At 44.6% G+C, this 71,899-nt stretch overlaps 1 protein-coding gene, 1 long non-coding RNA gene and 1 other non-coding gene across 3 annotated transcripts; all 3 read right to left on the bottom strand.

Annotated features, from left to right (window-relative positions):
* Nucleotides 1-40,332: 40,332 nt before the first annotated feature.
* LOC134738615 (uncharacterized) lies at nt 40,333-71,083 on the bottom strand. The gene is made up of 3 exons (XR_010124479.1): nt 70,917-71,083; nt 69,859-69,977; nt 40,333-42,104 (listed from the first exon to the last, which is right to left on the bottom strand). It is a non-coding gene; the product is annotated as an uncharacterized LOC134738615 (long non-coding RNA).
* TRNAK-CUU (transfer RNA lysine (anticodon CUU)) lies at nt 51,335-51,407 on the bottom strand. Its single transcript has one exon. It is a non-coding gene; the product is annotated as a tRNA-Lys (tRNA).
* Nucleotides 59,845-62,252, bottom strand: LOC129035537 (WD repeat-containing protein 48-like). The gene is given in 2 exon segments (XM_054486015.2): nt 59,845-61,173; nt 61,175-62,252. Coding segments are annotated over 2 exon segments (1,509 nt in total). The 5' UTR covers nt 61,724-62,252; the 3' UTR covers nt 59,845-60,213.
* Nucleotides 71,084-71,899: the final 816 nt, after the last annotated feature.

The raw sequence follows: 71,899 nt of genomic DNA, 5'->3' as shown, positions 1-71,899 counted from the left end.
TCCATATATCAGTGTTCAGAGAAGTTAGGGAGCTGGTCCAAGGAGATTAAGTGGTGGAACCAGGTGCTGGACACTGGACTTCTTAGTAAAGATGTCACAAATCAGGCACTGATGGCCAGAATGGGGTCTCAGCTTTGTTCAACTTAAATATAGGATACAAGCATGTAGTCCAACAGACCAAAGAAGAGTGAAAGTATTTTAACAAAAATAGCAGCCTCCTGCTCCTCTTCCATACCCCAGCCCTGCTTTTTTCTCTTACAGCTGGTTCCATTTGGCAGGACAGCTCCTTGAGGACAAGGACTGTCCCCCAATCTCTGTGTGCCCAGTGCCCAACACAGGCCAGTGTCCTGAAGTTAACTGGTCCTTAGTTTGATCCTTTTCTTTTTTTAAGACAGGATATTTCACCATCGCCCAAGATGAAGTGCAGTGGCACGATCATAGCTTATTTGCAGCCTGAAACTCCTGGGCTCAAGTGATCCTCTCATCTCAGCCTCCGGAGTAGCTAGGACTACAGGTGTGCACCACCACACCTGGCTAATTTATTTATTTTTTGTACAGATGGGGTCAGGCTATGTTGCCCCAGTCTACTCTCAAACTCCTTAAGCAACCTTCCCACCTTGGCCTCCCAAAGTGCTGGGATTATATGTGTGAGCCACTGCCCTCAGCACCCAGCTTGATTCTTGAGTAAGAATCATTTCAGTTTCTTCTCACAAAGTGAGAACATTAAAAAAAAATTAGTGAGTAAGCATAATATACAAAAATATTTCCACTTAGTGGTCAGACTAACAGTAGCTTACTGTTGAAAACAACAATGAAACCAGGTGAAAGTTAGCCATACCCATTTCATTCAGACAGTCCCAGCTGGAGTCCCTGCTCGTCTCTCCATTATCCTTGAGCAAGTTATTCAGCCACTCCAGATAAGTTCTGGCATGTGTTAATTCTCCATGAATATCTGTCATTACCATTTCCTAACAGAAAGGAGCAAATGTCTTTGATCATTTACTAAGCCTATGCCCACATTTCTTGGCAGGGATAAACTATCCAAAAGTCACAGACTATTGACTTAAATGAATGTATGGAATGAAAGCACTGATTTAATAAGCTCGGTGGCATGACATTCTCGGGGCATGGGTAAGGAGGAAGCTGATGCAGGAGCAGAGATGCTAATGAGGGTGAGAGCAAACTGCAGAGGCAGCAGGATGGCTGTGCACCCAACAGAAAAGCAGCATGGGGGTTTAATGAGGGACATACAGTCCTCTTTCTTAAGTAGCCTCCTGGAGGGCATGACCATGAGTTTGACAGCTCTTTATAGCAGTAGGTGCAGATAATGATCACTTGAAGTATCAATAAAAGTGTCAATCAAAAAAATATGTTCAGAGAAGCACCCAGCCAGGCCAAGAAAAAAAAAACGTATAATGCTCTTTTAAAAGACACCTGAGAATCCGTTTGACTTTGGGAGAGCTTTAAGAAGCAGTGTTTTCTAGATTTTAGGAGTTCATGGCCCAAAAAAGAATTTAAAAAAATTAAGGCCGACCATAGGGCTGCCAACTTGTTATTGTGGCACATAAAGACACTAAGAAACAACCAACAAAAGAATCACCACCTACTCTTATCATATTTTCATAGAAGATAGGAAATTTTAATGTCAGAAACAGTAGGAAGATCCCAATCTTAGCATAAAGGATAGTCCTTCAAATGGAATACATTTAGCATTATGAAAAGCTTGCTGCATTTCATATTTTTTCTGACTTTCCTGCAATTTCTGGAAGCATTGTCACGAACCAACCAAATGGACCCTGCATTAGAAACTAGTATCCTCTAATGCTGTGGTTTTCAAAGAATGGGCTGTCGGCCAGCAGCGTCAGCATAACATGGGAACCTGCCAGAGATACAAATTCTCAGGCCCCATCCCAGGCTGAAGCAAAAATTCTGGAAGTGGGCCCAGCAACCTGTGTTTTGACAAGTTTTCCAGGTAGTTGTGACATGCCCAAGTTTAAGAATTAACTGTTGTGGGCCAGGTGCAGTGGCTCACACCTGTAATCCCAGCACTTTGGGAGGCTGAGGTTGATGGATGACGAGGTCAGGAGGTCGAGACCATCCTGGCTAACACAGTGAAACCCCATCTCTACTAAAAATACAAAAAAATTAGCCGGGTATGGTGGCGGGCACCTGTAGTCCTAGCTACTTGGGAGGCTGAGGCAGGAGATGGTGTGAACCCAGGAGGCAGAGCTTGCAGTGAGCAGAGATGATGCCACTGCACTCCAGCCTGGGTCACAGAGCAAGACTCTGTCTCAAAAACAAAAAAACAAAAAAACAAAAAAACAAAAAACAAGAATTAACTGTTGTGAAAGGAAAATATCTTGGGGCCCCAAGATCACTAAGCTACAAGGAAAACTCAAGCTGGAAATTGCTCAGGACAAACCTGCCTCCCGTTCTATTCAAAGTTATCTCTCTGTTCCCTGAGATAAATGCATATGTGATTGCCTCCTTTGGAAAGGCTAATCAGAAACTCAAAAGAATGCAAACTATTTGTCTCTCCCCTATGAGTGACCTGGAAGCTCCCTCCTGCTTTCACTTAGAGTCTTCCTGCCTTTGCTTCAAGTTGTCCCGCCTTTCCAGACTGAACCAATGTACTTCTTACATATATTGACTGATGTCTCATGTCTCTCTAAAATGTTTAAAACCAATCTGTGCCCCAACCACCTTGGGCACATGTCATCAGGATTTCCTGAGGCTGTATAATGGGTATGTTTCTTCAACATTGACAAAATAAACTTTCTAAATTAACTGAGACCCAGCCAGGTGTGGTGGCTCATGCCTGTAATTCCAGCACTTTGGGAGGCTGAGGCAGGCAGATCACCTGAGATCAGGAGTTCGAGGCCAGCCTGGTGAACATGGAGAAACCCCGTCTCTACTAAAAATACAAAAATTAGCCGGGCATGGTGGCACATGCCTGTAATCACAGCTACTCCAGCCTGGGCGACAGAGCAACTCTGCCTAAAAAAAAAAAAAACACGTTTCCATGTGAGTTATCTCAGGTAGTTGGAAACTGCAGACTAATCTCCTTAGTCCCAGTTCTGCCCCTTGAGCCACAGTCTCCCCCACTTGACAATGCTGTATACATTTGAAGATGACTATTCCATCTCCCTTCTCTGTGCTCTTAACGCAGGCAGTGCTCTTAATTGGCCCTCGCTTTCACTCGCATCTGTGTGAAGAGACCACCAAACAGGATTTGTGTGAGCAACAAGGCTGTTTATTTCACCTGGGTGCAGGCAGGCTGAGTCCGAAAAGAGAGTCAGCGAAGGGGAGATGGGGTGGGGCCGTTTTATGAGATTTGGGTAGGTAAAGGAAAATTACAGTCAAAGGGAGGTTGTTCTCTGGCGGGCAGGAGTGGGGGTCACAAGACGCTCAGTGGGGGAGCTTTTTGAGCCAGGATGAGCCAGGAGAAGGAATTTCACAAGGTAATGTCATCAGTTAAGGCAAGGACCGACCATTTTCACTTCTTTTGTGGTGGAATGTCATCAGTTAAGGCAGGAACAGGCCATTTTCACTTATTTTCTGATTCTTCAGTTACTTCAGGCCATCTGGGTGTATACGTGCAGGTCACAGGGGATGTGATGGCTTAGCTTGGGCTCAGAGGCCTGACATTCCTGCCTTCTCTTTTTTTTTTCTTTTTTGAGATGGAGTCTCACTCTGTCGCCCAGGCTGGAGTGCAGTGGCACGATCTCGGCTCACTGCAAGCTCCGCCTCCCACATTCATGCCATTCTCCTGCCTCAGCCTCCCGAATAGCTGGGACTACAGGCGCCCGCCACCACGCCTGGCTAATTTTTTGTATTTTTAGTAGAGAAGGGGGTTTCATCGTGTTAGCCAGGATGGTCTCAATCTCCTGACCTCATGATCCGCCTGCCTCAGCCTCCCAAAGTGCTGGGATTACAGACGTGAGCCACTGCACCTTGCCCCTGCCTTCTTATATTAATAAGAAAAATAACATAAAATAGTATTGAAGTGTTGGGGCAGCGAAAAAATTTTTTTTGCGGGGGTGGCATGGAGAGATAATAGGCGATGTTTCTCAGGGCTGCGGATTAGGGGCGGCATGGGAACCTACAGTGGGAGAGGTCAAGTTGAAGGAGGATTTTGTGGTAAGGGGTGATATTGTGGGGTTGTTAGAAGGAGCATTTGTCGTATAGAATGATTGGTGATGCCCTGGATACGGTTTTGGATGAATTGAGAAACTAAACAGAAGATACAAGGTCCGAATAAAAGAAGGAGAAAAATAAGTATTAAAGGACTAAGAATTGGGAGGACCTAGGACATCCAATTAGAGAGTGCCCAAGTGGGTTCAGCATAATTACTTGCTTGGTTGGCAAGTTTTTGGGCTCTATTCTTTTTTTTATGTTGTCATATACCAGGCCAGATTGATTTGGGTAAAAACAACACTCTTCATTTAAAAATATACAGAGTCCTCCTTTTTCAGCAGTGAGTAAGTCAAGGCCTCGGCAGTTTTGGAGGACAACTGCAGCTAAAGAGTCAACTTGGGCCTGGAGGACTGATAAAGTTTGTGATATGTCTCTGATGCTACCAGAGAAGTCATTAGAGAGGCTACGGAAGGTTATGACAGAGGTTGAAATGCCTGCTATTCCAGTACCGAGAGCAATAGTGGAGGCAGACAGTCCTAAACTGACAAGCAAGGGAATTAGTGGAATAACTCTTTTTTGTTGTGTCGGTGTCATGAGGGGAAAAGGGAGCTCTTAGGTCCCATTTGCAAATTGAATTTTGGGAGTAAGGAAAACTAGTGTGCATGTGCCTGTCCAATTAGCAGGTAGACACATGTAGGTAGAGGATCCACAGAGGAAGAAGAGACTTTGTGCGAGGTAAAACTGGAGATGCAAAGTAAAAAGATGAGAGGGAGTGCTGAAAGGGGTGTCTTGTACCCAGACTCCTAGGGATCCAGCTAGGGCAGCAGCTGTCAGAGGTTGTAATGGGGACTGATGAGGTAACTGCGTAGGGGGGGAGGTTGGCAAGCTTAACACTGGGGCTTGGGTTAGGGCCTCCTTTAGGGCCTGGAAAGCTGCTTCTGCTTCAGGTGTCCATCTTACTAAATGGGTATTGGCTTTCTGAGTTTCCTTAATTAGTGTATGTAATGGCCTGGCTATTTTGCCGTACCTGGGAATCCATATTCGGAAGAAACCTGTTATGTCAAGGAACCTCTTAGTTGCTTTAGGGTTTTGGGATGAGGATAAGCCAGTATAGGCTGGATACATTCCTCACTGAGGGCCCTGGTGCCTTTGGATAATTTTAGCCCTAAGTATTTAACCTGCTGTGAGCAGAGCTGAGCCTTTGGTTTGGAAACCTTGTAGCCACAGGTAGCAAGGAAATTTAAAAGTGCTTGGGTGGCTTGACGGCACAAGGTTTCTGAATGGGTGGCTAAAAGTAAATCATCCATGTACCAAAGGACAAGAGTGTCCAGGTATGAGAATTGGCTCAAGTCTTGGGCTAATGCCTGGCCAAATAGATGGGGGCTCTCCCTGAACCCTTGAGGTAAAACAGTCCAGGTGAGTCGAGACATTGGGTTTGAAGGATCCTCAAAGGCAAATAAGAATTGAGAGTCAGGATGTACAGGGATGCAGAAAAAGGCATCCTTAAGGTCTAGGACTGTAAACCACTCTGCTTCCTCTGGTATTTGGGAAAGCAGAGTGTAAGGGTTAGGTACAGCTGGGTATAGAGGGACAACGGCCTCGTTGATAATCCTGAGGTCTTGCACTAACCTCTACTGCCTGTTGGGTTTCTGTACTCCTAAAATTGGAGTATTGCAGGGGCTATTGCATGGTTTTACTAGGCCTTGGGCATTTACATCCTTAACAATCTTTTGGTGTCCTTGTTGGGCCTCGGGTCTAAGCGGGTACTGCCTTTGGTAGGGAAAGGAGGCGGAATCCTTTTGTTTAACTTGAACAGGATGGGCATTCTTTGCTCGTCCATATTGTCCTTCTGTTGTCCAGACTTCAGGATTAATTCCTTCCTCATGCAGGGGACAACAAATGGGTGTTCCTTCTCCTATGTTCAGGTGTATAATGGCCCCTGCTTTTGCTAGAATGTCTCTTCCTAACAAGGGAGTGGGGCTTTTGGGCATAATTAGAAAAGCATGTGAAAAGAGTAAAGTTCCCCAGTCACAACTTAGTGGCTGAGAGAAGCATCTAGTGACTGCCTGTTCTAAGACCCCTCAGATAGTGACAGTTCTGGAGGACATTTGTCTAGGACAGAAGAGTAAGACTGAGAAGGCCGCGCCAGTGTCCAGGAGAGAGTTAACCTCCTGCCCTCAATGGTCAAGCATACCAGGGGCTCTGTGAGGGTGATGGCATGGGCTGGCACTTGCCCCGGGCACCCTCAGTCCTGCTGCTGGATCATCTGGTTAGTGGTTGCTGACTCAGAGGACCTTCATCCCCTGGGGTAGTGGGCCTTCCAGTGATTCCCTTGACATAAGGGGCATGGACGAGGGGGCGGCTTATTTCTACTTGGACGATCTTTTTAAAAGTGTCCTTATAGACCGCACTGGAAGCAAGCCCTGTTAGGCATTTGATTTGCCCAGGTTTTCCCTTTTCCAGAGCCTCCAAAGTCTGCTTGCTTGAAGGCCATGACTAAAGCGGTGGCTTTTGTTTTATCCTGTTTGTCCTATTCCATCTGCTCCTCCTGATCTCTATTATAAAAAACCGAGGTTACCAAGTTCAATAGGGTTTCTAAGTTTTGCTCTGGGCCTAAGGTGACTTTTGAAGTTTTTTTCTAATGTCCACAGCTGAACGAGTGATAAACTTATCCTTTAAGATTAGTTGGCCTTCAGTAGAGTCAGGTGACAGAAAGGTATGCTTCCTCAATGCCTCCCTTAGTCTCTCCAGAAAGGCAGTAGGATTTTCTTCCTTTCCCTTTGTTATAGTGGACATCATTGCATAATTCATAGGCTTCTTCCTAGTTTTCCTTAGTCCTTCTAGCACGCAAGTTAGCAAATATCTGCAGCACCAATCTCCATGTTCTGATTCTATGTCCCAGTGAGGGTCTACACTGGGAACTGCCTGCTGGTCTATGGGGAATCATTCTCTTTCCTCTGTTGTCATCCTATCATTGACCTGACTGAGATACCAGAGATCGCCAAACTCTCAGGCTGCAGTTGTGGTGGCACTTCTCTCATTCGGGGTTAGTATCTGATCTAGCAGTAACATTATCTCTCTCCACGTCAGATCAAAGGATTGTCCTAACCCTTGTAAAACATCAATATAGCCATCAGGGTTATCTGAGAATTTACCTAGGTCTATTTTAATTTGCTCTAAGTCTGAGGAGAAAAAGGTACATGCACTCTGGCTGGGCCGAATTCTCCTCCTCCCACTGCTTGGAGGGGGCATAATCAGGGAATATTGGCACTCTTTGGTTCATTGTTTACCTCTTTGTCTGTCTCTTTTTGGACCATTTAGGGTGAAGGGGGTTCCTTATTAGTTGGGGAAGGAGTCGGGGGGACGTTGGGGTAGGGAGGTAGACTCTGAGGGCTTCCTGTAGGGCATAAATCGCACTTTTTACCAAATTGTGAGTTGTCTCTTAATGAAAAGAAAGTTTGTACATATGGCACTTCACTCCATTTGCCTTCTTTTCTACAAAACAGGTCTAGCTTAAGATGGTGTTATAATTTCTACTTCCCTCAGGAGGCCAGGTTTCTCCCTCTTGAAGAGGATATCGTGGCCAGGTGATACTGCAGAAGAATATAAGTCGTTTCTTTCTTAGCATCTGAGGGTCAAATTGGTCCCAATTCTCCAGAATACATCTTAGGGGCATTTTTGCCTTGGGGGGAGCTTTTCCCATCTGAAAAAAGAACATAGGGATGCCAGCACCCCTAGTCATTTTCTGATGAGTGTTAGTCCTAGAGCGTCCTCTGTGGTCCTAATGCTTATTCCTTTCCAGCGTGCGTAACCACCCATGGACCTCTGCTTATCAGATTAGTTATGCTCACTGATGTAGCAGTCCTGCACCTGTTTTCCCACCTTCCTTGACCACAAAGAAAGGGGTCCAGGCTGCTGGATTCTAGTGATCCTTTACCAGTGTGCCCAACATTGCCTTTGTGCTCAGGGGTGAGTCCTAGAGCTAGGCTGGGTTCCTATTTCATAACAACCCAGCTGCCCCATCAAGATGCATTCCCATAAGCAACAATTCTTATGCAAATTCATTTCAGAGAGGGTGTAGGTAACCTTTTGAGTCAGGATTGAGATAGTCTTTTTTGATTCTGTAAGTACTTTAAGGCTTGGCTGAGAGCAAACAGCTCCCACGTTTGAGGAGACCAATTATTAGGCAATTCTAACTCTGCTTCCACCAGAGTCTCCCTATCAATTACTGAATACCCATTGTGGTTTTTTCCTCAATCACCTGGGAGGAACCATCTATTGTCCTGTCCTGAAAGGAGTTCCTCCTAGGTCTGGTTGGACCTTTGTATGGTAATTAAGACTTAAATCCCATTAGGAAAGCTGCTAGGTTAGGGGAATTATCAGTGGTTAGTGTTAAATCACCTTTTTCTAACAGAATATCCCCATACTTTAAGATTTTTGAGTTAGTAAGCTACCTTTTTGCTTTTTTTGACTTAGAATAATTCTGAACTGGTGAGGTGTGCTCACAATGAGGTTTCCTCTAAAAGTTACTTCTCTACTTCCTTCTGTTAGCAAAGCAGTTGCCGTTACAGATTGAATGCATTTGGGCCATCTGTGGGTTACCAGGTTAAGGATTTTTGATAAGAAGGCTACTGGTTGTCAGTGGTCTCAGTGTTTTCAGGCTACACCCTTGTTTACACAGACAGGTAGTATTGGAGTGTTACAGGGTCACGGAGAAGACCTTCAATTATCAATTATAGGTTTTACATTTACCCTGGCTTTTAAAGGAATAGGGCATACTTTTTTTTTTAAAACTATTTCTTTGTCTCTCTCCCTCCTCCGTCTCTCTCTCTCGTTCCCTCCTCCATCTCTCTCTCCCTCCCTCCTCCGTCTCTCTCCCTCCCTCCTCTGTCTCTCTCTCCCTCCCTCCTTCGTCTCTCTCTCCCTCCTCCATCTCTCTCTCCCTCCTCCGTCTCTCTCTCCTCCATCTCTCTCTCTCCCTCCTCCATCTCTCTCTCTCCCTCCTCCGTCTCTCTCTCCCTCTGCCTCCTCCATCTCTCTCTCTCCCTCCTCCGTCTCTCCCTCCCTCTCCCTCCTCTGTCTCTCTCCCTCCCTCTCCCTCCTCCGTCTCTCTCCCTCTCCCTCCTCCGTCTCTCTCTCTCACCCTCCTCTGTCTCTCTCTCTCTCCCTCCTCCATCTTTCTCTCCTTCTCTTAGCCATTACAAACTTGGGGCACTGGCAAGGGTGGTGGGGAACGAATGGGTCCCACATAACTGCCCATGTCGAGAGCTGTATACCTAAATCAGGAGGGACACCAGGGATAAGACTCCCTGGGTTTATAGCCTAGGGGCCTAAGGACTCAGAGTAGAGCTTCCTTAGATCCCTTTGGAGATACAACTTGCCAGAGGAAATGTAAGCCTGAACCACTAGTACCTAGGAGGCAGGGATCAGAGGAAGTAGATTCAGAGGTATGAAGAATTTTGGGGCTATACTCTCAAGAAAGTCATGGTCAGGACCCAGAAGGTATGGGTCAGAAGGAAAGGTAGGGGCGCATGCATGGGCGACTGTTGAGTAGAGACTTCTGGCTGCGCCATGATCTCAACCGGCTAATGCCGGGAGTTTGGGACAACAGCTTTCTGCCTCTAGTCAGCCCTGGGCTTCCCCCAAGAATATTGAAAGTGGAAGGTGGTTCCAGGCAGATGAATGCTCCCAACCCAGAAGGGTTGGGGGTTGTTAGAGAGCCCTTAATACTCACACCTGAATCTTAAGTCCAGTGGCCATGCTAATCGTTTTTAACTGGCCGATAGGTGCCCGGTTATTTTCCTCCAATTCTAAGGAAGGATAAGACAGAATAGCAAACGAAAGTGGTCCAATATTACTCACTGCTTTGGAGGTCCCTTCGTGGTTGCCAAAATGTTATCAGGGGGTCATTGCTCCCAGAGCTTCCAAGATGGTGGCAGGCCGCTTCCAAGATGGTGGCAAGCCTCATGTTCTCTGACCTGGGGTTCTTGGCCTCATGGATTCCAAGGGATGGAATCTTGGGCCATGCGGTTAGTGTTATAGCTCTATTAGAAGCCGTGGGTCACGGAAGAGAACCGTGGAACCCAGTGACTAGTGTTCAGCTTGATTAGGATGAACCCGGGCACTTAGCCATGCAGGAACAATGGCAAGCCTTCAGCCCAATCAGGAGTGGCAATGGGCACCTCACTGGATCAGGAGCACAGCAGACACCCTGCCGGATTCGGAGGGATGGAAGTCAGTGGCGGGTCTGCGACAGCAGCAAACAGCAGTGATGGACGGCGAGTGAAAGCTCAGCTCCAGCCGTAACAAACATGGACCAGAAGAGAGTGCAGTTGCAAGATTTAATAGAGTGAAAACAGAGCTCCCATACAAAGGGAGGGGACCCAAAGAGGGTAGCCGTTGCTGGCTCGAATGCCTGGGTTTGTATCTCGATCATTGTCACTCCTGCTGTGCTCTCAGGTGATAGATGATTGGCTATTTCTTTACCTCCTGTTTTTGCCTAATTAACATTTTAGTGAGCTCTCTTTACTACCTGATTGGTCGGGTGTGAGCTAAGTTGCAAGCCCCATGTTTAAAGGTGGATGCTGTGACCTTCCCAGCTAGGCTTAGGGATTCTTAATCTGCCTAGGAAATCCAGCTAGTCCTGTCTCTCACTGGGAAGCAGGTCTGCTCTCTCCATTTTACAGAAAGAAAATCAGCTCAGGGAGGCCAAGTAACAAACATACCCAATATCACTTGGCTTGTGAGTAACTAAGCCAGGATCCCACACTCAGGTCTGTGGCACTCTGGAGCTCATGCTATTTCCATTATCTCAGAATGCTCTGAAATTTCCATATAAATATTGTTAATTTGGAGGAGGCTGAGCCAGGAAGAGGTGGCCACGAAGGCTGAGTAGGTAGTGTGGTGAGTATGATGGACTTTGGAGTCAAACAAATCTGGGTTGAGCTCTGTCTATGCAATTACTAATTATATGACCTTGTGTGTATTTCTACTCTCTCTAAGCCTCAATTTCCTCATCTGTACAATAGGTATAATAATAGCATCCACTTAATAAGGCTGCTATTAGTAGAAAATAAATTAGTGCTTATAAAGTACTTAGCAAAGTGCCCGATACAAGCAAGTACTCAATAAATATCTCTGTTTTTACTACTAAACATATGTGTTCAGCAATTTTAAAATTGTAATATAGATGGGTTGCATCTAGATACATGTACATTATAGCAATGTACATCATTGTTACCTTTCCAATCCCACTGCACACCAACTATTTCTGGCCCTGGACTACATCAGCAACCTCTTAATAGATTCCTAGCCTCCAATTCTTCTCCCTTCGGTAAGCCAGCCTACATATGCTGACAGGCAGATCCCCCTAAAACCTAGTTCTGATTATGCATTACGATGCATCATCCCCTGCTGAAATACTGTCTTCAAAGTAAGTCCAAGTTTCTCTTCTTGACTTTCAAGGGCTTGCATATGATATAGCCCCAAATTCCTGCTCCCACCTTGTCCTCACTATTGTCCTACCTTGCTTGTCCCACCTGCTCCCACCTGCTCCCACTTTGTCCCACCTAGTCCCCACTATGTGGACTCTGGTTCCAGCTGAACTGAGTTGTGGGCTTTTATTTATAGACACAGTTCCTCCTACATTTTCTCCATCCAAAAATGGCCACCCATCTCCACACACCTGCCCTCAAATTGGCTTGCTGTCAAATATTTTCAGTGACCCAGTATTACTTCTCTCATGAAACTTTTCCTGCCATCCCCAAAGAGATGTGAGCAACTTATTCCTTTGAATTCATTTTGCCCTTAATTTTTAAATTATAGTGGTGTTATGAAAAGAGATTAGGTTTTGCCACCAGTTAGACCTGGGTTCGAGTTCTGAATCTTCCTTTTATTAGTGTATCATGTCCCTGAGATGAAATTCCTTGTCTGTAAGTTGGGGATAATAAAATCCTTTTCCTATGGTGCCTGTGAAGACTAAATGAGACCAAGGCACAGAAGGCCCCCTGCTCAGAGCCTTCAGGGTCTGTCTTGCTCCTCTCCGCTGCGTGGGTAACATGTTTTATGTCCTCTATTTGTTGAGAGTAGGGACTTCGCCTTAATCATCTTTGTATTTCTTTCTTTCTTTTTATTTGAGACAGGGTGTCACTCTGTCACCAAGGCTGGAATGCAGTGGCGCAATCTTGGCTTACTGCAACCTCTGCCCTCTGGGTTCAAGTGATTCTCCTGCCTCAGCCTCCTGAGTAGCTGGGATTACAGGCATCCACCACCACGCCTGGCTAATTTTTGTGTTTTTAGTAGAGATGGGGTTTCACCATGTTAGCCAGGATGGTCTCGATCTCCCGACCTCGTGATCCACCCGCCTTGGCCTCCCAAAGTGCTGGGATTACAGGCGTGAGCCACCACACCCGGCCAGATAGTACTTTCTACACAGATGCTCAGTAAATACATTTTGGACTGAACTAACTACCACTTACTGGCTAAGTGTGCTCCATTTTGTTAACCTCTTTCAGCATTCCTTTTCTTGTCCTTAGGGTTAGTGACATTAAATATAAATCTTTATGTTTTTTCCAGCTGTGTCATTTTTTCATTCATGTGTTAGGTGGTCTCCTAGGTGCTAGGGATGCAATGGTGAGTAAGTCAGGTATCCTATAACTAGAACTCTGTTCCATAGTAATGAAAACTCAGCCTAGCACTGGTCCCAGAGTGTGGACTAGCAGGGTTAGTAGAGGCAGATGTTGGCATTAGTGAGAATGTGTGTAGCAGCTTGAAAGAGTTGGAGCCTCTAGGAATAAAACATTCTTTCATTGTAGGTGGAAAACTAATTGTTTCCCTTGGCTTAGTGTGTCACGTTGTACAGGCTGTTTTTAGAACATGTATTGAGATAGAATTTGTATATCATAAAATTCACCTGTTCAAAGTGTACAGTTCAATACTTCTTTAGTATATTTACAGAGTTGTGCAACCATCACCATTTCTAATTTTAGGACAGTTTCATCCCCCAAAGAAACCAGCATGTTTATTTTTTTTTAACTTTTAAGTTCAAGGTTACAGGTGCAAGTTTGTTACATAGGTAAACTTGTGTCATAGGGTTTGTTGTACAGATTATTTCGTCACCCAGATATCAAGCTTAGTACCCATTAGTTGTTTTTTCTGATCCTCTTCCTCCTCTCACCCTCCAACAGGCCCCAGTGTGTGTTATTCCTCTCTAAGTGTCCATATGTTCTCATTATTTAGATTATTTAGCTCCCACTTGAAAGTGAAAACATGTGGTATTTGGTTTTCTGTTTCTGTTTTACTTTGGTAAAATAGTGGTCTCCAGCTCCATCCATCTCCCTGCAAAGGACATGATCGTGTTCTTTTATATGGCTGCATAGTATTCCATGGTGTATACGGATGACATTTTCCTTATCTAGTCTATCATTGATGGACATTTAGGTTGATTCCATGTCTTTGCTATTGTGAATAGCAACACATTTATATTTGTGAAACAGGCTGAGTTAATACCTTTGCCCAAATCAAGTCCTAGCTTTCTTCAGCAGCACAGTAATGTTGCTCAGCTAGTTAAGAAGATGACAGGGTTGAACAATCATAGTATGATTCTCAAGTAAGTGGGCTTGAAACTAAACATCAACCCAAGATCCTCTGGGCAGACTCCCCAGCCAAATTAAAGGCAGACGCCCCAGCTAACTTAACCTTCATTACCTGCAGCAACAATCCTATCAGCCTTTTGCCCAACCAGCTTCAGTGCTCTCTGCCAAGGACAAATTCCTTCTGCTGGCAGTCACAGGCTAACCCAACTGGGGCCAGGCCTCTCCTCTCATTATTCCTCACATGTGCTCTTACATTCCCTTCCCCGCAAACTCCACTCACTCCAATTATCTCTCTGTCCTGTCTTCAAATGTGCTCTTGCAACAACAAAACCCTCTCTTGATCCTGCCTCCCTCCTTCCCCACCCCAACCGTTGCCCTCATGTCTCATTTTCTCTTTACACAACAAGCACCTTTGCAAAATAATACCTTTGCCTAAGTCAGGTCCTACCTTTCCTCACCAGCACAGTAATGTTGCTCAGCTAGTTTGTGAAGACAAAAGGGTTGAGAAATCATAACGTGGAAATACAACTTAATTTGATCTTTGGTATTCATTTGGTAAATTGGCCTGAACATGTCATAACCCTAGATGTCCCCTGGGAAGACTCTGTTAAAGGCAAACACTTCAGCTAAGTCAATCTTCTCCAGGTGCCTCAGGGATCCTATCAGCCCCTTGCCCAGCCAGCATCTCTCACCTTCTCTTAACAACAAGTTCTTGGCCGGGCACGATGGCTCATGCCTGTAATCCCGGCACTCTGGGAAGCCAAGGCAGGAGGATCACTTGAGGTCAGGAGTTTGAGACCAGCCTGGCCAACATGGTGAAACCCTGTCTCTACTAAAAATACAAAAATTAGCCGGGCTTGGTGGCACATGTCTGTAGTCCTAGTTACTAGGGAGGCTGAGGCAGAAGAATTGCTTGAACCTGGGAGGCAGAAGTTGCAGTGAGCCAAGACCGCACCACACTGTGACCAGCCTGGGCAACAGAGCGAGACTCCATCTAAAACAAATAAATAAATAAAAAAGACAAGTTCCTTGGCTGAGGAGTGGCCATACTGGCTGCTCCCACTTCCTTGCTCCTATACCCACAGTAGCCTTGCTTCAGCTCCTGTGACTCTCTGCTAATCACTGGCTTCTAGGCCACCAATAGCTTTAGAATTGCTAGATTCAGTGCGCTCTTGTCAGTCCTCCCACCTGCCCTCTCAGTCCCTCTCTCCTCCTGAAACCTATCAGGGAACCTGCCCCCAATAGTCACGTAGGTTCTTTTCTATTTTCCCTAAGCATCGGCTGGGTTGAGAAACAAAGGGACAGAGTACAAAAGAGAGAAATTTTAAAGCTGGGCATCCAGGGGAGACATCACATGTCGGTAGGTTCCGTGATGCCCCCTGAGCCGTAAAACCAGCAAGTTTTTATTAGTGATTTTCAAAAGGGGAGGGAGTGTATGAATAGGTGTGGGTCACAGACATCACGTGCTTCACAAGGTAATAGAATATCACAAGGCAAATGGAGGCAGGGTGAGATCACAGGACCACAGGACCGGGGCGAAATTAAAATTGCTAATGAAGTTTCGGGCACACATTGTCATTGATAACATCTTTTCAGGAGACAGGGTTTGAGAGCAGACAACTGGTCTGACCAAAAATTTATTAGGCAGGAATTTCCTTGTCCTAATAAGCCTGGGAGCGCTACGGGAGACTGGGGCTTATTTCATCCCTACAGTTTCTACCATAGAAGATGGCCACACCCAAGGGGACCATTTTAGAGGCCCACCCTCAGGGGCGCATCCTCTTTCTCAGGGATGTTCCTTGCTGAGAAAAAGAATTCAGTGATATTTCTCCCATTTGCTTCTGAAAGAAGAGAAATATGGCTCTGTTCCACCTGGCTCACTGGCGGTCAGAGTTTAAGGTTATCTCTCATGTTCCCTGAACATTGCTGTTATCCTGTTCTTTTTTCAAGGTGCTCAGATTTCATATTGTTCAAACACGTATGCTCTACAATTTGTGCAGTTAACGCAATCATCACAGGATCCTGAGGTGACATACAACCTCCTCAGCTTACGAGATGACAGTATTAAGAGATTAAAGTAAAGACAGGCATAGAAAATCCCAAGGGTATTGATTGGGGAAGTGATAAGTGTCTATGAAATCTTCACAATTTATGTTCTTCCACCATGGCTTCAGCCGGTCCCTCCGTTTGGGATCCCTGACTTCCTGCAACAGAAACCCTATCCTCCCATGGCTCTGTGAACAGCAGCCTCCTTCCATCAGTCTGACCGCTTGGCCCCATGCCTGGCTCTGCCCCTACCCCAGCCCCAGCCTTGGTGTGGCTCAGGGTCCCCTTCTTGCCCATTGCTCTCTGAAAACTTGACATTCCCCACTCCTGGTGTGACCTCACTCATCACCTACATGCAGAAGCTCCCAAACCTGTCTAGGCAGCAAGTCTAGCAGGCAGAAATGTAGTTTTCAAGCAAGACGCCTTGGCACTGACCTTCTGAGTTCTGTGAAGGCTCTCAAGAGTCATCTCTGTTTGTGTTACAGCTCTCTCAGTCTCACGTTTTACAAACGTCCCTTCAGATTCCAGTCTCTTTGGTTTGTCTGTTCACGTCCTGTGAATTCTTTGAGACCCAGCTTCAATTTTGCTCTCAGGAGGCCTGCCCTGATGTCCTGACCCACACTGATTCTACAAAATGAATGTAGACTGAGTCTACAAAATGATCCTGAGTCCCTGCTGGTGCTGGGAGTGTCTGCCCTTCATTTCATCCTTATCACAATCCTGTGAGCTTCGTGTAATTCCCCTCCTCTCCCTTCTTTTTCAGGTGAGGAAATTAAAGTTGAGAGACACTAAGCAACTTGCCCAGGCTTCCATGGCAGAATGAGGATTCAGGTCGAGCCTGTCTAACTGTTAACCACATCCCTTTCCATCACATTTTTATGCCTTCCTAGCATGGGCCTGGCTAGCGGGGCTCTTGAAGTAGAGCTTCTCAAATGCAACTGCACCTGTGCATCTTGCTAAGATGTGGATTCTGATGCAGGACTTCTGGGTGGGGGTTGAGACTCTGCATTTCTAACAAGTCCCCAAGTCATTCCAGTGCTGCTGGCCTGCAAAGCACAATGTGAGAAGCAGGAGTTCAGCCCCCGCCCCCCTCATTTTGCAGCAGAAGAAATTGACGTTGTTGAAGTCAAGTGACTTACTTCAAGCCACATGGCATGTTAGTGGAAGAGGCAGGATACAGACATGGGAACGCTAATTTCCAGTCCAGAGCCTTGCCTTTACCATGTGTGCCAGTTACTAGGCTATTGCCTCTTTGCTCCAACCCCATCCTTCTGCATTTAGCTTTGGATGCTGGGGTTGTGCTATGGACTGAATGTTTGTGTCCCTCCCCACATCCATGTGTTGAAGCCTAATCCTCAGTGGGATGGAATTAGGAGGTGGGGAGGTAATCAGGTTAGGAAGGTGGAGCCCTCATGAGTGGGATTAGTGCCTTTATAAGAGACAAGAGAGAGCTTGCATCTTCATGCTCTGCAATCCACTGCATGAGCATACAATGAGAAGACAGCTGTCAGCAAAGAAGAGTGTCCTCATCAGACACTAGATCAGCTGGCACCTTGAACTTGGACTTCTCAGCCTCCATAACTGTGAAAAATAAATGTTATTTGAGACACTCATTCTGTGGTATTTTGTTATAGTAGCCCAAAGAGACCAAGATAGGCTGGGACTATGCAGACCATATTTTCCTGCTTTGCCCACTGGCCCCATGTTAGGATCTGTGCATGTGCTCAAGAAGAAAGAGAGAGGGAGAGGTAGAGAGAGAGACAGAGAGAGATTGGCACTACTCAGCTACCTGCTAGACAGGGGAGGAGGGATGTCTAGTTTCCTCTTCCTGGGTGCATCACCCAGCAACACTGCCATTGCAGTAGCATTGCCTTTCTGTAACAGCAGCTGAATCCAGTTTGCATTTTCCCAGTCCTTGCAGAACCATCCTCATCACCATCAGCCTCAAAGGCACCAGGGCCAGCCAATCAGGACCCCTTCCCCAGGAGTTGGGCTCCAGACCCACAAGAACCTCCTTTAGCACTTACTTTTAATAATTCCAACCTCTTCTCTTCGTTCCCCAAACCTAGGAATGGAGGCAGTTTCTTGCACTTGCCACCTCCATGATATTTAAGTGTTTAATTCTTGACGTTTCTGCTACCGAGTCAGCAATTTAAACCTAGCTTACATTTCTCTATACTCTCTGTTAAAACAACTGGACCTTGACCAACATACTCTATGATCTGTTAATTTAAAAATAAACAAAATATCCCCACTAGACTCTGAATTACTGGAAGGCAGCCACTGGGTCATTGTGATGAGTCCAGACTCTGTCAGAGTGAGAGCCTGATGTATAGTAGCAAATACACACATACACACACACACACACACACACACACACACACCCCAGAATGGGTGAAGCTACTACATGCTTTACCCTTATTGCTAGGTCCATAGAAAGGCCTTATTATTAACTATTTGCTAGTTGAATTGAAAATAATTTTTTAGCTTTCTAGAGGTGGTGAGGAATGAAAAAGCGTCCAGGTTTTAGAATAAACAGGACTTCTTCTAACTGTAGTTCTCCCACTTGTTAGGCAAATTGCTTGCTCTTCCTTTCCATTTCCTCCTCTGGAAGGTGGAATTAATAATACTTTCCTTCTGGTTATTATTAGAACTAGAACTAATGTCAGTGAAAGGCTGACTCCTGTGATTGGACCCTCCTTTGGAGAGCTGCCAGGGCACAACATGTTAAAAGGAGATTAAATCGATCTTTGAAACAGAACAAGAACAAGAAGCACATGGTGAGTTAGGAAGGTTGAGTTGTTCGTGACGATGAGATTAGTGGGAGATAATTTTCTGATGAAGTAACAATAGGAAGGAAGTTGAGGCCTAAAGGCTTCTCAGAGAAGATTTGGGGTTTATCAGGAATTTTTGGATTTATGAGGAGTCTGGGGTCCACAGAGGGGCTATTCAGTTCATAAACATGAGGACCCTCTAGGTGCCAGGCCCCGTGCTGGGCACTAGGGGGCAGAGAGGAATGAGATAGGGTTGTTGTTCTTGGAGGCACCCAGGACATTCAATTAATTCATTCAACCCATATTCACCGAGGGACTAAAGCAGGCCAGGGGCTGGGGCTACAAAGATGAATTAAAGTAGGCTCAGACCTCAGGAATTCAGAATGTAATAAGAGGCAAGTGAGAACAAAACAATGGCAGGCACCTAAAGCTTGGAGGATGCCCTGCTATTTTTTTTTTTTTTTTTTGAGACGGGGTCTTCTTCTGTCACCCAGGCTAGAATGCAGTGACACCATCTTGGCTCACTGTAGCTTCAACATCCCGGGCTCAAGTGATCCTCTCACCTCAGCCTCCCCAAAATGCTAGGATTACAGAGGTGAGCGACCGTGCCTGGCTGATGCCTTGCTGTATAAACTGCGGCCTGCTGACTGTCCCTCTCCAACCCAGCCTGCTAACTCACCACGGTTCCATTCACATCCCTAAGCTCAGCTGTACCCTGAAAAAGAGCTTAGCAGTTGAGAACTCTGGTTCAGGGGACAGAAATATCTGGGTTCAAATCCTAGTTCCTCACTTGTTACTCATGTGGCCTTGAGCAAGTCTGAGCCAGATTCCACCTCTAAACTTAGATATTATGTAACCTCATAAGGTTGCAGTGAGGATTAAACAAGATAATGTGTGCAAAGTGCCCAGCACAGTGACTGGCACAGGATTAAGTGCTCAATCAATGCTAGTTATTGCTACTACCTTTCATTAAAGGCTGCTTATAGGGTGGGTGCTTTGCATACTTTATCTCATTTAATATTCAGATAATCCTGCAAGGTAAGAATTATGAGTCTTTTTGAGTGTTAATTAATGTCCTATATCTCGTTTCTGTGGAGGAGTAAGTTTCTATCTCACTCCCCAGGGGAGTGACTTATCACATGGAGAGGTTTTAAAGAAGGTGAGCGTGGGGCCCTCTCTTTTTGTAGAAAAGCCTGTCCTTGGCATGTACAGCTTTTCAACTTTAGTACCTAGATCCTCCCATCACCCAGCACTGTTTCTCTCTATTCTGTTCCAACTCGTACATGACACAGCTGCTGGGAAAACTTCAATGGCCCCATTGCCTACAGAATAAAGCTCCAACTCCTTATCCTGGCATTGAAGACCCTCCAGGTGTGGCCTACCCTACCTTTCCAGTCTTTATTCTAATTCACTCCACCACATGCCCCATGAACTCAGGACCAGCTATGGGGGACAGTAGTACTACCTGGGCTAAATAATTTAAGGATTTTTGTTGAGCTACAAAACCTTTTGCAGTATCTTAAGCTATCTCACCAATAGTGGTGAATAGGTTTTGAATAATATCTCTGTTGACATAAACTCTAGCATTTGGAATTGGTATTCTCAGGATGTTTTCACCTATATTAGCATCATATCTTATTAACATCGACCTTTTAGCTCTATAATGAAGAGAAAAAGGGGGTCCTTCTGTATGTTCGTATAGGGATAAGGGGGTTAGAAAATGTTTCAGCAAGCATAAACCTTTTATTTGTAATCTGTTGAGGCGTTGGTGTGTCCATCTTCGTGTAGGTGATTCAGACCACATGTCACACACAAACACACATCCTGGGGGAGCACAGGTGGTACCCCTGAGGGTCTGCTCACTAATAGATTCATTCATGGGGAATGCTGACAACACCAAATTGAACCATGGCTTCCTTTCTTTGCAAGCTTTTCAGAATTTGTTTATATCATAGCCTATATATAGGTATTGTTGGCATAGTAAGGACTTATCTTTAACTTTGTTCATATCATCTAGAGTGTATTTGTTTACCCAGTAGCACATGGATTGAGGAGGTCTCATGATATAGGATGGATTTCTACCATTAAAAACAAGGGACAAATTAAAACAAGGGGTAGCAGTATTTGGGTTATACAGTAGTAAGACCTGGAAAGTTAATCCAGCAAGACGTCAGTCTAAATAAGTGGTGACTTTAACTTTAGGGACATCTGAGAAGTCAGTGACAGGTGTTACTAATGGCCTATATTGGTCATGAATGAAGCTAGGAATCATATAACAAATCCAACAATCTGATAGGTTTTCTCCAGTGTGATACTTAGAGATAACTTAACCAAAGTGTTATCATGCCATCCTTTGCATTGGGACAGAGAGACAACTATAAGGAAAAATTAGTTAATTTAAGGAAGTTAGTTAAAACAAGGCAAATGTCCTACTTTACATAGGATGGTAACAATTATCTATCTTCCTAAGACAACAATAATAACAGCTACTATAACGTAAGTATAAGCATTCATTTAGGTATAGAACTGGTCTTATGTCTTGGGAAACCTGACAATCTCTGATGCTGTCGTCTTTTTGTCCAGGCATTGGCTTAAACTGAAGATCACCTTCTGGTGTAACAGTCCATTCAGGAGGTTTTGCCCTCTTTAGATAAGAGATAAAGAGATTCCAGGAGTCTATGCCTTTTAATTTAGCTGCACAAGGATTCGAAAGCAGTACTTGGTAGGATCCATTCCACCATGGTTGGAGGTCCTTTAAAAGATGTTTCCAGTGAGAAAATCTCCAGGTTGAAATCTGTGGTTCTTGAGATTTTCATCTCTTGGGAGCTCAATGTGAAATACTTTACCAAATATTTTTAGTTAATTGTTTCATAAGATCATTAATAAGTGAATATATCTTCTTTTATTATTAAGGAGGTACAATTTCCAGGAGAGAATTTCATAAGTCTGTCTGTTATAATTTCAAATGGAGATAACTGGTGTTTACTTAAAGGAGTCAATTTTAGGTTTGGTAAAACCAATGGAAGAGCTTTTGGCCAATGTGTTAGTCTGTTTTGTATTGCTATAAAGGAGTACCTGAGACTGGGCAATTTATAAAGAAAAGAGGTTTATTTGGCTCACAGTTCTACAGGCTGTACAAGAAGCACAGTACTAGCATCCACTTCTGGTAAAGCCTCAGGAAGCTTACAATCATGGCAGAAGATGAAGGGGGAGCAGGTATATACCACATGGCAAGAGAGGAAGCAAGAGAGAGGGAGGAGGTGTCAGGCTCATTTAAACAACCAGCTCCAGCTGGGTGTGGTGGCTCACACCTGTAATCCCAGCACTTTGGGAGGCCGAGGTGGGTGGATTGCTTGAGGCCAGGAGTTCGAGGCCAGCCTGGCCAACATGGAGAAACCCTGTCTCTACTAAAAATGCAAAAATAAGCTAGGCATGGTGGTATGCACCTGTAGTCCCAGCTACTCAGGAGGCTGAGGCACGAGAATCACTTGAACCCAGGAGGTGGACGTTGGGTTCCAGCCTGGGTGACAGAGACTCTGTCTCAAAAAACAAACAACCGCACAAACAAAAAACCAGCTCTCATGTGAACTCATTACCATGAGTAAAGCACCAAGGGATCTGCCCCCTATGACCCAAACACCTACCACCAGGCCCCACCTCCAACACTGGGGATCACATTTCAACATGAGATTTGGAGGGAACAAACATCAAAACCGTATCAGCCAAAGAATTTTAAAAGCCTAGATTAATTTTGTTAACTGGGTTTTTATTATTTCATTTGTGTGCTCCACTAATGCAGATAGCTGGGGTGATAAGCACAATGGAAATGTTGAAGAATAGGCCAGATTCTACATACTGATTGAATTGTCTGTCCAGTGAAGTGAGTATCTCTGTTGCTATGAAGTCCCAGAGGAAACTCCTAGCTTGGAATAATCGTTTTAAAGAGAATTTTACTTACTGCTAAAGCTGTTGCTCTTTTGCATGGAAATAACTCTCTCAATGAGAAAACATGCAGATCATTACCAGGACATATCTGTAGCCCTGTGAAGGTGGCTGCCAGATAAAATCCAGTTGCCATATTTCAAAGAGAGCCTTAGGTAAAGGAAAGTGTCTTTGGGAGCCATGTAATGGTTTTCCCTGACTATACCTTGTGCAAATATGACAAGAGTTATATGTCTTATGAGCTATAGTCAGAGAAGGCTTTCAATAATATTGTTTTCCCCAAGCAACCATTCTGTCAGGACTCTAGCGAGTTAGATCATATACACATGTTAAAAATAATCGTAATTTGGCCAGGTGTGGTGGCTCACGCCTGTAATCCCAGCACTTTGGGAGGCTGAGGCATGCGGATCACCTGAGGTCAGGAGTTTGAGACCAGCCTGGCCAACATGGTGAAACCCCATCTCTACTAAAAATACAAAAATTAGCCAGGGGTAGTAGCAGGCACCTGTAATCCCAGTTACTCAGGAGGCTGAGACAGGAGAATCGCTTGAACCCAGGAGGCTGAGGTTGCAGTAAGCCGAGATTGTGCCACCGCACTCTAGCCTGGGCAACAAAGAGCGAAATTCCGTCTCAGAAAAAAAAAAAAAAAAAAAAATATATATATATATATATATATATGTATATATATGTGTGTGTGTGTGTGTGTATATATATATATATATATATATATAATATTCAGCTGGAAGTATGGGCAAGTCATTTGGCCCATACCATACCTCATGTTTTGGGGAGTATATTTCCCCTTTTCTTTCACAGCCTTTTTGTTTTGATTTTGGGGTTCTGACTTGAGCTAATTTTTTGTCAAATTCAAGTGTGTCCTTAAAAGTTAATATAGGTTGTTTTTTGTTTGTTTCTTTGTTTGGACATGTTTGGAGCAGTTCTCTTTGTTACTTCATCAGCTAGTTGATGAAGTATCCTCTGCTTTCTGGAGTATCTGATTTGGAATTACCTGGAATTTTACTAGTGGCCAGTGACTGTGGTAATAATATGGCTTCTAGTAGTTGTGAAATAAGATGTCCATTTTTTATGCATTGATCCAGAGAGGTTAAGATCCCTTTTTGTTTCTATAACATTTCAAAATCATGGGCTACTCTAAAAGCATACCTACCATCTGTATAAATATTAGTGGATATTTCTTTTGCCAACTGGCAGGCCCTAATTAATGCTATTAATTCTGCTTGTTGAGCCGAGGCGGCTTCCAGAAGATAGGCACTTTCCATTTCTTCAGACACCATAGTGTAATATGCACAGGAGATTCCAGATTCATCCTTCAAGTAAAATCTGTCTGTAAACTAAACAACATCAGCATTTATAAGTGGGAGTGTCTTATAGGTCTGACCTGAGAGAAAGAAACTGATCAGTTGTGTTTAGGCAGTCATGTGACATTTCATCTGAAAATGAAGGCAAAAGAGTTGCAGGTTTTAAATCGTTACACCTAGAGATGGTGATATGAGGCTGACAGAAGCAGGACCTCATATGAAGCCAGTTGGCTAACCAAGTAATGTTGAGTATGATATGAATTCAGCAATGCTGCAACAAAATGAGGGACAAAGATAGTAAGAGATGTTTCCATTACAATTTCTTCAGTTGTCTTAATTAACACAGCAGTGGCTGTTATGGCTCTCATACAAGGTGGCAATCCTCTTGCTACAGGGTCTAATTGTTGGCTATAATACTGTATGGGTCTATTTTGATCTCTCTTTTTGAGTTAGGACTGTTAAAACATTTCCATCACTTTTATGTACAAATAAGGAAAATGGAAGGTTATAATTTGGATGGCTCAAGGCTGGGGCATTAACAAGATCTTTTTTTTTTTTTTTTAAGATTGAGTCTTGCTCTGTTGCCCAGGCTGGAGTGCAGTCATGTGATCTCGGCTCACTGCAACCTCTGCCTCCCAGGTTCAAGAGATTCTCCTGCCTCAACTTCCTGAGTAGCTAGGATTACAGGCATGCACCACCACGCCTGGCTAATTTTTTGTGGTTTTAGTAGAGATGAGATTTCACCACGTTGACCAGGCTGGTTTCAAACTCCTGACCTCAAGTGATCCACCTGCCTTGGCCTCTCAAAGTGCTGGGATTACAAGTGTGAACCACCACACCCAGCCAACAAGATCATTTTTGATCATTTATAACATTAGCTGATTTTCTTCTGTCCATCTAGAGGGTCTGGTATATCCTATTTTAAGACTGCATATAAGGGCTGGGCTTTTGAAGAAAAGTTCGGAATCTAATTTCTATAATATCCTTTCAGTCTCCAAAACCCCCTTAACAGTTTCTTGGTACTTGATGGAGGAAAAGCTAAAATTCCTTTAAATCTAACTGGAATAATAGAAAATCCTTCCTTGGATATTAGGTAGCCTCAGTACTTCATTTGTTTTTGACAAAATTGAAGCTTTTCTTTAGGAATTGTATTAGTTGTCTTCATGCTGCTGATAAGGACATTCCTGAGACTGGGCAATTTACAAAAGAAAGAAGTTTAAGGGACTTAGAGTTTCACATGACTGGGGAGGCCTCACAATCATGGCGGAAGGCAAGGAGGAGCAAGTCACGTCTTACATGGATGGCAGCAGGCAAAAAGACAGAGCTTGTGCAGGGAAACTCTTGTTTTTAAAACCATGAGATCTCATGAGACTTATTCACTATCACAAAAGCATGGAAATGACCCACCCTCATGATTCAGTTATCTCCCACTGGGTCCCTGCCACAACATGTGGGAATTATGGGAGCTACAAGATGAGATTTGGGTGGGGACACAGAGCCAAACCATATCAGAAATCTTATGACCGTTTAGGGCCAATTGTTCTAACAGGTATATTCCATTTGCTGTGGAAGCTTGTTTGTTCTCTGAGCAAAGAAGTAAATTATCTATGTATTATATTAAGACAGACTTCTCAGCTGGGCGTGGTGGCTCATGCCTGTAATCCCAGCACTGTGGGAGGCCAAGGCAGGTGGATCACTTGAGGCCAGGAGTTTGAGACCAGCCTGGCCTTTAGTAGAGATGGGGATTCTTCTGTACTAAAGAAACCCCATCTCTACTAAAAATACAAAAATTAGCTGGGCATGGTGGCCCATGCCTGTAATCCCAGCTACTTGGGAGGCTGAGGCATGGGAATCATTTGAACCTGGGGGGCAGAAGTTGTAGTGAGCCGAGATCACACCACTGCCCTCCAGCTTGGGTTATAGAGTGAGACTCTGTCTCCAAAAAAAAAAAAAAAAAAAAAAGAAAAAAGAAAAAAAGACAGACTTCTCTATGAAGTCAACATCTGAGAGGTCTGTTTTTAATATTTGTGAAAAGTAAGTCGGGCTTTCAGCATATCCTTGGGGCATGACTGTCCAAGTATATTGTTTGTTTTCCCAAGTGAAGGCAAAGAGAAATGAACTGTCTTTATCTACAAGAATGTAAAGAATGAACTGCATAAGTCTATGACTGTAAAAAAAAAAAAAATCCTGCATTGGATGGAATAGTTGTGAGAAATGTATGAGGATTAGGCACTACTGCATTCTGTGGAATTACTATGTTGTTTACTGTTCTTAAACCCTGTACAAAACTTTCTTCTCTACCATTTGGTTTTCTTTCTTTCTTTCTTTTTTTTTTTTTGAGATGGGGTTTTGCTATGTTGCCCAGGCTAGTTTCAAACTCCTGGGCTCAGGAGATCCTTCTGCCTCAGCTTCCCAAAGTGCTGGAATTGCCTGAGCCACTCAGCCTCCCAAAGTGCTGGAATTGCCTGAGCCACTCAGCCTCCCAAAGTGCTGGAATTGCCTGAGCCACTGCACCTGGTCCCATTTGGTTTTCTTAACTGAAGGATTGGTATATTACAAGGGCTTGTACAAGAAATGATCAATCCTTTTTCTATATAATCTCACATTATAGGTTTTATTCCTTCTAGGGCTTCAGTTCTCAAGGAATATTGTTGGATATTTGGAAGTGATTTTGATGACTCTATTTGAATTTTTATTGGAGTAGCTGAAAAAATAGTTCCTTTATCAGTGGAGGACTTTGACCATAATTGATCAGGTACTACCTTTAGTAAGTTTTGTGATTCTTCATTGCTTAATAATTCAGTGTCCTCAGGCTGAGGCGGGAGGATCATGAGGTCAGGAGATCGAGACCATCCTGGCTAACATGGTGAAACCCCGTCTCTACTAAAAATACAAAAAATTAGCTGGGCGTGGTGGCGGGCGCCTGTGGTTCCAGCTACTCAGGAGGCTGAGGCAGGAGAATGGCATGAAAGAAAGAACCCGGGAGGCAGAGCTTACAGTGAGCCCAGATCGCACCACTGCACTCCAGCCTGGGCAACAGAGGGAGAGTCTGTCTTAAAAAGAAAAAAGAAAAAATTCAGTGTCCTCAATGGCAAAGTGGGTAGCAATTGGATTAGATTTTGAAAAATTTGCTCTGTTAATTCTGTTTTATCATCTATAGCATTTAATTCTAAATACATTTCCCCTTCCAGGAGAAAGCAATATGGGTATTGTATAGATCTAAGGAGTTCTCTTTCTTTCTTTCTTTCTCTTTCTTTCTTTCTTTCTTTCTTTCTTTCTTTCTCTCCTTCTCCTTCTTTCTCTTTATCCTTCTTTCTCTTTCTTTCTTTCTTTTCTTTTCTTTCAAAAGAAATATGGGTATTGTATAGATCTAAGGACCTTCCTTCCCTCCTTCCCTCCTTCCTTCCTTCCTTTCTTCCTCTCTCTTTCATTCTGTCACCCAGGCTGGAGTGCAGTGGCGTGATCTCAGCTTACTGCAGCCTCTGCCTCCCAGGTTCAAGTGATTCTCCTGCCTCAACCACCTGAGTAGCTGAGATTACAGGCACCTGCCACCATGCCCAGCTAATTTTTGTATTTTTAGGAGAGATAGGGTTTCAATATGTTGGCCAGGCTGGTCTCGAACTCCTGACCTCAGGTGATCTGCCCGCTCCGGCCTCCCAAAGTGCTGAGATTACAGGCGTGAGCAACTGCACCCTGCCAGGAGTCTATTTCTATCCGATTAATGGGGGCTGATGAAACCAAAAGGAAAACATGATTTTCCTTGTAAAGAACCTAGTGGAAAAGTTGCAGGTTGAGACTTGTATGCTGGTACAAGAGTATTTGTGACAGCCACTATTTGGACCAAGTTTTTACTTCAAAGAATGGGACCTTGTAATAAGGTGGATTTATTACAGATAAAGTTGCTCTAGTGTCAGTGAGGGCTTGGGATTGTTCTCCATTTAAAATAGTTTCTATTTCTCCCAGAGTGCCAGTAAGGAAAAATAAAAGGTCCCTTTAAGTTCCTTGGAGCACCCCTATTTTCCTCCTTTGCTGTTGTTGTTCCTCCTGTTTTAGTTTTCAGCATCTTTTTTTTTTTTTTTTTTTTTTAAGTGGCCAGTTTTTTTTTGCAGTAATTGCATTTGGAGGGTTAGATCTGTTCAGAGATTTGTTGGGATATTTTGTCAGTCTAGACTAGGTGGATAATTTAGGTTTTTTTCTTCTTTAGTTAAAGTACAAGACAACTGGTCAGCAGGGTTAACCAAACTGTGAGTTTGAGAAATGCCCCAACTAGGGCATTATCCCTTTACTATCAGTGCTAATACTTTATCTAGCCCTTTTATAAAGTTGGAATTGAGGAGAGTATCATTTTGATGATTAACATAGCTTGCCTCAAATAAGCCTGACTAGTGTCTAAAAGTCTTTTCAAATCTTTCAAAGCATGACATTACTGACTCATTGGGTTTTGCTGACATTGTTGTATTTTACTTCAGTTGACTACTTTTTGGAAGATGAAAGGAATGGCTGCATGCAGAGCCCTTGCAGTTTCACAGGTATTCCTGCAGTCTTCTTGTGAACAGTGATGGAAATCCTCTAGGGGCTTTCTCCAGTGGGCTTTACCTAGCCAATCTTTGGCCTTACTTTCTGAAACTAACATGGGAACTAGTTGATATCAATCAGAAAACCAGGGTCATAAGCTCGAATATGTAGTTCAAATTCCCTGACAAAACCAGTAGGGTCCTGATGGGGTCAGGAAGTTCCTTAATTATGCCTTTAAGTTCTGCCTTTGATCATGGTTATTAAGCTAAGGCAGGTTCTCCCCTACCAGACACTGGCTGCTTGCTGAACAGAGCCAGAACAGCAGGGGCCAGATGAGGAGGAGGAAGGAAAAGAAAGTTAAAGAGGAAGGAAAGGCAGGTCAAGGAGAAGCTTCTGAGGGAGAAGAAGATTCAGCAGCCTTTTAAAATTCAGAAATTGTTTGACAATCTTTTTTCTTCCTGCAAAGAAATAACTTTATCAGAGTCTCTTTTAGACACCTTCAAATACCACTGGAAATAACTCTCCCAATTATTCTATTTTATCCTAGAGCCAGCTTTTTCTAATTGAGCATACAAATACATTAGTTTAAGTATTTCAAAGGTATTACATTTTCCTAAATAAGGACAAGAGATGGTGCCATAAGTATGGATCATGAGTCTAGCTGGAGTTTCTAAAGGCACATCTCTCCTTAAGGAAGACTTGGTATTAGATGGCAGATTGCCTGCTATTTGTATTCTCCTCTTAAGGGACCAAAGGTTGAAAGGGAAATATATTTTTAATCATGTGTACTGCTTATGGGAATGGCTTCCCCCAGGGGTCACCCTTGGGTTGGTTCTTCCCTCTTACGTGCCTTGGTAAAACCCAGGAATTCTGGGCACTTAAAGCACTGGGAGATCAGCCCCTTATGTATGCCCATCAATTTAAGCAAATTTCTCTGCATGTTCTTCTTTGGGGACTCCTTATGGGACCATTTCTCATCATAAGCAATAAACTCTGACACTCCTATGAGACCTTAGTCGCCTAAGGTGTCTTTTGGCCAGAAGGAACTGTCTCCCGCATCTTCGTGACTTATCATTTCCTTATAAAGGTCTTTTATAAATTTTTCTATTCTTTGTTTTGATGAAAGAAGAATCTAAATGTGGCAATTTCAACTGACCTTCAAAATCTGGCCAGCTTAACATCACAATTTTGCTTAAGCTACAGACATTTACTTCCTGTTAAAGAGAAACTGCTTTCTCTATAACCAAATTTCAAATGAGAGAAAAGTTCATAAATTGTATTAGTTTGTTCTCACATTGCTATAAAGAAATACCTGAGACTGGTTAATTTATAAAGAAAAGAGGTTTAATTCACTCACAGTTCTGCATGGCTGGGGAGGCCTCAGGAAACTTAAAATCATGGTGGAAGGGGAAGCAGACACCTTCTTCACTAGGTGGCAGGAGAGAGTGTGAGAGCATGGGAAAGACTACTGTTTATAAAACCATCAGATCTCGTGAGAATTCACTCACTATCATGACAACAGCATGGGGGAAACCAGCCCCCAGGATTCAATTATCTCCATCTGGTTCCACACTTGACACATGGGGATTATTACAATGCAAGATGAGATTTGGGAGGGAACACAGAGGCAAACCATATCACAAATTTTAGCAAGTAAGACAGACAAAACTTTAACTTCAAGGAAGAGTAAAACCACAAACCTTCCTGCAACAGAATCTCTAAATAGGTAACAAACAGAACCCATACCTTAAAGCTTTAAAGTCAAGCTTCAATTCCATCCCCATCAAGCATGGAATCAGGTCACTTGAATAAAATCTGAATTCATCTAAGCCGGGGAGAATCGAAACCCACGAGGGTCTTTGCCAAGAACTTTTGCAAACTTCAGCAAAAGTTGGTTGGATAGGAACAGTGTGTGCAGGTATCAGGGCCCCAGTCTGTCTGTGAAGCAGCAGGAGTCAATGGAAAGAGACTACCTCGGGTCCCATCTGAATCATCAGAATGTCACAGAGAAATAATCAAAAGGATCAGAATCTAGTTTAAAAGAGTTAATTCAAGTGCAAAGCTGAGAATGACCATCTGGGAAACAGACTCTAAAGGAATGGGGCCAGTGTTCCTAAGCTGAAAAGTGGGGGTCTTATTTAGATAGGCAGAAGACAAAGAAATTAACAGGTATACAACATTTTTCATACAAGGCTGGTTTATGGGTTACAGAAACATGATTAGTGATAGTTTGTTTTCTTTTGATTTTACAATTTAAATGAATATCTTTAACATCCCATTTAGACAATGTGATAGTTGTGAGATCTTTGTGTAAGAGAAGTCAAAGGGAAATTCATCTATAATGAAGATCAGCAGTGAAGAGGAAAGGGTCTTCTCCGGTGCACTTTGGGTTTTTTTTTTTTTTTTTTTAAATAACGTTTTACAACACAAGGTAGGCAAAGAAAAGGCTAATCTGTAACAGAAGAACAAAGGTTACAGCTGTCTACATTACAGCTTCCTAAGTTACAGCTGCCTGTCACATGACTCATGCCCCATAATAACATTCCTTTAAGGCTCAAAATAAAATTCCAACAGCTTTGACTTTGAATTACTTACTTTTACAATAGGAAGGTTATCCGGATGCTGAGCAGCTATTGGATTTTTAATATTCATCTTCCTTAATTTCATACTGAATGCACAAGGCAATTTAGATGAGAGGGATTATTATTAGTCACTTAAAAAGCAAAGAAGGATCACTTGGCTCCCTCCATCCTAATTCTTACCACAGAGATGACACAATGAGAGTCAGAAAAATCTCCTACACATAAAAAGTCGTATCCTAGGAGAGGAATGAACTTAAAAAGAATTTTCTCTGCTTATAAAGGGGAAGGAGCTGTCTTTGCCACTCCTGGAAGGGTCTCCTCAGAAACCACAGGGCTTGAGTCCTTATTACAACACTTTGGCATGAAAGCCAGCCTTTTTAGGAGCTAGGTAAACTGAGTCTCCATTCTCCCTTGAAATGTAAACACATTCCTCCAGAATTAGGTAAATGTCTTCAGAGTTCTCTCACTATCTATACAATTACAAATAATTTTAAGATTTGCTCTTGTGGGTCCCATGTTTCAGGAAAATTTGCTCAGAAAGCCCTAACTGTACAGAAACACAAACATATTTTATCTATACTCTACAGCAACCAAAGTGACAAATGTCCACCCTATCCCTAAGCATTCATGGCACCCATATGGTGCCAGGCTCTGTGTTGAGCACTAGGGATAGGCAAGGACTAAGCCAGGATCCCTGCCCTTAAGGAGAACTCAGCTTCAAGGGAAGGGCAGACATTGCTGTAGGCCAGTTTAAGTACCAGCTTGTATCTGCTCAGGCCATTTGTCTTGCTTCTTGGCCAGAGTGGCCTTAGTGATAATGCCCACCTGATAGTGGTCTTAAAGCTGGGATGCTATTGCCACAGACTGAGGAACCCCCATGTCAGTGACAGTTGACAAGGAGAGACTATTGGGCATCTTCTTCCAGAAGAGCCTGGTTTCACCATGGTTGAAGACTTGCTTTGAATGGTGTCCTTTCTCCTTAATCAGCTTCTTCAACTCTGCTGGAAATTTGGCAGCAGCTTCTTCATCAGCAGATGCAGCCTCTCCAGTAATTTTTATATTTCTTAGTCCAACCCATTCCTGAATCTGTGTAATTGTCCCTTACTTGTAGTAAATGGCCTGGCGTCACTTGTTTCAGGAGATCACTTGCTCAAGTCTTTGTATAGACCATGCTTTCTGGTACAACACATTGCCTTCAGTGGGAACACATTTCTGTTCATATCTTCCCTCCACAAATTTAATGTATTTTTCATCTTAACTAAGCACTTACCATGCACTGTAGCTTATCTTTTGCAATTTAAGGTGTGACAGCAAAACTACCACAAATTTCTCTTCCTTTCTTCCTAGTTTCATGGATAGATTTGTTCTTAACAAAGATTTTAGCAGCATCAGCATATTTTTTTTTCTTTCCTTACTGTATTGAGAACTTTCTTCTTTTCACTTAAAGGAAGCACTCTCCTCACAGGTCTCCCTGAAGCCACCGTGCCCACTCCAATTCATCCTCCATGTGGCACCGGGTGGTCTTTTAAAATAAAGCATCTGATGCCAACCCTCTGTCTAAAGCCTTGGTTTCCCATTGCTCTTAGACAGACCTGGCCTGTGAGCCCCTAAATGGTCTGGCTCCTGCCCCACCAACGTGGCCAGATTCCACTTGCCCCTTCCCTTTCTCTCCATGCTCCAGCCATCTGATCTTCTTTCAATATCTCGAACAGTTCAGATTCCTTCAGTCTCAAGGCCTTTGTATGTGCCATTTTCTCTCTCATTTAGACATTCTTCAGAACTCAGCTCAAAAGTTACTTCCTCAAGGAAGCCTTTCCTGACATTGCCCACATTAAAACTGGCCCCTGTTATTTGCTTTTAAGGCCCTGATATGGTTGGGCTGTGTCCCCACTCAAATCTCATCTTGAATTGTAGCTCCCATAATTCCTATGTGTTGTGGGAGGTAATTGGATCATGGGGACAGTTTCTTCCATGCTGTTATCATGATAGTGAGTGAGTTCTCATGAGATCTTATGGTTTTATAAGTGGCTCTTCCCCCTTCGCTCGTCTGCCTTCTCTCTCTTTCTCTCACCTGCCACCATGTAAGCCATGCCTTTCACCTTCTGTGAGGTCTCTCTAGCCACATGGAACTGTGAGTCCTTTTAAACCTCTTTTTCTTTATAAATTACCCAGTCTCAGGTACGTCTTTATCAGCAGCATGAAACTGGACTAATACAGTAAATTGGTACCAGGTAGGTGGGCACTCTATAAAGATACCCAAAAATGTGGAAGCAACTTTGGAACTGGGTAACAGGCAGAAGTTGGAACAGTTTGCAGGCCTCAGAAGGAGACAGGAAAATGTGGGAAAGTTTGGAACTTCCTAGAGACTTGTTGAATGGCTTTGACAAAAATGCTAATAATCATATGGATAATGAAATCCAGGCTGAGGTGGCCTCAGATGGAGATGAGGAACTTGTTGGGAACTGGAGTAAAGGTAACTCTTGCTATGTTTTAGTAAACAGACTGGTGGCATTTTGCCCCACCTTAGAGATCTGTGGAACTTTGAACTTGAAGGAAATGATTTAATGTATCTAGTGGAAAAAATTTCTAAGCAGCAAAGCATTCAAGAGGTGACTTGGGTGCTGTTAAAAGCATTCAGTTTTAAAAGGAAGTAGAGCATAAAAATTCAGAAAATTTGCAGCTTGATAATACAATAGAAAATAAAAACCCATTTTCTGAGAAGAAATTCAAACTGGCTGCAGAAATTTGCATAGGTTACGAGGACCCAAATGTTAATCACCAAGACAATGGAGAAAATGTCACCAGGGCATGTTGGAAAACTTTGCAGCAGCCCCTCCCATCACAGGCTGAGAAGCCTAAGAGGAAAAAATGGTTTCCTGGGCCACGTCCAATGCTCCACTGCTGTGTGCAGTCTAGGAACTTGGTTCCCTGCATATCAGCTGCTCTAGCCATGGCTAACAGGGGCCAAGGCACAGCTCAGGCCATGGTTTCAGAGAATGCAAGCCCCAAGCCTTGGCAGCTTTCATGTGGTGTTGAGCCTGCAGGTGCACAGAAGTCAAGAATTGAGGTTTGGAAACCTCTGCCTAGAATTCAGAGGATGTATGGAAACACCTGGATGTTCAGGCAAAAATTTTCTACAGGTGTGGGGCCCTCATGGAGAACCTCTGCTGGGGCAGTGGTTCTCAGTGGCCCCCTGGCACAGAGTCCCTACTGGGGCCCTGCCTAGTGGAGCTGTGAGAAGAGAACCACTATCCTCCAGACCCCAGAATGATAGATCACCGACAGCTTGCACCATGCACCAGGAAAAGTTGCAGACACTCAACACCAGCCCACGAAAGCAGTCAGGAGGGAGGCTATACCCTGCAAAGCCACAGAGGCAGGGCTGCCCAAGACCATGGGAACCCACCTCTTGTGTCAGCATAACCCAGCTGTGAGACACGGAGTGAAAGGAGATCATTTTGGAGCTTTAAGATTTGACTGCCCTGCTGGATTTTGGACTTGCATGGAAACTTTAGCCCCTTCATTTTGGCCAATTTCTCCAATTTGGAATGGGTATATTTATCCAACGCCTGTACCCCCATTGTGTCTAGGAAGTAATTAACTTGATTTTGATTTTACAGGCTCATAGGATAGGAGGAAGGGACTTGCCTTGTCTCAGGTGAGACTTTTGACTATAGACTTTTGAGTTAATCCTGAAATGAGTTAAAACTTTGGGAGACTGTTGGGAAGGCATGATTGGTTTGGAAATGTGAGGACATGATATCTGGGAGGGGCCAGGAATGGAATAATATGGTTTGGCTCTATCCCCACCCAAATCTCATCTTGAATTGTGGCTCCCATAATTTCCACCTGTTGTGGGAGGGACCCAGTGGGAGATAATTGGATCATGGGGGCAGATTCCCCCATGCTGTTCTCATGATAATGAGTGAGTTCTCTCAAGATCTGATGATTTTATAAGGGGCTCTTCCTCCTTGGGTTTGTCTTCCCTCTCTTTCTTTCTTGCCTGCTGCCATGTAAGACATGCCTTTCACCTTCCACCATGATTGTGAGGCTTTCCCAGCCATGTGCAACTGTGAGTTCATTAAACATTTTTCTTTATAAATTACTCAGTCTTGGGTATGTCTTTATCAACAGTGTAAAAATGGACTAATACAGGCCCCATTTACATTTTCTTCATTGAATTTATCTGTTTGAAATTATATATTTATATGATTATTTGAATAAGACCCGTCTCGGCCAGGCACAGTGGCTCACACCTGTAATCCCAATACTTTGGGAGGTTGAGGTGGGTGGATCACCTGAGCCCAGGAGTTTGAGACCTGCCTGGGCAACATGGTGAAACCTCATCTGTGCAAAAAAAAAAAAAAAAATGCAAATAATTAGTCAGTTGTGTGGTGGTGCCTGTCTGTAGTCCCAGCTATCCAGGAGGCTGAGATGGGAGGATGAGCCCAGGAGGCTGAGGCTGCAGTGAGCCATGATTGCACCACTGTATTTCCACCTGGGCAACAGAGACACTGTCTCAAAAAAAATAAAAATTAAAAAAAAGCCCCATCTCTGCCTCCAGACTCTAAGCTCTGCAAGGCTAAGGATGGCTCTGTTTCGCTCACCATGGATTCCAGTCCAAGTAGAGTCTGGCACAAAGTAGGCACCTGGACTGCTCCCTCCATGAACGAGGAGGGGTGGAGTGGGGTTCCTGAGTATTTCTCCAGTTCCAAAAGACATAAGTCATGGCCACGGATACAGAGTCATGGCTATTGCAAGCAACAGGAATTGTAGCTTTGGTTGGAATTATAGCTCAGTGTGAAGACACTGGTGACCTCTCACTGTTTGTCACTTGAGTATATCTTTTATTAGTGGGATAGGAAGATAAGTTTACTAGGATTAAATCAATTCAGACTGATTTCACCAAGTCTTTTAAGTCATTGAGCTCTTGGGGTGAAAAATCAAAGCTCTCCCTGTGAGGCCACAAGGTGGCAGCATAGAGCAGCAAGTCAAAGAGCGCCCAGCTCCGCTGCCTTCTGGAGAGGACCGGATGGAGACACTGGGCTGACCACCTGGGACAGGAACTAGGAAGCCTGGGCTCTGCCATCTTTGGCTTTAGCCAGGATTCCAAGAGACAGACATTTAGCTGCCTTGTGCCCCCACTTATCTACCCCTACATTTGGAATAATGGAATTATTCCATTCCTACTTCCCTATTTGTTCATTCATTCATTCGTTCGTTCATCTTTGAACAAACATCCAGAGACCCTTAGGTCTTGGCTAGGCACCGAGGACCCAGTGAGTAAGACCAGTCCTGCCCCTCCACAGTGTGGGAAGTGCTCTGACTGATCACTGGGCAAGGTGCGAGGGTTGAACCACAGGGCAGGAGGAGCCTTGGGTGTGGCAGGGCATTGGTGGAAGCCCAGGGAGATCCCACAGAGGGGCAGGGCTGGCATATGCAGCAGAGGCTGCTGTGCAAGCAGGAAAGAGGGAGAGAAGCCACAGGTGGTGGCTCAGGGTGGCTGCAGTCCGAGGGGTAGAAAAGCGAGATGGGAGAGGGGCTAGAGAGGTGGCAGGGGCCAGGTCACAGAAGCTCTCTGGTTAGGGTGCTTGGCCTGTTTCCTGTGGAGGGTGTGAGGTCCCTGAAGAACTCTGATGAGGGCTTTGTGAGGAGAGAGGGAGACAGACCTCCAGCATTGAGCCGGGAGACCAGCAAGAAGATAAGGTTACTGTGTCATCAGTCCTGGTCTAAGTAGTAGGCACCTGGAAGCAAAAATGTTAGAAACTATAACCCTTCTGGGGGTTTTCTGTAACACAGAGGTTACTTGGACAAGATCAAATGGTGAACATGCTGTGTGTGTGTGCACATGTGGTGTGCATGAACATGTGATTGATGACCCCCATCCTTCCCTCTGGTAGCCCGTGCCTGCCCCAGTGGGTCCAGGGAAGAGCAGAGCAAAGCCCTTCCTGCCTGCTCATCGGAGCTGCCCCAGGCTTGAACACTGGGGTGAGTGAATGCAGGACAACAAGTGTGCTTACTGCCAGGGAAGAGAAGCTGGGCCTTGGGACTGGACTTGGGTCTGACCCCCCAACTCCACCTTGAACTAGGTGGGAGACCTTGGGCGAGACTCTGCCCCTCTCTGAGCCTTGGTTCCTTCTTCTATTAAATGAGGAAATTGAAACTGCTTCATGGAATTGTTGAGAAGCACCCAGCCCATGGCAGATCTCTAAATATGGGTAGTTTCCCACCCCTTCTACCCCTTCATTCTTCCCCACCCTCACCCATTCTGACGATGCTGGCAGCCAGCCGGGTGGTGACTCAGGGAGACTGTGGCTCATGCAGCTCAGCTCTAAGGGATGATGTTCACATCAGCCCAACAGACTGGCCTGACCTTCACTGGGCCATGATGGGGAGGTTTGGAGATTGTTAATGCACCTTGGGACTCTGGTCTTCCATGAGTCTGATGCTGGGCTTTGCACCCCTCCTCCAACCCTAAGAGCTTTTGGGGATTTCTTTTCTTTTCTTTTTCTTTTTCTTTTGAGATGGAGCTTTGCTCTTGTTGCCCAGGCTAGAGTGCAATGGTGTGATCTTGGCTCACTGCAACCTCTGCCTCCCGGGTTCAAGCGATTCTTCTGCCTCAGCCTCCCGAGTAGCTGGGATTACAGGCATGTGCCACCACACCTGGCTAATTTTGTATTTTTAGTAGAGACTGGGTTTCTCCATGTTGGTCAGGCTGGTCTTGAACTTCTGACCATCCGCCTCGGCCTCCTAAAGTGCTGGGATTATAGGCGTGAGCTACCGCGCCCGGCCTTTGGGATTGATTTTCAAAGCTACCTTTAGTGTTCATTTTAGGAAACCAAGGAGAAGAGAAACAAACTCCAAGCTCCTATGATGGAGGTACTGCAGTAAAAGGGCACATACAGACCTCCCAACCACCCTAAGATGTAGGCGCTGTTAAAACCCAATTTAGAAGAGGAAATTGATTTTTTTTTTTTTTTCCTGAGACGAAATCTTGCTCTATTGCCCAGGCTGGAGTACAGTGGTGCCATCTCAGCTCACTGCAACCTTCGTCTCCTGGGTTCAAGCAATTCTCTCTGACTCAGTCTCCTGAGTAGCTGGGATTATAGGTGCCTGTTGCCATGTCCGGCTAATTTTTTGTATTTTTAGTAGAAGTAGAGTTTCACCATGTTAGCCGGGCTGGTCTCAAACTCCTGACCTCAAGTGATCTACCCACCTCAGCCTCCCAAAGTGCTGGGATTATGGGCGTGAGCCACCGCACTCGGCCGAGAAGAGGAAATTGAGATGCAGAGAGGTGAAGGTGTATCACTGGTAGGATTGCCCTGCTGGTGAGGGGTGGAATCACAATTGAAATGCACATCTGACCACAATGCCTGTTTCTGGCTGCAGAACAGACCCAGGGTCTGGCTCCTCAGGACCTTTGAGAGGAAGAAGAGCCTGCCCACCCTTGCCTGCTTTCATTTTACCACAGAGTTAAACAAGGCCCAGAGAGGGCAAGTGGCTTGCAGGGTTACACAGCAAACTATGTGGTGGAGACCACACACCCCATTCAACTGCCATACCCTCCCATCTCCTAGTCTTAGACAATTGTCATTAAAGACTTTGTATCTTTTTTTTTTTGAGAGTCTTTTTTTTCAGAGTCTTGCTCTGTCGCCCAGGCTGGAGCGCAGTGGCGTGTTCTCGGCTCACTGCAAGCTCCGCCTCTCGGGTTCACGCCATCCTCCTGCCTCAGCATCCCGAGTAGCTGGAACTACAGGTGCCCGCCACCACACCCGGGTAATTTTTTGTATTTTTTTTTAGTAGAGGCGGGGTTTCACCGTGTTAGCCAGGATGATCTCGATCTCCTGACCTTGTGATCCGCCTGCCTCGGCCTCCCAAAGTGCTGGGATTACAGGCGTGAGCCACCACGCCCGGCCAAGACTTTGTATACTTTAACTGTGAAGAGAGCCCTCCTCCCCTTACTACCAGACATAAGTAATGCAGAGAAAGGACCCAAGAGGGTGAAGAGGAGTACTTGGCAGGGAGTGACGGGGAGAAGGGGTAAGGCACTTCCTTGGTTTCTGGAAAGGAGAAATGACAGTGCTTTTTATTCTTGCCTTCTTAATGAGAAAGCTTTCATAACAAACTGGTGGCCTCTCAGTGTGTTTGCAGCTGCTCCAGGTTACGTGGAGATTGTCTGCCCTGCACACAATGACGTCAAGGTGATAACGTCTGCACAACAAACCCACTGAGTCTGCCAGACAGGGTGGTTCTACATCACTGGGGTGCACAGGGACCAGCCTAGCAGAGGCATGGTTGGGACAGGCCCTGCCATATGCACCTTCTTTCCTCTGTTCTTTCTCATGCATTCCCTGCGAGCCAGGTGAGGGCTGGGGTGGGATACTGTATTAGTTTTTTTTTTTTTTTTTTTTTTTTTTGAGACAGAGTCTTGCTCTGTCATCCAGGCTGGAGTGCAGTGGCACGATCTTGGCTGACTGCCAGCTCCGCCTCCCGGGTTCATGCCATTCTACTGCCTCAGCCTCCCCAGCAGCTGGGACTATAGACACACTGCCATGCCTGGCTAATTTTTTGTATTTTTAGTAGAGACGGGGTTTCACTGTGTTAGCCAGCACGGTCTCGATCTCCTGCTCGATCCGCCCGCCTCGGCCTCCCAAAGTGCTGGGATTACAGGCGTGAGCCACTGTGCCTGGCCTATATTAGTCTGTTTTCACACTGCTAATAAAGACATACCTAAGACTGGGTAATTTATAAAGGAAAGAGATTTAATGGACTCACAGTTCCACACAGTTGGGAAGGCCTCACAATCATGGCGGAAGGCAAAGGAGAAGCAAAGGCATGACTTACATGGCGACAGGCAAGAGAGCGTGTGCAGGGGAACTCCCATTTATAAAACCACCGGATCTCATGAGACGTATTCACTACCACGAGAACAGTATGGGGGAAACCACGTCCATGATTCAGTTACCTCTGCCTGTCCTCGCTCTTGACACGTAAAGATTATTACAATTCAAGGTGAGATATGGGGGGGATCACAGCCAAACCATATCAGATACTGAGGTGACAGGGCAGGGCCTGCTCTTTTGGAGCTCACCTGCTGCCCTGCACATGCTGGCCCAGGAGCAGATCCTGCTTTAGGAGGTCTGAGGTGGGGTCTAGAGTGTGGTCTCCAGACACACCTTGAGGAGCAAGGTTCTAGTGGCTATGAATTAAAGATCTTCTGGGTGCCAAACATGGGGCACTTAAAAAAAAATAGCTTCCTTATAACTGGGTGTGGTGGCTTACACCTGAAATCCTAGCACTTTGGGAGGTTGAGGTGGGAGGATTTTTGAGGCCATGAGTTCAAGACCAGCTTGGGCAATATAGTAAGACTATAATTTAAAAATTAAAAAAAACTTCTTTACATTTTTTTTTTTTTTTTTTTTTGAGATACAGTCTCGCACTGTCACCTGGGCTGGAGTGCAGTGGCATGATCTCGGCTCACTGCAACCTCTGCCTTCCAGGTTCAAGCGATTCTCCTGCCTCAACCTCCAGAGTAGCTGGGATTACAGGTGCCCACCACCACGCCCAGCTAATTTTTTGTATTTTTAGTAGAGACGGGGTTTCCCTATGTTGTCCAGGCTGGTCTTGAACTCCTGACCTCGTGATCCGCCTGCCTGGGCCTCCCAAAGTGCTGGAATTACAGGCATGAGCCACCACTCCCGGCCATATATATTAGTTCTTATATTCCCTTTATATATCCATTTTGTACATTTTCCCTATTTTCCTCCCTTTTAGTCATGTCCTGGAGTAGGAAACTTGCCCTGGAGTGTTTCAACAAGGAAATTTCCATTGCTCATATTTCCCTTCCAAAAGGTTGACTCTGATCACGGTGTGGAGAGCTGGTGCAGGCCTGTGAGTGGGGGGGCTTTGAAGCTGTCCAGGGCAGACATATTAGTGGCTTGAACTACGACAATGAGCAAGAGGGAGAGAAAGGGAGGGATGCACAAGTTATTTAGGCTTGGTAATGGTGGGGCCGGGTGTAGGACGAGGAGGATCCCCCGGGGTGGAAGTGAATGCCATAGCTAGGCACGTGGAACTGGGAGGAGGGGGCTGAAGTAGGGAGGGGGATGTGGCCCTCGCAGGAGCACAGGACATGGCTGCCCCTGGGATCAGGCTTGGCAGATGGCCAGACGGCCAGTGCTCAGCACAGAGCCTGGCACAGTGGCTGCGGAATGAGTGAAAGCTGAAGTTCTGGACCCTGAAAGAGGGAGGGAGAAGGAAGCGCATGGCAGGAACCACCAGGTAGGCAGCTTGACCACATCGTGCCTGACAGCGCCTGACAGCGCCTGACAGTGCCAGGTGCCTCGGCCCCGGGCCATGAATGATCGTTTGTGAGCCTTCTGAGCTGCAGGTGGGCGACTGAGAACAGCCTGGCGGGCTGAGCCCCTGGCCCTGAGGACGCAGCCGTGTATTTTTTCCCTGTGGCTCACGGGGCCTGCCTGGGAAGCACAATGTCCTCCATTGCTAAACTCCTCAATTAGACATGTGATGGCGGAACGTATCACTAGGTGGCGCTCATAGGCTTTTTGTATTTTTTCCCATCCTTCCGTGACAAAGTTGGGATTCTTGCTGTGTTGCTGAACAAACAGAACCCTGACTTAGTCTTCACAAGTTATGAAACTGACCCAAGGGCTGTGCTGTTTTCAATTCTACCATGTTGCAGCTATCCCTCCCGCAGCCTGGGAAACAGGGTAGGATTCCAAGAACAAATAAAGGCCCTTCATCAACAACCCCGTGGCATCCGCCAGCCGCCCAATAGCGCCGGACTCTGACCAAGCGGTGAGACCTCAGGCAAGTCATTTTGCAACCGTCCAGTGGATTCACCTTGCCCGCTGCATAGACACAGCCGATTTATTAAGACAGGGGAATTGCAGTGGAGAAAGAGTAATTCATGCAGAGCCGGCTGTGCGGGAGACCGGAGTTTTATTATTACTCAAATCAGTCTCCCTGAGCATTCCGGCCATCAGAGTTTTTAAAGATAATTTGGCAGGTAGGGGCTTCGGAAGTGGGGAGTGCTGGTTGGTGAGATTGGAGATGGAATCCTAGGGGGTTGAAGTGAGTTTTTCTTGCTGTTTTCTGTTCCTGGGTGGGATGGCAGAACTGGTTGAGCCAGATTACCAGTCTGGGTGGTGTCAGCTGAACCATCGAGTGCAGGGTCTGCAAAATATTGCAAGCACTAATCTTAGCTTTTACAATAGTGATGTTATCCCCAGGAGCAATTTAGGGAGGTTCAGACTGTTGGAATCAGAGGCTGCATGACTCCCTAAACGGTAATTTCTAATCTTACAGCTAATTTGTTAGTCCCGCATGGGCAGACTGGTCCCCAGGTGAGAAGGCGGTCTTTTCAGGAAAGGGCTATTATCAATTTTGTTTCAGAGTCAAGCCATGAGCTGAATTCCTTCCCAAAGTTAGTTCGGCCTACGCCCAGGAATGAACAAGGACAGCTTAAAGTTTAGAAGCAAGATGGAGTCAGTTAGGTCTGATTTCTTTCACTGTCATAATTTCCTCAGTTAAAATTTTCAATGGTGGTTTCAATTTAACCTCTCAGAACCCAGTTTTCTTCAAGTGGGAAATGGGGTAATAATTCCTCCCTTGTCCTGAGTTAAGGTACATGTGAGAAAAAAAAAATCATAGAGTTCGTGGGAGAAGTAGGAGCAAACAGAAGCAGTACTGTCAGAAGCATTTGAACCAGAGCAACTCCATCTTGAATAGGAGCTGGGTAAAATTAGGCTGAAACCTACTGGCCTGCATTCCCAGATGGTTGGCATTCTAAGTCACAGGATGAGATAAGAGGTCGGCACAAGATACAGGTAATAAAGACCTTGCTGATACAACAGGTTGCAGTAAATAAGCCGGCCCAAACCCACTAAAACCAAGATGGCCATGAGAGTGACCTCTGGTCTTCCTCACTGCTACACTCCCACCAGCGCCATGACAGTTTACAAATGCAATGGCAACGTCAGGAAGTTACCCTATATGGTCTAAAAAGGGAAGGCATGAATAATCCACCTTTGTTTAGCATTTCATCAAGAAATAACTATAAAAATGGATAACTAGCGGCCCTTGGTGGGCTGCTCTGTCAGTGGAGTAGCCATTCTTTATTCCTTTACTTTCTTAATAAATTTGCTTTCACTTTACTGTATGGACTCGTCCCAAATTCGTTCTTGCATGATATCCAAGAACCCTTTCTTGGGGCCTGGATTGGGACCCCTTTCCTGCAACATCTTTCTGGAGACCACAAAAGGACAATACTGAGGAAACCCCTGACCCAAAGGCTAACTTTGGATAAGTTGTGAGGTCCAGGAACACTACTGTATTTTATTAATAAAATTTTTTTATCAGAGTCTCCAGAACCCAGCCCTGCACTGCCACCTTGGTTGGGTTCCTCCAGCCACGTTTACAGAGCTCACACTCTCCACCTGCCCCCATGCACGCTGCAGGGAAGGGAGAGATAAAGGTGATGCTGTGACTGTCTCAGGTGCCCGCAGCCTGTAGGAGTCTCCCTTGAGGATGGGTCCTCCCTGGGCATAGAATTGTGAGTGATGTCCCTTAGGTCTCACAGTCAATGTGTGGGCTGTCTAGGGCCGCATCCTGAGTGTCCTGACTTCAGCTCTCCAAGACAGAACAGGACTCCTGATACCTGGCCAGGATCTGTTAACACCTTGGCATTAGGTTGGCTGGTCCTGGTGAATGGAGGCCACAGTTTGAATTCCAACATGGGAATTTACAAGAAAACAGAGTCCAGGTGCTTCCAAATGTCACATGGTTTCCTGCAAGTCTAGGCCTTTGCAAAACCATAACAGGAGTCACTGTCCACTTAATGACTCAGGGCCTCCTGGACAGGAACCATGTGATGTACCTCTCCTTGAATAAAGTTCCCAGGAAGGGTTTGCCTCTGTGCACTAGGTTTAGTCTGGTTTTTCTTCTTTGGAGAGAGACACCAACTGAGCCTGGCTTTTCCTCGATTCTGCTAAGCCAGAGAATGGCTGGAAGTCAGGTTTGGCTGTGGCAGTTCTCAGATGCCTGGTATCAGCAGCTCTCTCTGTCTCTTTCCAACAGGGATCTCCCCACTGGGAAGTACAGCATTGTGGCCATGAGCATGTGCTCTGAAGCCACACTGGGTTCAATTCCCAGCTTTACTTCTTGTTAAAGCTATGTCACCTTGGTTAAGTGACTTAACTTTACTGTGCCTCAGTTTCCCCATCTGTAAAACGGGTTGCTCTGAGAATTAAATGAGTTTATTTTGTAAAGTGCTTAGAACAGTGCTCATTATATAATAACTGGTATGTAAGTGTAGGCTGTTCTGTGTCTCTTCCAGTTGTCTTACTTTGCCCTCTAAGTAGAGATGCAATAGTGAGGGACACAAACATTAATAAGGCAGCATGATCTCTGAAGCACTTTACATATGTAATTCGTGAAGCTGTTAATATTCATACAAGGTAGGCACGCTCACCCGCATTTGGCTGATGAGGATACAGAGTCTCATTGTGGGGAAGTAATTCTTGCAAGGTCACCTCTGCTGTGGGGAAGCTTCTAAGACCTCAGCACCCTTGGTGGGGCATTCTCTTCTGAACTCCTTGTCTCCTGGCCCAAGCCTGTTAGGCCCTCAGCTGTCTCTCAGTTCACTCCTCACTCTAATCTGTCTGGTCTTGGAGTCAGGACAGTCATCAGGAGTATTAGAGTAAATACACTGCCTGCTCTAACAAATAACCTCCGCTCTCAACACTTACCACACTGGAGATTTCTCACTCACATCACAGTTTAATGAAAATCAGGTATGGTGTGTGGGGAGAATCCTGTTCCACACAGTCACTCAAGGACCCAGGATCCTTCTGTCTAACAGCCTTGCCACCTTTGCCACCCTCCAAGGGCTCAGAGTACCCCCTCCCTCAGGTCCTCTGCATTTGGTCAGCCAACAAAGGAAGAGGGAGAGCATGGAGGCTTGGAGGGTGGCCTATGGGGAGAGAGACTGTCTGCTTCATCTGAATCTCACTCCTGCCCAGGAGACATGAAATGCATGCTTGCTAAACTGAGGGGCTCATCATGGGGAAACTTGAAGGACACCTAACTCTGCCTGGGAAAAGTGGGTAAGTGTTCACCAAAAAGGGGACATCTGAATCAGGCCTTGAAGAGTGAATAAGAGTTCTCTGGATAAGGAGGAGGGAAAGGCATTCTGGGCAGCAGGAAAGACGTGTGCAAAGACACATCAGGAAAGTGCCTGGCCGGCACAGACAGGACAGGTAAGGAAACAACAGGCAGAGTCATGGAGTGTGAGGTGGGGGCTGCAGGGAGGAGGCTGGAGAGGCAAGCAGAGCTGGAGTTTGGAGGTTTCTGTTCCTCCTTGCTTTCTATCCTTCAAGTCCCAGCCCCAGGTTTCTTCCCCAGGACTCTAAGATGTGGGGATCCCTCCCTTCTATCCTCAGAAACACTGATGTTCAGGGCATTTTAACCTGGAATGATCCAATCTGACCCTCACAGCAGCCCAGTGAGGTGGAAAGGACATAGGTAATTATAGTCCCCATTACTTTTATATTCTGATTGTTTATTAGGGGTTTATTTCAAAAAGCTGACTTTTGTTTATTGAAGTTGTATATGGTAAACTTGCTAACTTCATCTATAGATGCTTTTGGATTTGCTGTGTAAACAATCATGTGCGGAGTTCAAGCAATTCTCCTGCCTCAGCCTCCTGAGTAGCTGGGACTACAGGCCCGTGCTACCACACGCGGCTAATTTTGTTTTGTATTTACTTTAGTAGAGATGGGGTTTCACCATGTTGGCCAGGCTGGTCTCGAACTCCTGACTTCAGGTGATCCCCCCGCCTCAGCCTCCCAAAGTGTTGGGATTACAGGTGTGAGCCAGCACGCCCAGCCCTGGTTTGATTCTTAACAGCTTTAAAGTATACTTTCCTCTCCCCCTCCCCCTCCCCCTCCCTCTCCCCTTTCTTTGGTCTCCCTCTCCCCTTTCTTCGGTCTCCCTCTCCTTCTTTTTTCGGTCTCCCTCTGTTGCCAAAGCTGGACTGTACTGCCGTGATCTCAGCTCGCTGCAACCTCCCCTGCCTTGGGCTCCTGTGATTCTCCTGCCTCGGCCTGCCGAGTGCCTGGGATTGCAGGCGTGCGCCGCCACGCCTGACTGGTTTTTGTATTTTTGGTGGAGACGGGGTTTTGCTGTGTTGACCGGGCTGGTCTCCAGCTCCTAGCCTGGCGTGATCTGCCCGCCTCGGCCTCCCGAGGTGCTGGGATTGCAGACAGAGTCTCGCTCACTCAGTGCTCAATGTTGCTCAGGCTGGAGTGCAGTGGCCTGATCTCAGCTCGCTACAACCTCCACCTCCCAGCCGCCTGCCTTGGCCTCCTAAAGTGCTAAGATTACAGCCTCTGCCCCGCCGCCACCCCGTCTAGGAAGTCAGGAGCGTCTCTGCCTGGCCGCCCATCGTCTGGGATGTGAGGAGCCCCTCTGCTCGGCCGCCTCATCTGGGAAGTGAGAAGCGCCTCTGCCCAGCTGCCATCCCGTATAGGATGTGAGGAGCGTCTATGCCCGGCCGCCCATCATCTGGGAAGTGAGGAGCGCCTCTGCCCGGTCGCCCCGTCTGGGAGGTGAGGAGCACCTCTGCCCAGCCGCCCCGTCTGGGAGGTGAGGAGCGCCTCTGCCCGGCCGCCACCCCGTCTGGGAGGAAGTGAGGAGCACCTCTGCCCGGCCACCCCATCTGGGAAGTGAGGAGCGCCTCTACCTGGCCGCCCCGTCTGGAAAGTGAGGAGCGCCTCTGCCTGGCTGCCCTGTCTGGGAAGTGAGGAGCGCCTCTGCCCGGCCACCCAATGTCTGGGAAGTGAGGAGCGCCTCTGCCGGGCCACCCCGTCTGGGAGGTGAGGAGTGCCTCTGCCAGGCCGCCACCCCGTCTGGGAGGAAGTGAGGAGCGCCTCTGCCCGGCCGCCCCGTCTGGGAGGTGAGGAGTGCCTCTGCCCGGCTGCCACCCCGTCTGGGAGGTGAGGAGCGCCTCTGCCCGGCCGCCACCCCGTCTGGGAGGAAGTGAGGAGCGCCTCTGCCCGGCCGCCCCGTCTGGGAAGTGAGGAGCACCTCTGCCCGGCCGCCCCGTCTGGGAAGTGAGGAGGACCTCTGCCCGGCTGCCCCGTCTGGGAAGTGAGGAGCGCCTCTGCCCGGCCGCCCCGTCTGGGAAGTGAGGAGCGCCTCTGCCCGGCCGCCCCATCTGGGAGGTGAGGGGCGCCTCTGCCTGGCTCCCACCCCGTCTGGGAGGAAGTGAGGAGCGCCTCTGCCCGGCCACCCCGTCTGGGATGTGAGGAGCGCCTCTGCCCGGCCGCCCCGTCTGGGAGGTGAGGAGCGCCTCTGCCCGGCCGCCCCGTCTGGGAGGTGAGGAGCGCCTCTGCCCGGCCGCCCCGTCTGGGAGGTGAGGAGCGCCTCTGCCCGGCCGCCCCGTCTGGGATGTGAGGAGCGCCTCTGCCCGGCCGCCCTGTCTGGGAAGTGAGGAGCGCCTCTACCTGGCCGCCCCGTCTGGAAAGTGAGGAGCGCCTCTGCCCGACTGCCCTGTCTGGGATGTGAGGAGCGCCTCTGCCCGGCCGCCCCATCTGGGAAGTGAGGAGCACCTCTGCCCGGCTGCCCTGTCTGGGAGGTGAGGAGCGCCTCTGCCCGGCCGCCCCGTCTGGGAGGTGTACACGACAGCTCCGAAGAGACAGCGACCATCGGGAGCGGGCCATGAGGACGATGGCGGTTTTGTTGAAAAGAAGGGGGGGGAAGTGTGGGGAAAGGAAGGAGAGAGCAGATTGTTGCTGTGTCTGTGTAGGAAGAGGTGGGCATAGGAGACTCCATTTTGTTCTGACTAGGAGAAATTCTTCTGCCTTGGGATGCTGTTGATCTATGGCCTTTCCCCCAGCCCTGTGCTCTCTGAAACATGTGCTGTGTCAACTCAGGGTTAAATGGATTAAGGGCGGTGCAAGATGTGCTTTGTTAAACAGATGCTTGAAGGCAGCATGCTCTTTAAGAGTCATCACCACTCCCTAATCTCAAGTACCCAGGGACACAAACACTGCAGAAGGCCGCAGGGACCTCTGCCTAGGAAAACCAGAGACCTTTGTTCATGTGTTTATCTCCTGACCTTCTCTCCACTATTATCCTATGACCCTCCCATATCCCCCTCTCCGAGAAACACCCAAGAATGATCAATAAATACTTAATTAAAAAAAAAAATACCAAAAAAAAAAAAATTAGCCAGGTGTGGTGGCGGGCGCCTGTAGTCCCAGCTACTCGGGAGGCTGAGGCAGGAGAATGGTGTGAACCTGGGAGGTGGAGCTTGCAGCGAGCCGAGATGGCACCACTGCACTCCAGCCTGGGCGACAGAGCGAGACTCCGTCTCAAAAAAAAACAAAAAAATGCATATTTATTGTTAGGGGCAGAGGTCAGTAATGAATTCTGCTTTGCATTTACTATTGGGGACAGACTGCCATTATCAACCAACACTACTTTCTGTCTCTTTAATCTCAGCACATTTGTCAAAACTCCAGCATGTCTGAGTCTGTACCTCTGCTGGGTCTCATTTTGAATAAAGGAAGTCAGAAGTGAAAAAACGAAAAAAAAAAAAAAAGAAGTGTACTTTGATATAAAAAAAAAATCATGTGCAAATAATCACAGTCCTATTTCTTCCTGTTTTTATTTATTTTCCTTACCTTATTGCACTGGTGACCATCTCCAATAAAATGTAATACAATCAGTGCCAGTAGACATCCTTGTCTCCTTCCTCATCTCAGTGGGAAAACTTTTGATATTTCAGTATTAATTAAAATATTTGCTTACAGACATTTAAAATGTTTGCTTAAAAGTAGTTACCTTTTATCAGATTAAATAAATATTTCCTCTTATTCTAGACTGCTAATTCTTAAAAAAATCATAAATCGGTGTTGAATTTTATCAAATGCTTTTCCTCCATCTGGTAAGATAATCTTATAGATTTTTCTACTTTTTCTGTTAATGAGATAATCATCAGTACTTTCATCAGTGGTGCTCAACTGATGTTAATTTTTCTCTCTAGGGGACATTTGGCAATTTCTACAGACATTTTTTATTAACTCAGATGTGTGTGTGTGTGTGTGTGTGTGTGTGTGTGTGTGTGTGATTGGTATTTATTGCATAGAAGCCAGGGGTGTTGTTAAACCTTCTACATTGCACACAAACTGCCCTCCACAACAAAGAATGATCCAATGGTGAGGCAGGAAAATAGGTCTGGAGCCAGGGAACATAAGGCCGATTCACACTTCAGCTATGACAGGAAATATCCTCTCTATAGGGTGTATGCCAAGTAAATAACTTTGTAACTTTACTTCCTCCTCTTCATTTACATAGGGCATAAACCAAGTAACCAGTGAGATCCTCTTGAGGGTATTTAAACTGCCCAAAATTCTGTAATGGGGCCCCTGAGCCCCTATGCTCAGGCCCACTGCCACACTGTGGAGTAAACTTTCATTTTAAGTAAATTTCTTCATTCTTTCCTTGCTTTGTTTGTGTGTTTTGTCCAATTCTTTGTTCGAGATGCCAAGAACCTGGACACCCTTCACTGGTAACATATTTTGGTGAGCCTGCCAGGAGAAATTCCAGGAGAAGTTAGGCCCAAAGTTTGGGATTTATTTTTCTCCTTTTCCCTTTTCTTTCTGCTCCATACAGGGGAATCTGTCTCCGTCTCTCTTTTCCTTTCCAACTCAAGACCCTTGGTGGACAATGCCTAAACACAGAAGCAACTGCAGGTTTCTGGGCATGGTTGGTGAAACTAAGGGGTTCCCATATGGGGGTGCCTAACCACCACCACCCGGTTCGCTTAAGGGACCAGGATTTTTTTTTTATTTTCTTCCCCCTTTCTTTTTCAGTCTTTCAGCCACTGTTTCCTAGTAGCTCCTTGGAAATTGAGGGCAATTGGCTGGGGTCATTCCCTGGTATAGCCTGAAGGCCAATGAGTGAATGGGAATAATTGCCCTAATTGGAAGGGGGAAGGACTCTTTTTTTAAAAATATTTTCTGCATGTGGCCCCTGGTCCCTACATGTGATCCAGCGCAGAGCAAACTCACACGTTTCAGGTGACTTAAACCATTTTTTATGCTAAATTCTTTCCTTCCCCTATTCAACTGGCTAAGGGCAAAAGAAGCCTATGCAGCCTCTAGTTCCTATCATTAAAATTCATGGAATGGGAAGCATGGGAAAGCGTGGCCTTAACAAATTATAAGGATGCTAAAAGTTGGAGATTACACCCAGGTACCGAGAGAAAGCTCATAGTAGGCTCTGGAGGGAAAGCATGCAAAGTGGCACCCGTGCCCAGCTAAGGTCAGAGACTTGTAATAATCTAAGATTGGACCCCACAGGAGGATGGATGCTCCAGGGGATCCTACAGACCTCAACCTCCCTGAAGGGGGTGCTCTTTGCAGAGGTTCTGAGGTCTAGTAATAAGCCCTCCTTATAATTTTCTCTCACAGTTGCAATGCTGTTTGGACCCAACATTGTTTGGAATCTGGAGTTTACCGTTGAATGGGAAAGTGGAATGGCATTGCATGTAACCAGGCTTTTGTGCTGCTGTTCTAAGCGGGGAGCCTGGTTAATGTGTGACACTCTCCTTTGGTGCTGTTTGGAGCCCCAGCACTCTTTGGAGTCCGGGGAAATTTGGCCTTTAAAAATCAAATTGCCATGGAGACTGCCTTACCTGAAATTTTGGTTCACAGCATTCATTGGATTATCTGTTGGTGCAAACAAGGTAAAACCGATGAGCTTGTATTACTGTCTCATGGCTAAGGTTCCAAGCTATTGGATCTTTGCTTGTGTGTGTATATACATGTCTTCATATTGCTGTGAGAAATGGGAAAGTTCTTCTTCAAAGATTATAAAAAGTCACAATTTCTTCTTATAAGATTGTTATCCACTATTAGTGTGTACATATATGTGTGTGTGTGTATATATGTATATATGTATATATATATATATATATATTCCAAATCAGCTGTCCTAGCTTGCTCCGGCATACCTGGACAGAACTAGGCAAGCCCCAGCCCATAGTGCATGCCATTCCTTATTTGGAGATGCTTCCTTAACTATCCCTGGACAACTTCCTTTTCTTTCTTTGTTCTGTTCCCCTTACCTAATTAAGAAAGTTTTAAGCTAATAGCCAATCGGGTAAAGTGTAAAATGTGAGGTCCTATTCCAGCCAATGGAAACTGGACACAGCAGTAGGGTAAATGCATCAGGTTATAAATAACTCTGTCTCCTTTGTTCGGTGTGCTCTTGTGGCTGGACAGCTACTGAGTAGCACCCTTTCTGCAGAAAGTAAAGCTTGCCTTGCTGAGAGATCATTTGTTCCCGCATTAATTCTTTTTTTTGTGACACCAAAAACTTCATTCCCAACAATCTGGCACCCAATGTGGGGCTCAAACCCACGACCCTGAGATTAAGAGTCTTATGCTCTACCGACTGAGCTAGTTGGGCTTTTGCAATACCAAAAACTTCATTCCCAACATTGCTATCTCGTGGCTAAGGTTCCAAGCTATTGGATCTTTGTTTGTGTGTGTATACATGTCTCTATGTGTTTATTTGTATGTACACTTATGGTTCTATGTTGTGTCTACCAAATTGGCTTATAAGTAAAAGAGTGCTTATAAATTAAGTAAATAAACCTAAGCAATTTTCAAGTTCACATGACTTAAGTACAACTTTACTAAACAAGCTAGCTTTAAAATTATTGGAATAAAAGTAAAAATGCCTTCAGAACTGTCAGCATACATTTTGTCTGAATTTTATGTTTGTCTTTGCTAGATATTTTGAGATGTCAGTGTTTGGCATGGAAGGTTATAACACTATAAACCCAGCCAAAACAAAATAATCTTGGTTTGTGTGCTTTCTTTTGACAAATGTGAGTAATTTATAAAAGGAAAATATCTTAGGCCCCCCAAAATTACTAGGCTGAAGGGAAGATTTAGGGTGGGAGCTGCTTGAGCCTGCCTCCCATTCTATTCAAAGTCTCACTAAGATAAATGCATATCTAATTGCCTCCTTTGGAAAGGCTAATCAGAAACTCAGAAGAATGCAACCATTTATCTCACACCTACCTGTGACCTGGAAGCCCCAAGCCCCCTCTCCCACTTTGAGTTGTCCTGCCTTTCCAAACAGAACCAATGTTCATTTTACATATGTTAATTAATGTCTCATGCCTCCCTTGTTAAAAGTGAAAGAATTGAGTAATGAATGGGATAAATGTTTTAGGTAAACTTTTTGTATAAATTAAAATCTTAAAGTTATTTTTCATGCTCATTTAATATCTGGGTCATTTCCAATTATGAAAGGGTTGTGATATGGGGAAATATGTTTCTAAAATTGTGGAATTATTCTTATCTATAAATGCCCATATCTAATAGTTCAGGATTTCTTGCTTTTAGGGTTTCACTAAAATTTTAGCATAAGAATTCTAGTTAACACGTAATTCTTTGTACAAAATGTGCCCAAAAGGGTTATTAGTGAGAAAAAGAATAATTTTGTCTAATTCAGAAGTTATCCAAAAGTTAGTTCAAATTACAGATTTGAAAAGGTTATTTATGAAACAATATAGTAAGGAACCATTAAGTAGGGGAGAAAAACGTGGAAAAAGTTTAGATAATAAAATATTCTTTAAAACCTGATAAAGAATTGGAGACATTTGACTAATTAACATTTTTGTAGTTAAAGCTGTCTTGATTAAAATAAAATAAGAAGTATTGTAGAAAATGCATCAGCAGTTTGGCAATTCTTTTTTTTTTTTAATATAGTTAAGCATGAAGCCAGATTTAGTGTGGAGCCAAATTTGACATACACGCTTGCATTGCTTCACACTTTGTTTACTGTTTGTGTAGATAGCACCGGTGCTGGAGTACTTATTGGTCACATGCATTGGCAGTTTGGTAATTCTTTTTTTTTTTTTTAATATAGTTAAGCATGAAGCCAGATTTAGTGTGGAGCCAAATTTCACATACACGCTTGCATTGCTTCACACTTTGTTTACTGTTTGTGTAGATAGCGCTGGTGCTGGAGTACTTATTGGTCATGTGCCTAAAGTGAATTTCTTAATTGCACAGGATGAATGATGTGGGTTTTTTTTTTTTTTTTTTTTTTTTTTTTGGTGGGGGAGCTCTGTGTAACACTGTAGCTTCCACAGTAAATTAAGTAGAAGAGATTTAGGGTTGTTTTCCTGTTTATTAATTTTTGCTTCTAGTTTTCATTTGTTTGCTGTTTATTCTCTGCTGGATTTCATTTATGTATGCATATATAAAAAACCATGATGTTTTTTAGCCTGGCGTGGTGGCTCATGCCTGTAATCCCAGCACTTTGAGAGGCCAAGGTGGATGGATCACGAGGTCAGGAGTTTAAGACCAGCCTGGCCAAGATGATGAAACCCTGTCTCTACTAAAAATACAAAAATTAGCTGGGCATGGTGGCAGGAGCCTGTAATCCCAGCTACTTGGGAGGCTGAGGCAGAGAATAGCTTGAAGCCAGGAGGCAGAGGTTGCAGTGAGCCAAGATCGTGCCACTGCACTCCAGCCAGGGTGACAAAGCAAGACTCCATCTCAAGAAAACAAACAAAACAAAACAAAACAAAAAACCATGATATTTTTTAGTTTTTAGTGGAAGGCTCTTATTTTGTTCTGTGAATAGTTATTTTTGTTTCCTATGCATTTCTAGCAAGTCATCCTTTGTTTCATCTATCTGGAATTCCTAAGCTACCCTTGTCAGGTCCACAGGAATTAATGGAGCACACTAGCCTTTTAACCTTAAACTAACTTTTTGGATTTTAGGGTTCTTGATACCTTAAGTGTGTTGAGTATACTCTTGTAAATAGAATTTAAGACACATTTCTCTCTCTTTGCCTAATTTCTCCAAAATTTATAAACTATTTGTGAATATTCTTAATTCATGGCAATATGTTTGTCTGCATCCAGTCAAACAGGGTCTCCAGGGCTGCTCAGGGAGAGAGAGCCCAGAAACCTGGCATGCCAGCAAAAGGGTAAGAATTTCTTACCAGTCAGTCTCTGGTCTCTTTCTCTCTGTGCAAACTGGTTAAATGAAAGGTAAAAGTCACTGTTTATTTCCTCTGTAAGGTTTTAAATTAATTGGTTTAATAATAATAAGAGCTTAAATCAAATATTTTGTCAGAAACATAAAAAGTGCAATGCCTTTTATTTAATTCATGTGACTTGAGTAATTTTTGGGAAATAAAGATGATTTTAATGATTATTAGTAGAATACAAATGTCTTCAAAATGTAAATATGTGGTCCAAATTATGTTCAAATATTAGGTTTGCTAAATGCTTTAAGGTCATAAGCTGCTTGTATGGCTTTTGAAAATTGTTTAACTCACCTCCTTTACAACTAGGTAAGGCCTGGGGACATGTGGAGTTGGCTACACCCCTAGCTATGCTGGAAATAATCAGACCTTATTAGCACCTAGCACATAATTCACATGACTTACTAAATTTTACATTAAAATTAAAATTGGTAAGAGTCAGCATTATAACATGCAATTAAGACTACTAGAAACAGTTTTACATGCAAGGTGTGTAAGGACAGTAAAATGTGTGGTTTTTTTTTGTCAAAGTTTATAAAAGGTTTTTCCTTCGTTAAAATTTCTGAGTCATCATTTTGGCAAAATAAATAATTTAGTTTCAAAATTGTCTTTCTAATGCCTGGCTTTGTAGATGGATCAGAGGCCCCTGAAAACATCCAGAAAAGAGGAAAACAGGGTTATTTAACATGTTTAGGTACATGGGGTTGCCAGAATGATGTCCAATCTTCTTTAGGTTATATTTTTGTAAATAATGCTAATATATGCTCCAAAATTGTATGAGATTTCTAAAATTCTAACTTCTAAGTGTATTCTATCAATTAATTATAATTATGGTTATTATGTTAAGTTATAGTAAACCACAGAAATAACCAAATTTCCTCGTATAAAGCTACTAAACCAAGTAGAAAAAAAAAGTAAATACCAAGAAAATACTTTGTCAGATTTTCATGTTAAACCAGCTGATACTGAAATTGTTTGAATATACAATTTGAATAAACTTCACGGTCTAAGTTGAATTACCTACGATAAACCATCAGTTATCAGTGCTATGATTTAGAAAAACAACTGGTACTCAAGAGGACATTAGTCTAATGTTAATTAAGCATGGCCTCCTGGAGAACCAGGATGATCACCTTGTCCTCCCTGAGTCCTTAAAGATTTTGTTATAAAAGTTTTGCATTCCATGACTCATCATGGAAAAGATAAAATAATCCAAATTAAATACATTGGTGTGGTAACTTACAAATTACAAAAATAGTTTATAACCAATGTTTAGTCCCATATTCCTGGGAAAACAGTTAAGCATCAGGTACACTTGGTAACCTGATGGGCCATTTAAACATTTTATAAAGGAATTTCATTCAATTGTTATTATCAATGCATGCTTTCTGGTTGTATAAAAGCTTTCCCATGCAAGAGGGCTGATGTTATAACAGCAGATCATTATGCTACAGTGTGTTTTCACTAGGTAAAGAAAGCTTTTTATGGTTCAAATCTTTTGGGAAGGTCAGAGAAAGAACTGTCATTGCCATCCACACTACAACAGAACTTCGGGACCTTGAACTTTGGGTTCATAATCTCACAATTGAGAAGGGCTCTCCATATTCTTGGAACTGTATACCCATTGGAACCCTTGAGGTTTCTCCCCAGAGGAGGATGGCATCCTTGATGTAAATAGCTTTTCCCAAGTTCACAGATTAAGACTTCTACTATCATGAAACTCTCATCTATAAGTATTTCCCTTGCTTATGCCTCTCTGAACAATAGAAGTAGAAAAGAGGTCTGTCATGTGCCCTTATGGGGTGTATTTTTATTTGTGAAGGAGTTTGCAGCCAGGCTTATACAAGAATAAACTTATACTTTGATAGATAAAAGATGAAGGCCCAAAGTAGGTGAGAAACTTTAATGGTACATATGTTGCCTCATAATCAGTCAGAAACAAAACATTGGTTCATTCCTCTTAACCCATATCATTGGTTAAAGAGAACATTGCCAGGAGGCCTTCATTCTTCTAGAAGGGCATCATTTGTTAGGTCCTTTTTCCATGGTTTAAAGTAAAAGAAGCAATGATTAAAAATGTATCCCTTATGATAGGCTCTATAGCAAATTCTACTGTAAAGGACACAAACTAAATTCTCTTGTGAAAGTTACGATAGAATTGGCTGAACAGAGAAGTATCTGTGCAGCTGCTGGCACTCATGGCCTATGGAGAAAACATCTGGTATTATAGAAATTCAGTTGTAGTGGATGAACAACGAAACTGCTTCTTTAAGTCAACCTTTGATCTATTTGGTTTTAGGAGGTTTGGTTTATGGGGACCTTGGGTAAGAGGCATACTCTGAATTCTTGGTATTATCCTCCCAATAGTAATAATAATAGTCTCCCTGGTGCTCTGTATTCTCTCAAAGGTTTTAAATGCTTGCATGCAGCCATCTCTAGAATGTCATATGGTCTCTCTTCAACTGGTATGACAAAAGCTGAAAGAAATGTACAACCATGAAGACACCATAACCCATGAATGGCAGGCTGAGACCGGAAGCCAAAAATGATAGTAACTGAGAGTGGTGCTAAGGACCTAAGTTTTGGTCACACTCTCACCTAAGTGAGAACCTGACCAAAAAGGGGGAATATTTTAAATAAAATTCTGGGAGGCTATTGTTTTGGACTAAGCTCATGCACTAAGCCCCAACAGACCAAACCAAACAAAAATGGAGTCGCTTGTGCTAAGACTTTAAGGAAACACAGATTCTAGAACAGACCAGGTTTTGTTTTTTCTCCTGCAAATCTCTATAACAAACATTCCTGACAACAGAGGTATCCACCCCCTGAAGTTCCCATTAAATCTTTTAGCCAAATTCATTTCTTCTCTCTTAGAGACCACCAAGCTTTAGATGATCATGCAACAAAGGTTCCAGTCAGTTCCACGTGAAGACACCACCCCTGACCATCAAGAGGCTACCCTGCCTCCACTAGACAGAGCAGGGAGAAAGTTTTGTCATCCCTAATAGATAGGGACTATGCCGCAAGCCAGCATGAAGCAGTTACAGAAAAAAGACGATTGGTCCCTCTGCCTCCCATGAAGATTTATGGGGATCACATCTCTTACAGAGGAAATGAGGCAGGAAAATAGGGTCTGGAGGCAGGGAATTTAAGGCAGATTCACGCTTCAGCTATGACAGGAAATATCCTCTCCATAGGGTAGATGCGGAGTAAATGACTATGTAACTTTACTTCACCCTCTTCATTTATATAGGGCGTACACCAGCTAACAAATGGAATCCTCTAGAGGGTATTTAAACTCCCAGAAATTCTGTAACAGGGCCCCGCTCCCACACTGTGGAGTGTACTTTCATTTTCAATAAAATTTCTTCATTCTTTCTTCACTTTGTTTGTGTGTTTTGTCCAATTCTTTGTTCAAGACACCAGGAACCTGGACAGCCTCCACCAGTAACAATAGGGCTGAGGTTGACAAACCCTGATTTCTGTTGTTTAATTTTTTTTTTTTTTGAGACATGGTCTCACTCTGTTGCCCAGGCTGGAGTGTAGTGGCATAATCATGACTCACTGCAGCCTCAGTCTCCTGGGTTCAGATGATGCTCTCGCTTCAGCCTCCCAAGTAGCTGGGACTACAGACACATGCCACCACACCCAGCTAATTTTTGTATCTTTTGTAGAAACTGGGTCTCTCCACGTTGCCCAGGCTGGTCTCAAACTCCTGGCTCAAGCAATTCACCTGCGTTGGCCTCCCAAAGTACTGAGATTATAGGCATGAGCCACCACACCTGCCCCATGTTGCTTGATCAACCTTGCACTTTGGAAATAAAACCAACTTGGTTGTAATGTAATATTCTTTCTATGTATATATTACTACATCTAATTTTCTTTTTTTTTTTTTTTGTTTTGAGACGAAGTCTCGCTCTTGTCACCCAGGCTGGAGTGCAATGGCATACTATATCTAATTTTCTAATATTTTGTTTAGGATTTGTATCTATGTTCATGAAAGAAATTATCCTATATTTTTCCTGTCATGTAATGTCCTTGTCAGGTTTTGGTATTAATGTTGATTTGGCCCCATAAAGTGAATTGGAAAGTGTTCCTTCTTTTTCAATTATCTGAAAGTGTTTGTGTAAGATAGATGTGTTCTCTGACTTCCTTTGTGATCAGACCTGCCTCTGCTCACCTCTTCAAGCCCATAAGCCATTGATGGGCTTCATCTGAGCCTGAGACATTTACTGAACCCAGTTATAGCACTAAGCAAAATTAGTTTCTTTTTTTTAAAATATTTTAACTAAACTCTTTATTCTGTACAACTGTGAAATACAGATTTTTACCCTTTTGGCATTGCAGACTGACAGATTTTCTGGAAACTGTATTATGGTTTGACTGGAGGGGAAAGAAATACAATCATGCTGGGGGTCAGATCTATGACAGGAGGGGAATGCAGCCACCCAAGGCTTAGCACACAGGGCAAAATGACCCAGCAAAACCCATTTCTTTGCTCAAAGGCCCCTCAGGCAAGCACAACTGAGGGCTGGTAAATAATTTTTTTTTTTTTTGCCATTAATTCACAACTATTGCTAAAAAATGTGCACCAAAAGCGCACTGTTGTATCCAACAGATAGAAAGGACTTTTTAAAAAAAGAAGCTGGTTGCTCTCTGAGGAAGGGAGAAAGACAATTTCAACTTATTAGAAATGTGGCCACGTCTTTGCTCACTTCTTCAAAGTGCAGGTGGCAATGGCCTGTCCAGTTTCCAAAGGAAGCTGACTAGCAGTGAGGGAACCCTGTCTCTGCAGTTGTGAAATCAGAGTATCTTAAATAGTAAGGTATGGACTTAGGCCCATCAGCTGCCCCCAGCCGAACCTGTGAAGATGTAGAAAAGAAAAAACCTTCCCTGCCTCCCTCCCTAGTCCCTGCTATGGTGGAGGCAGGCCACACACAAGCTAGGGAGGCAACTGGACTGGAATCAACTGCCCTCTGAAGGCACTTGTGCTTCTGGCTTCATACAGGAGGCTAGTCTTACAGTTTTATTGGGGTGGACCATTGATTTACTCTGAATACAAATGACCTTGGGGAGAATCCAAAGTATTTTCTGCCAAAAGTTGAAGTGTTTATCCCCAATAAGTTACATTCTATACAAGATCCAAATGATTCTATGAAAGTGTTAGATTGTTAGAACAGTGAAAAGAAGATCTGGATACAGGTACAACAAAAACCTGCATATAAAACTTTGGAAAAACAAATATGTATACTTCAAGGATATGAATATCAAATTAACTCACTATGATCTCCCTTTATTCTGACACCATAAATTTTAGGTAACATTTGAATGAAACTGAAATTTCATCATGGTCTTAAGTTTTGATGGTGTCATGCTGCTCATCCAGAGCAAGAACCTGTGGTCTCAGCTCGCTTTGTGTAAATAAAACTGGACACAGTGGAGGAAGGAGTGAAACGGCTGCACCTCCCTGGGGTTGCCACAAAGCCAGGACATCATAGGAGGTGCAGCATCGCTAGGCATGGGCTGCACAAACTCTGGCCCAGCAGTCCAAGTGCTATGATCCAGCACCTGGAATTTCAACAGATCTTCCTACAAGAACACATCTGAGATGCAATATTAAAAACAAGCCCAACATTAATCTTTTATTATGAAATGGGCTGGTTCTCAAATTGTGCAACAGCAAATTCCCATTAAAAATAACTGTCTTAAACGGTGAAAATGATTTGATTTTTTTATATGACAAACTTGGAAAAAGCCTTCATATCTATTGCATGAATGGAATGTACTCTTTTAGAAAAGCTACAGAGCGTGTGGGTTTGAAGTTGAAACAGAGACAGTTGTGGCCCGACCGAGGTGTCTCTAACAAGTGCTAATGGACAGATAAGGTCCTTTGAAACAAAAGGAGGAAGCAAAGTCTGCACTGGCCTGTTGTCAGTCTTCTGTACATCTCGAAAGGCATAGTCTGCTTGGGGCTGTTCTGCTCTTGCACTCTGCTTCCCTGGGGACAGCTTAATCTACACATGGAGACTGGTTTCTATATTACATCTCGATTAGTCACTTCAATTGAAAGATAATCTCAGTCCATACCAAATCAGCCGTTAGAAGTCTTGCTCCCATTGGGGCTCAGTGGGCTTCCTAGGACTACTCTTGGGGCCATAGAGGAAGGTCGTAAATGAATACCCGGGAGCATTAGCCCACCCTTCACGTGGACTTCTGACGGTAATGGAGGGTGAGGTCTCCACCGCTCTTCCATATGAAGTGTTTCACTGTTCGAAGGTCCATATTTGGATCCAAAACCTGGTCCTGGCACAAAAGTTCAATTTTCTCCTCTGCCAACACAGCAATATCTTCTTCTTTTTCCTGTTCTCCTGGTTTTTCATTATTAGAAGAGCCAGTAGTTTGAGACTCATTATCCAAGTTGATAATTTTTTCATAAACATGTTCCATAACTTTTTGGACTTGGAGCATGTCACTAGCAGAGAGTCTATCTTTTTTTAAGGTTTTTGCTCCTGAAGATGCATGAGGTTGGAGGTAGAAAGGAATTTTGTTGAATTTGGGCATATTTTTATCCACAGTGATGTCAATTACCCATTGTGGCATTGTTTCATTAAGAAGCATAGACTCAGTCTCACCCCCAGAATCTCGGCAGAGCAGCCCGAACAGTGTGCGACCTCCAGCTTCACCAAAGATCACGGGTGTGTGTGGGGGCACTTGAAAATATCCATTTCCCTTCTGCACTCGGTTCTCCTGCTCCCCATTTACATGGTTTACTTCATTTTCCTCTTCATCCATTGGATTCATAGGTGTTCTAGGCCAATATTCCAGGAGTGCTTGGAGTAAAAGTCCTCCTAAATTCAATTTTGGATCTGACCCATCAGGGCTGCTGAAACCCGCATCTTTTGCAGAAATCCAGGCAGCAAAACAATCACTTTCATCCAAAGTAATAGTTAACATCCCTGTTTTTAAGTCTACTGAGAACCAATTTGGCACATACACCATTTTAAATCTTTTCTTAATTTCATCTTCAAAATCTACTTTGCCCAGATCTTCAACTTTACATGCCTTCAATACATCCCAATATGCCACATTATTATTGGTATCTTTGGTTAATATATGTCTCTTATCATTAAGAATGTGGCACTAAATAATACTAGCACCCCCCCTTAATAACCTGGTCAGGTTGTGTACAAAGAGGTGTTATAGGATTTGTACAGTCATTGTCATAATCTCCAGAGGCTCTAAAATTATGAATTCCTTTCAAAGTCCATTTATTTACTGTAGACTTAGTTGTTGCAACCCAAATTGCAGGAGGAGGATCAGCTGATCTATCAAGCTCCATCTTGAGAACTGGTGCTTTTTCTTCACAAATTAGCACCCGAATGTCAGGGTTTCTTAGGTCTGTACAATAAATCTTCCTGTCCCTTCCACCAGAATACACATATGTGAAGGCATCATTGACTTGCAGCGCCCAAACACCTTCATCATGGACTCGGTATGTTGCTATATATCTCTGCTGGCCAAGGGACCAAAGGCGAATTGTCCCATCAGAACTGCCTGAAAGGCATTGCGTGCCATCTCTGTTTAATAGCAATGCCTTCACATTATCCATGTGCCCTTTAAGCTTCATTAGTTTTGCACATGTTCTTGGATCCCATACCCTTAACACCTTTTCAGTGGACCCTGATACAATGATTGTTCCCAGTTGATTCATGGCCAGGCTATAAATGGAATCTTTGTTTCCACTTAAAGAAGAAGTTGTGACAGTGTTATTTGAGGCAGTCAATGCTGTTAGAGTATTCACATCCAAAAGGAATATTTATCTGTCCAACCCAGCTGATGCTACTAGTTCTTTATCCTTGGCATATGCTAAGGCCTTTACGTAATCCTTATGTGTCCTTAATGTTGACATGCAAAATCCCTTGTGTGCATTCCATACTTTTACTGTTGTGTCAGAAGAAGCAGATATTAATGTTTTCCCATTACAACAGAGTACAATGTCATTTACCCAATCAGTATGGTGTTCCATAGATGCTATATACGGATCTTGCTTGTGCTGATTGACACTCCATATTCTTATGATAGAGTCTCGACCGGCTGTGAAAAGTCTATTTAGTGCTGGATCCAGCTGCAGAGCATTGACTCCATTTCGGTTGTACTTCTCCACTTCATCTTGAATAACATAGGAAACCTGCACTTTCCTCCGCCCTGCTGTCTTCTGCCGGTGATGGGCCGCCATCTTGCACGTTACTGTTTCTTAAAGGTCAGAACTCACCTGACCCTACTGGACCCCTGCAAGGCTGGGGACAGGTAGAAAGTCTCGCTTTGCCCTCAAGCCTAAGTTTTATGATCTACCTCAGACTTTTATCATTTTGGCAGTTATTAGGCACTGACTCAAATGCTAATAAAGTAGGCTACCAATTCCCATTCAGCCATTGTTCCTGGTCTATAGCTGCCTTGGGCAGGAACCCTATGACAAGAATAGGGCAGGATCAAGACACTCTTGGGACCACTGCCATAACACTATCATAGCAGCTCTGAAATCTTACCTTTTACCACTGTTATCTACTGTGTCTTCTATTGCTAACTAAACTTTTAATTCCTTTGCAGGAGTGGAAAACCTTTTCCATAGCTTGACTGTCAAGACAGCTGGGTGGGTACAGGAGGGGAGAACATAGGTTTTTGCATTGGACAGACCTGGTTTAAATTTTAGTTGTACCACTATTAGTAGGGTTACCTGAAACAAGATATTTAGCTTTTCTAGTGGAGCCTCTGTTTACTCATCTGTGAAGTGGAACTAATAATGTCCACTTCAGTGCTGTGTTTAAGAAAAAAGGGATTTGGCCGGGTGCGATGGCTCAAGCCTGTAATCCCCGCACTTTGGGAGGCCAAGGTGGGTCGATCACCTGAGGTCAGGTGTTCAAGACAAACCTGGTCAACATGGTGAAACCCCATCTCTACTAAAATTACAAAAATTACAAAAATTAGCCACGTGTGGTGGCGGGCGGCTTGTAATCCCAGCTACTTGGGAGGCTGACGCAGGAGAATTGCTTGAACCTGGGAGGTGGAGGTTGCAGTGAGCCGAGATCCTGCTACTGTACTCCAGCCTGGGGGATAAGAGCGAAACTCGGTCTCAAAAAAAAGAAAAAAGGGATTCATTAAGGGGTTTAGATGGTGCACAGCCTCAGAGGGCTGAAGACACAGACACTAGGCTGAGCTTCTAGAAACAGCTCTCAACGCCAGCACAGAGCTGGCCCACCCAGGGAGCTGCTGCTTCTATCCTAATCAGGAAGACTGCCCTTGACAACGAGGAAGCAGTGCTGGACCCATGCCCACAAAATGTCCTCATCCTTCCGGTTTCTTCACTAGACTCAAAATCCTATTCATGTGCAACTGATTGGAGAAATCAAAATTGCATTTGTGACGTTAGCTGCAAGCAAGTCTGGAAAACATGGTTTTTTGCTTTCCAGCCTTTGCATGCTGGGAAGGGGTTGGAACTGGGGATGAGCAAGCCTATTCACTGTACCCACTACAGTTGGCTATCCTATTTTCATACTTGTTTCCTTCCATGGCTGTTTTGGGCATCTGTGTTCTCTGGCCCTGCTAATGAATCATTATTCTTGGTCAGTTATGACAACCCTTTTCCTCTTGCAGCTAGGGGTAGTCAGGTGACTCAGTTCTGACCAATGAGAGTAAGGAGAAGTCTGCTGTGGGGCCGTGGGTAAAGGCTTCTGGGAAGGCTTTTGCTTTTCAGTAAAAGGGACAGCTGTAGATTGATGCTAGCTCTTCCCCTTTTGTTCTGCCTCGAATGTCTGGAGCTGTAGCAGCCACCGTGTCAGCGTGAGGATGAAAGGCCAAAGAAAAGGCTGGCAAGAACAGAAGTATGGAAGATCATAAGCTCTTGTTGGCAACGTTGAGCTGCTGAGCTAACTGGAATAAATGCCTCCCTCTAGACTTCTTGAGAAAAATACATTCATATTGATTTAAACAACTGCTAGTTGACTTATCTGTTGTAGCTGAAAGTATTGCTGACTGATAGATTCTTCTTCCTCTTAGCAAAGATGCGACTGGACTGCTGATGAAGTGGTCAGTCTACAAGATTAGATAATTCACAAATAGACTTTTAAGTCTTCCATATCCCCTCTTGAAGCTGAAATTTCCATAAGAACAAACAACGCTGCCTTTCTCTGGGGAAGAGGGGAGCTTTCTAGGAGTCTAAGAAGAGGGGCTGGTGGTGTGAGCAGGAGATACCTGTGACCCTCCATCTTCAGAGCCCAATCAGGGGGTCAGTGGAGAATGGGGGATCTCTGAGAGCATGGCTGAGAATTAGAGGAAATGTTCCAACAGTCAGCGGCATGGTGACCAGCCCTGAGGTCATGACAGCCATGCCTGACCAGAGAGGAGGTGCTGCTGGGCAAGTGGATGAGAGACAGAAAAAGTAGAGAACAGAGTTGGTCCCTGGGACCAGGAGAACAGTGTTGGGGAGATGACACCCAAATGAGGCGACTCAGGGAGAACCGAGTTTTCCAAGTGATGGCCTCAAGCACTGCTGTGTTCGGTGCCCGTCTTCTGGTCTGCAAAGTGTGGGAGACAGAGGATTGAGGCTGGCTGTAAGAACCAGGGATCAAGTGGACATTGTGTAATTTAAAAATGTTTACCCTCTCTGCTTGCTGTGAGCTTCCACCCATTTCTCGTTGATCCACACAGCCAGTGAGTGCTGGGTTCCCAGCGGGCAAGGGATATGGCAGTGGAGGGAAGACTTTTTGTACAGGCTCAGGGGCAGGAGAACCTTAGGTTCCCACTTGATCACAGCTAGAGCACGGGGTTCAGGGGAAGAGATTGAGAATCTGGAAAGGCACTGCAGCCTGGTTAAGTGGGAAAGAGTCAGGCTGTGGAGCCAGACCTCTGACTCATCTCTGTGGCCTTGGGCATGTCACTTAACCCCTCGGAGCCTGTTTCCTCTTCTATGATATAGGCACAATGGTTCTTTCCTCTTGGAAAAAGTTTAATTGGGATAACAAATAACCAGGAATTGTTAATTAGGAAAATGATTATAAAATAACTATCATATTTTATGGCACATGATAGGGATTCAAGAACAATTTAATCAATTCCAAAGAGGCATCTTCCCCCTAAATTTGAATATTTCTGATACTGAGGTTCATTGTTAAGGCCTAATTGGCAGCATCCTTTCTTTCTTGGTGGCACATGAACTAATGGTGTCATGCAATTGATGCCATCTTACTTTCAATAAAATATGGCAGTTCTTTGGAGTATCTACAATAAAGATCAGAAAACTTTTCTGTAGAAGTTCAGATAGTAAATATTTTAGGCTTTGTGGGCTGTATGGTCTCTGTTGTAATGACTCAAATTTGCTCTCGTAGTGCTAAGGAAGCCATAGACAATACGGAAATCTTAAATGAGCGTGGCTATGTTCAATAAAGCTATTTTTGGACACTGGCTTTTGAATTTCACATAATTTTTTTTTTTTTTGAGATGAAGACACACTGTCACCTGGGCTGATATGCGGTGGGGCAATCTCGGCTTGCTGCAGCCTCCATCTCCTGGGTTCAAGTGATTCTTCTGCCTCAGCCTCCCGAGTGGCTGGGACTACAGGCGCATGCCACCACGCCCGGCTAATTTTTGTATTTTTAGTAGAGACGAGGTTTCACTATGTTGGCCAGGCTGGTCTCGAACTCCTGACCTCATGATCCACCCACCTCGGCCTCCCAAAGTGCTGGGATTACAGGTGTGAGCCACCGTGCCCAGCCGAATTTCACATAATTTTTATATGTCATAAAATATTATTCTTTTGATGTTTTTTGTCGATGATTCAAAAATATAAAAACTATTCTTAGTTCACAGGCTATACAAAAACAGCCTGGATTTGGCCCACTTTGCCCGGACCATAATAATATCTATTGGGAGATAGCCAAGAATTGCTTTTCATCAATGTGTGTGCTTTATGCTTCTGTGACTACCTGGACAGTTTCCAGAACACTTTCAAGCCTTACCAGCAATGATTTGTAATGGCGTTTGGGGGTATCAGAGGCAATTTGAATCTAGAAACTCAGCTTGGGTAGACTGGAATCAGGGATGTTTCCTGGAGGAGCTGATTCATGAACTGAGTTTTGCAGGATGAATTCAATGTGTGCGGTGCAGCAGAGAAACACAAGCAAAAATGTGGAGCAACTCTGTCCACATGTGGAGTCAGGCATGGCTAGATAATAGGTGCTAAGGACAAGGGGCCAGTGCAGAGTGATAGGCGCAGAGCATGCTGGGCTTTGGAAGCCAGGCAAAGACGTTGATTCCAAGGCAGGAGCTCTTCACTTGAGGACCATAGATTGGGCTTTAGACAGTCTACATGTCTCTTGTAATTTATGCAAAATCTGTGGAATGCTCATTTTTCTAGGAATAAAGTCTATGCCTTTTATCAAATTCTCAAAGGGGCAATGTAATCACCACTAAGAAAATAAGATGACGGCACTAAAATGAGTGAGGAGTCCTTTGCGATAGACATCATCAATCTGGATGGCTGGCTGCCTTGGTCAGTTTCCCGCATCTCTAGAAAGGCCCTGATATGCAGGGATGGGCCCCCATTGTCATTTCTTTGCTACATGACTCTGCTGCCTGGCCATAGTTTATTGGTCCAGGGGTGGGCAACTCATTCAAGTGATTGTCCCCAGAATTTTTAAAACCTAGAACAAAAGGTGGTAGCTGGTATTGGAGGTGACAGCTAGATGAAGATAAGGAATATACAGCTTGAGGGTGATAAGCAGCTAACATTACCCATCCCATAGCGGAAACTGGTATGAATCAGGAGAGAGTGAAACCAATATACCAGGAAAAGTAAAAACACAAAACTTCAGGTGAGAATTCTGGTGGTATTGAGTCAAGGTACCCTGGCTTTCATCCCTGACCTTTTTCATGGTGACCTGAAGTAGTCCTATGTCCTAATATTAAATCGGTTCTTGCCTAACTTTAATCAGATTTGGTTTCTGGCAAATTAAAGAATCCTAAGCAAAGGAGGTGGCACGATCAGGGTAGCTGCCATGAGGGGAATGAACTGGAGTGAGGAGGCCAGGGACCAGAGGGAAGTTATTGCAGTGGTCCTGCGGGGAGATGGCTGTCTTGGTATGGACAGCCAATGAATGGATAGAAAACATATTTCCAGAGCAAAATCAGCAGACATGGTTATTGATTAGATATGGAGCCTGAAAGACGGGAAGGAGCAAGGGTGGGTGCTGGAACCGCAGGAGGGTGATCAGGTTACGCCATATGATGCTGGAAATCCAGGATAATGGGTTTGAGGCTCTAGGCTGGATATGAAAATTTATCATCTGAGGAGTAGTAACTGAAGTCATGGCAGTGAATGAGGTTGTCTAGGGCAATGTAGCAAGGGCCATCGCATGCTCTGCCCAGTCCAGCTCAGTCAGTGGACACCTGGTCACCAAAGGAGGGGGTCACAGAACTCTACCCAGAGCCCTGTGAGGGCTGGGGGGCAGGCTGTATGGCTGTATATTTATTTTGGTGGTTGAGGGAGCAGTGACCTCATTTGCAGGCATTGGAGAAGAGGAAGCTAGGATTCACTTGGCTATGTATTCCTTCTTTATACCTTTCCCTTTTTTTCTTTTATTTTTTTGTTGAGACAGAGTTTCACTCTTTGCTAGGCTGGAGTGAAGCGGTGTGATTTCGGCTCACTGCAACCCTCGCCCTCCTGCCCCTCCCGCCCCTCCCGCCCCTCCCCACCCCCGGTTCAAGCGATTCTTTTGCTTCAGCCTCCTGAGTAGCTGGGATTATAGGCGCCCGCCACCATGCCCGGCTAATTTTTGTACTTTTAGTAGAGATAGGGTTTCTCCATGTTGGCCAGGCTGGTCTTGAACTCCTGACCTCAGGTGATCCACCCGCCTTGGCCACCCAAAGTGCTGGGATTACAGGCATGAGCCACCACGCCTGGCCGGTATACCTTTTCTTTTTTAAGGGCAAAGTAGCATGTGACTAAGGAGGTGTTAATGATCTGTGCTTGGTAGGAAGAGAAAGCGGGCTGGTGGGGGACATGGGATTAGTAAGGGCAGAAAAAGTGAGCCAAAGGAGAGATTGGGAGTGACAGAAAATCCCCATCTAGCCCAATGGCGATACGGTGGGGGAGAAGCAGAGCCCAATGTGTGCAGGGCCATGCTGTGAGGTGGAAAGAACGCGGACACAGTGTACGACAGATCTTGTTTCCATTTGGGTTAATTCAGCCCTCTGAGTCTCAGTTTCCCCATCTGTGAAGCAGGAATAACAGCAGTTGTGGGGATTACAAATAACCAGTCAAATTCAGGTATTCCTTGATATTTGAACTGTCTTTATCTGAATACTTATGATGATGACTTGCAAAGTTATTACCTATGATTCACTGCCCTGATTGAATACCTGCCTGACTAGTTGACTTGTATGCCAGTGACAACATGTATGTTGTGGGTGAGCTCTGGTGAGCGTTATGTAGTGTGTACCGCAGTCCGGTTTCAGCTCTTTCTCCCTTTATTGCATTGTCCAAATGTGTTGGGCATCATTTGCTGGCATCTTCCTCACATTATAAGTGCAAATATCTTTTAGGAAAATGCAAAACCAGGGAAGAAAGTGAGTGAGCTTAGGTGGCCTAGAAACACTCTTCATTAACAGAAAAAGCAGAAGTGATGAAGAGTACTGAGGGCAGGGGCACGTGCACAGAATGAGGCTGGTCATGCACGTGCCCATCACCCACGCCTGCGTCAGGCAGGCAAGCTATGATGACAGGAGAATGTGGCCTTGACACAAGCAGATTAGTCGTATGCAAAAATGCAATGACCAGAGCATGGTCCCAGAGCTGTACAACTGTAAGCAAAGGAAAAGCAAACAGATATGCACTTGGATTTTTTTTTAACCCAATGATTCATTTACGGCTTCAGATAATGAGTCAGAACCAATTTACTTCCTGAATCTCAAATGTCAAAAAGAAAGGGTACCCCCAGTTCCTGGGATGTGGACACGGACCAACCTTAGGCATCTCACCTACCACTTATAGCCACCACCTCCTCCTCTTGCCCCTGTACCTCACGGAGGAAACTATTCTATTGATTAGTGTGATTTTCAAATTGGTTTATTTATGTATTTTGTTATGCTAAGTGGCACTTGTAGTCAGTACATGTTTAATATACCATTCAGTGTAATTTACATTACAGTACATGTTCATTGAAAGAAAATATAACATGCATCTACTACTGTACAGTATCATTATGTATCAATAACATCAAATGAGGTCAATACTTTGTATTATATAGAGATTATAAGGCTTCAGATTATGTAGAAATCCTTAGTTGTTTGTTAAATAGATGTTTAAGGATGTTTTACTGCTATTTGGACAAATTGGCTGGGCTTTTTAGGTGGGCTGTGAATATAATATTAATTTTTCTATTTAAAATAATGGAACATAAGCTTCTGCTGGCCAAGTTTTCTCCAGCTGCCTGGGAAGCCACAGTGGTTAATGGACCTCCAAATGTTCCAAAGAACAATCTGGAAGCTTCTACAGTGATTGAGAGGAGACAAACACATCCTGGAACTGTTAAATGACCTAACGAATCTGGCGCCAGAGTCCCAAAATGTCAGAGGCAGGGGTAGGGGGACCTTGGAGAGCAGGCAGGCCAACCCTCCCCATTGGACAGAAGGGAAAACTGTGGCCCACCTGGGAAGGGACTGGCCCAGGGCTGCATGAAGAACTGGTCATTAGGTGAAGCCAGATTTCCTGCCCCAATGCCAGTGCCTTTCCACTCATCTGGTCCATTTCAATTACTGATGGGGAAACCGAGGCCACAGAAAGCAATGACTTACTTGCCCAGGGTCACTCTGCAGGCTAATGGCAGAATCAGGAGTAAATCGGCATTCAGGCCTGTCACCATACTTGGACACCATCAAGCCCAACCTGTCGTTCAGCTGTTGAGAAGCCAGGCCTGGAAAGGGGAGCAAGAGATTGCATTTCTACCAGAGTCTCGTTTTGCTGCCCCTGGTGTTCTGGGTTGGGTGAGTGGAGGGACAGATAGAGGTGCCATTCTCTGAGCCTGGAGAAGGCTTAGAGGGAAAGGATGATTTGGTCTGAATGGGCTGAGTAGGAGGTTCTTGAGGGACATCAGCCCTTGGGTGAATGGGGCTCTATGGGGAGGGGGATTTGTGCATGGGGCAGGGGTTGAGGCAGGAAATGGGGTTCTTCAGAAATCCTGGGGTAGCAGGCAGGTGATTCTAGAAGAGCCTCCAGATGCTGACTCAACAAAATCCAGGATTTCTATTCAATTTGAATGGAAACTTGTGGATTAGTGAGTTCAATTCAAAATAAGAGGACGGAGAAGAGGAAGAAAGAGAACTTAGCCCCAGCATAGAGTCTCAGAACTTGAAAGGACACCCGACTTTTTACAGATCGGGAAACTGAGACTGGGAGGGTGCAAGGACTTGGCCAAGGCCACAAGTCACAGTCAGGACCAGAACCAGCCCCTCCTGTCCAGCTATCTTCCCACCCATCCGATTTCGGCACATTGAGATTTTGCAACACTGACAGCTGGGCTTGCTGTGTTTTTTAGAATCTGTCAGCAGAGGGAGCAGCTGGCTCTTTCCCGGAATCTGAGCCTTTTCATGGGTCTGCCTGAATCCCTGAAGTCACTCTTGGAGTCCAGGCTGTCACCAGCCCTCTCCATCCACAGACCCTCCCGGCTCTTAGCTCTTCGTCTTGGTTCCCAGACAAGATTTCCTCCTCCCACTGGCATGCAGCTTCCCCAAGTTCCAAGTTCCAGGGCGGCCCTCCCAGAACAGCAGCCCCAGAATAGCCCTGGCCGACACACTTGGGCAAAAAATGTATTCCAAGGAAGCCGAAGCCTTGAGGTTTCTAATCCATTTCTTACCCACAGACTGTCATTTCCTTTTTTAGAGCATAAACTCAGAGGACGCAGCTACTTCTCTCCATGAATAGGCTGTCTCCCAGGCACAGAATTCCAGGAACCAGCAGGGCCTTTCAAGGTTGGTTTCAAGGGAAGAGCGTGTCCCTTGCAGGGTGGCTGGAGCCAGCTCCAAGAGCCTGAAAAATCATCTTGGCACCAAGTCTGATGCAACTCTGGACCCAACAGGAATCTTGGAGGATTTCCCACAACCTTAGTCATTCACCTTCAAATCATCCACACTGATTCAGCCTCTCCTTCACTGAACAAGTATTTATTGAGCACCTACTATGTGTAACCTGCTAGGCAATATAACTTTTTGGATATAGCAGATTAAACAAAGATCGCTGCAATCACTAAATGAATATTTTGAGAGGTGGATTGTAAAAGAGACTTCTGTACTATTTTATGTGTACATAGAATCAAGTGGGTATAGAACTTTGGTGTTGGATGGACCTGAGTTTAAACACACTCTGTTCTGTGATCTTGGGTAGTTATTTGAATTTCTCTGAGCCTCAGTTTCCTCAATCCTTAGGTGAGAATAAAAATTCCTACCTTATCCAGAATCAGTTAAATATAGAGTTAGCCATATGACCCAGCAAGTTCACGCCTAAGTTACATAACCGAAGGAAATAAAAACATATTTTTTATCTTTCACATAAAAACTTGTATCTGAATGTTCACAGCTGCAGTATTCATAATAGCCAAAAAGTAGAAACAACTAAAATGTCTGTCAACCAAACAATAAGTAAACAAAATGTTTTATGTCATACAATGGAATATTACTCAGCAATAAAAAGGAATGAACTGATACATGCTTCAACATGGATGAACCTTGAAAACATTATGCTACATGAAAGAAGCCAGATCACATATTGTATGTTTCCATTTATGTGAAATGCTTAGAATAGGCAAATCCATAGAGACAGAAAGTAGATGAGTCGTTGCCT

This window comes from Pongo pygmaeus, chromosome 1, assembly GCF_028885625.2.
Source record: "Pongo pygmaeus isolate AG05252 chromosome 1, NHGRI_mPonPyg2-v2.0_pri, whole genome shotgun sequence".
NCBI classification, from domain to species: domain Eukaryota; kingdom Metazoa; phylum Chordata; class Mammalia; order Primates; family Hominidae; genus Pongo; species Pongo pygmaeus.
This window is presented reverse-complemented; position numbering and strand designations above follow the sequence as displayed.